Source organism: Hemitrygon akajei, chromosome 29 (genome assembly GCF_048418815.1).
Source record: "Hemitrygon akajei chromosome 29, sHemAka1.3, whole genome shotgun sequence".
Classification (NCBI taxonomy): domain Eukaryota; kingdom Metazoa; phylum Chordata; class Chondrichthyes; order Myliobatiformes; family Dasyatidae; genus Hemitrygon; species Hemitrygon akajei.
Genome location: NC_133152.1, coordinates 22,370,898 through 22,442,986, shown reverse-complemented (window position 1 = coordinate 22,442,986; position 72,089 = coordinate 22,370,898). Strand labels below are relative to the sequence as shown.

The 72,089-nt window shown below is 42.5% G+C and overlaps 1 protein-coding gene across 2 annotated transcripts; it reads left to right on the top strand.

Moving 5' to 3' along the window:
• The first annotated feature begins 17,888 nt into the window (after nucleotides 1-17,888).
• Nucleotides 17,889-71,193, top strand: plekhm2 (pleckstrin homology domain containing, family M (with RUN domain) member 2). 2 transcript variants are annotated; one of them, XM_073031835.1, is made up of 20 exons: nucleotides 17,889-18,058; nucleotides 26,097-26,203; nucleotides 28,368-28,477; nucleotides 28,774-28,873; nucleotides 32,089-32,176; nucleotides 33,358-33,544; nucleotides 38,766-38,825; nucleotides 43,615-43,858; nucleotides 45,268-46,110; nucleotides 48,079-48,148; nucleotides 49,210-49,300; nucleotides 50,480-50,544; nucleotides 51,177-51,265; nucleotides 54,676-54,808; nucleotides 56,648-56,838; nucleotides 58,913-58,978; nucleotides 60,555-60,714; nucleotides 61,535-61,714; nucleotides 62,912-63,022; nucleotides 64,932-71,193. In XM_073031835.1, the coding sequence occupies exons 1-20, from the start codon at nucleotides 17,999-18,001 to the stop codon at nucleotides 65,067-65,069; spliced, it is 3,093 nt and encodes a 1,030-aa protein (XP_072887936.1). In that variant the 5' UTR covers nucleotides 17,889-17,998; the 3' UTR covers nucleotides 65,070-71,193. The 2 variants fall into 2 exon arrangements, with proteins under 2 accessions (XP_072887936.1, XP_072887937.1); XM_073031836.1 differs by lacking the exon at nucleotides 38,766-38,825.
• Nucleotides 71,194-72,089: the final 896 nt, after the last annotated feature.

Here is a 72,089-nt window from a genome sequence, read left to right as displayed (position 1 = left end):
CCCTGCTGACTGCTCCTGTGGCTCCTCCCACAGACCCCTGCTGACTCCTCCTGTGGCTCCTCCCACAGACCCCTGCTGACTGCTCCTGTGGCTCCTCCCACAGACCCCTGCTGACTCCTCCTGTGGCTCCTCCCACAGACCCCTGCTGACTCCTCCCACTGACCCCTGCTGACTGCTCCTGTGGCTCCTCCCACTGACCCCTGCTGACTGCTCCTGTGGCTCCTCCCACTGACCCCTGCTGACTCCTCCTGTGGCTCCTCCCACTGACCCCTGCTGACTGCTCCTGTGGCTCCTCCCACTGACCCCTGCTGACTGCTCCTGTGGCTCCTCCCACAGACCCCCTGCTGACTGCTCCTGTGGCTCCTCCCACAGACCCCTGCTGACTGCTCCTGTGGCTCCTCCCACAGACCCCTGCTGACTGCTCCTGTGGCTCCTCCCACAGACCCCCTGCTGACTCCTCCCACAGACCCCCTGCTGACTGCTCCTGTGGCTCCTCCCACTGACCCCTGCTGACTGCTCCTGTGGCTCCTCCCACAGACCCCCTGCTGACTGCTCCTGTGGCTCCTCCCACAGACCCCCCGCTGACTGCTCCTGTGGCTCCTCCCACAGACCCCCTGCTGACTGCTCCTGTGGCTCCTCCCACAGACCCCTGCTGACTGCTCCTGTGGCTCCTCCCACAGACCCCCTGCTGACTGCTCCTGTGGCTCCTCCCACAGACCCCCTGCTGACTGCTCCTGTGGCTCCTCCCACAGACCCCCTGCTGACTCCTCCCACAGACCCCCTGCTGACTGCTCCTGTGGCTCCTCCCACAGACCCCCTGCTGACTGCTCCTGTGGCTCCTCCCACTGACCCCTGCTGACTGCTCCTGTGGCTCCTCCCACTGACCCCTGCTGACTGCTCCTGTGGCTCCTCCCACAGACCCCTGCTGACTGCTCCTGTGGCTCCTCCCACAGACCCCCTGCTGACTGCTCCTGTGGCTCCTCCCACAGACCCCTGCTGACTGCTCCTGTGGCTCCTCCCACAGACCCCCTGCTGACTGCTCCTGTGGCTCCTCCCACAGACCCCTGCTGACTGCTCCTGTGGCTCCTCCCACAGACCCCCTGCTGACTCCTCCCACAGACCCCCTGCTGACTGCTCCTGTGGCTCCTCCCACTGACCCCTGCTGACTGCTCCTGTGGCTCCTCCCACAGACCCCCTGCTGACTGCTCCTGTGGCTCCTCCCACAGACCCCCCGCTGACTGCTCCTGTGGCTCCTCCCACAGACCCCCTGCTGACTGCTCCTGTGGCTCCTCCCACAGACCCCTGCTGACTGCTCCTGTGGCTCCTCCCACAGACCCCCTGCTGACTGCTCCTGTGGCTCCTCCCACAGACCCCCTGCTGACTGCTCCTGTGGCTCCTCCCACAGACCCCCTGCTGACTCCTCCCACAGACCCCCTGCTGACTCCTCCCACAGACCCCCTGCTGACTGCTCCTGTGGCTCCTCCCACAGACCCCCTGCTGACTGCTCCTGTGGCTCCTCCCACTGACCCCTGCTGACTGCTCCTGTGGCTCCTCCCACTGACCCCTGCTGACTGCTCCTGTGGCTCCTCCCACAGACCCCTGCTGACTGCTCCTGTGGCTCCTCCCACAGACCCCCTGCTGACTGCTCCTGTGGCTCCTCCCACAGACCCCTGCTGACTGCTCCTGTGGCCCCTCCCACAGACCCCCTGCTGACTCCTCCCACAGACCCCCTGCTGACTGCTCCTGTGGCTCCTCCCACAGACCCCCTGCTGACTGCTCCTGTGGCTCCTCCCACTGACCCCTGCTGACTGCTCCTGTGGCTCCTCCCACAGACCCCTGCTGACTGCTCCTGTGGCTCCTCCCACTGACCCCCTGCTGACTGCTCCTGTGGCTCCTCCCACTGACCCCCGCTGACTGCTCCTGTGGCTCCTCCCACTGACCCCCTGCTGACTGCTCCCGTGGCTCCTCCCACAGACCCCTGCTGACTGCTCCTGTGGCTCCTCCCGCAGACCCCTGCTGACTGCTCCTGTGGCCCCTCCCACAGACCCCTGCTGACAGCTCCTGTGGCTCCTCCCACAGACCCCCTGCTGACAGCTCCTGTGGCTCCTCCCACAGACCCCCTGCTGACAGCTCCTGTGGCTCCTCCCACAGACCCCCTGCTGACTGCTCCTGTGGCTCCTCCCACTGACCCCTGCTGACTGCTCCTGTGGCTCCTCCCACTGACCCCCCGCTGACTGCTCCTGTGGCTCCTCCCACAGACCCCTGCTGACTGCTCCTGTGGCTCCTCCCACTGACCCCCTGCTGACTGCTCCTGTGGCTCCTCCCACTGACCCCCGCTGACTGCTCCTGTGGCTCCTCCCACTGACCCCTGCTGACTGCTCCCATGGCTCCTCCCACAGACCCCCTGCTGACTCCTCCTGTGGCTCCTCCCACAGACCCCTGCTGACTGCTCCTGTGGCTCCTCCCACAGACCCCCTGCTGACTGCTCCTGTGGCTCCTCCCACAGACCCCCCGCTGACTGCTCCTGTGGCTCCTCCCACAGACCCCCTGCTGACTCCTCCCACAGACCCCCTGCTGACTGCTCCTGTGGCTCCTCCCACAGACCCCCTGCTGACTGCTCCTGTGGCTCCTCCCACAGACCCCCTGCTGACTGCTCCCGTGGCTCCTCCCACAGACCCCCTGCTGACTGCTCCTGTGGCTCCTCCCACTGACCCCTGCTGACTGCTCCTGTGGCTCCTCCCACAGACCCCCTGCTGACTGCTCCTGTGGCTCCTCCCACAGACCCCTGCTGACTGCTCCTGTGGCTCCTCCCACAGACCCCCTGCTGACTGCTCCCGTGGCTCCTCCCACAGACCCCTGCTGACTGCTCCTGTGGCTCCTCCCACAGACCCCCTGCTGACTGCTCCTGTGGCTCCTCCCACAGACCCCCTGCTGACTGCTCCTGTGGCTCCTCCCACAGACCCCCTGCTGACTGCTCCCGTGGCTCCTCCCACAGACCCCTGCTGACTGCTCCTGTGGCTCCTCCCGCAGACCCCTGCTGACTGCTCCTGTGGCCCCTCCCACAGACCCCTGCTGACAGCTCCTGTGGCTCCTCCCACAGACCCCCTGCTGACAGCTCCTGTGGCTCCTCCCACAGACCCCCTGCTGACTGCTCCTGTGGCTCCTCCCACTGACCCCTGCTGACTGCTCCTGTGGCTCCTCCCACTGACCCCCCGCTGACTGCTCCTGTGGCTCCTCCCACAGACCCCTGCTGACTGCTCCTGTGGCTCCTCCCACAGACCCCCTGCTGACTGCTCCCGTGGCTCCTCCCACAGACCTCTGCTGACTGCTCCTGTGGCTCCTCCCACAGACCCCCTGCTGACTGCTCCTGTGGCTCCTCCCACAGACCCCCGCTGACTCCTCCCACAGACCCCTGCTGACTGCTCCCGTGGCTCCTCCCACTGACCCCCCGCTGACTGCTCCTGTGGCTCCTCCCACAGACCCCCTGCTGACTGCTCCTGTGGCTCCGCCCACAGACCCCTGCTGACTGCTCCTGTGGCTCCTCCCACAGACCCCCCGCTGACAGCTCCTGTGGCTCCTCCCACAGACCCCCTGCTGACTGCTCCTGTGGCTCCTCCCACAGACCCCTGCTGACTGTTCCTGTGGCTCCTCCCACAGACCCCTGCTGACTGCTCCTGTGGCTCCTCCCACAAACCCCTGCTGACTGCTCCTGTGGCTCCTCCCACAAACCCCTGCTGACTGTTCCTGTGGCTCCTCCCACAGACCCCTGCTGACTGCTCCTGTGGCTCCTCCCACAAACCCCTGCTGACTGTTCCTGTGGCTCCTCCCACAGACCCCTGCTGACTGCTCCTGTGGCTCCTCCCACAGACCCCCGCTGACTGCTCCTGTGACTCCTCCCACAGACCCCCGCTGACTGCTCCTGTGGCTCCTCCCACAGACCCCCGCTGACTGCTCCTGTGGCTCCTCCCACAGACCCCAGCTGACTCCTCCCACAGACCCCTGCTGACAGCTCCTGTGGCTCCTCCCACAGACCCCAGCTGACTCCTCCCACAGACCCCTGCTGACAGCTCCTGTGGCTCCTCCCACAGACCCCAGCTGACTCCTCCCACAGACCCCCGCTGACTGCTCCTGTGGCTCCTCCCACAGACCCCAGCTGACTCCTCCCACAAACCCCTGCTGACTGCTCCTGTGGCTCCTCCCTCTGACCCCCTGCTGACTGCTCCTGTGGCTCCTCCCACAGACCCCCGCTGACTCCTCCCACAGACCCCTGCTGACAGCTCCTGTGGCTCCTCCCTCTGACCCCCTGCTGACTGCTCCTGTGGCTCCTCCCACAGACCCCCTGCTGACTGTTCCTGTGGCTCCTCCCACAGACCCCTGCTGACTGCTCCTGTGGCTCCTCCCACAGACCCCCTGCTGACTGCTCCCGTGGCTCCTCCCACAGACCCCCTGCTGACTGCTCCTGTGGCTCCTCCCACAGACCCCTGCTGACTGCTCCTGTGGCTCCTCCCACAGACCCCCTGCTGACTGCTCCTGTGGCTCCTCCCACAGACCCTCTGCTGACTGTTCCTGTGGCTCCTCCCACAGACCCTCTGCTGACTGCTCCTGTGGCTCCTCCCACAGACCCCCGCTGACAGCTCCTGTGGCTCCTCCCACAGACCCACTGCTCCTGTGGCTCCTCCCACAGACCCTCTGCTGACTGCTCCTGTGGCTCCTCCCACAGACCCCCGCTGACAGCTCCTGTGGCTCCTCCCACAGACCCACTGCTCCTGTGGCTCCTCCCACAGACCCTCTGCTGACTGTTCCTGTGGCTCCTCCCACAGACCCTCTGCTGACTCCTCCCACAGACCCCTGCTGACAGCTCCTGTGGCTCCTCCCACAGACCCACTGCTCCTGTGGCTCCTCCCACAGACCCCCTGCTGACTGCTCCTGTGGCTCCTCCCACTGACCCCTGCTGACTGCTCCTGTGGCTCCTCCCACTGACCCCCTGCTGACTGCTCCTGTGGCCCCTCCCACAGACCCCTGCTGACTGCTCCTGTGGCTCCTCCCACAGACCCCCGCTGACTGCTCCTGTGGCTCCTCCCACAGACCCTCTGCTGACTGTTCCTGTGGCTCCTCCCACAGACCCTCTGCTGACTGTTCCTGTGGCTCCTCCCACAGACCCTCTACTGACTGTTCCTGTGGCTCCTCCCACAGACCCCTGCTGACTGCTCCTGTGGCTCCTCCCACAGACCCTCTGCTGACTGTTCCTGTGGCTCCTCCCACAGACCCTCTGCTGACTGTTCCTGTGGCTCCTCCCACAGACCCCCTGCTGACTGCTCCTGTGGCTCCTCCCGCAGACCCCTGCTGACTGCTCCTGTGGCCCCTCCCACAGACCCTCTGCTGACTGCTCCTGTGGCTCCTCCCACAGACCCTCTGCTGACTGCTCCTGTGGCTCCTCCCACAGACCCCCTGCTGACTGCTCCTGTGGCTCCTCCCGCAGACCCCTGCTGACTCCTCCTGTGGCTCCTCCCACAGACCCCTGCTGACAGCTCCTGTGGCTCCTCCCACAGACCCCCTGCTGACTGCTCCTGTGACTCCTCCCACAGACCCCCTGCTGACTGTTCCTGTGGCTCCTCCCACAGACCCCTGCTGACTGCTCCTGTGGCTCCTCCCACTGACCCCCTGCTGACAGCTCCTGTGGCTCCTCCCACAGACCCTCTGCTGACTGTTCCTGTGGCTCCTCCCACAGACCCCCTGCTGACTGCTCCTGTGGCTCCTCCCACAGACCCTCTGCTGACTGTTCCTGTGGCTCCTCCCACAGACCCTCTGCTGACTGTTCCTGTGGCTCCTCCCACAGACCCCCTGCTGACTGCTCCTGTGACTCCTCCCACAGACCCCCTGCTGACTGCTCCTGTGGCTCCTCCCACAGACCCCTGCTGACTGCTCCTGTGGCTCCTCCCACTGACCCCTGCTGACTGCTCCTGTGGCTCCTCCCACTGACCCCTGCTGACTGCTCCTGTGGCTCCTCCCACAGACCCCCTGCTGACTCCTCCCACTGACCCCTGCTGACTGCTCCTGTGGCTCCTCCCACTGACCCCCTGCTGACAGCTCCTGTGGCTCCTCCCACAGACCCCTGCTGACTGCTCCTGTGGCTCCTCCCACAGACCCCTGCTGACTGCTCCTGTGGCTCCTCCCACTGACCCCTGCTGACTGCTCCTGTGGCTCCTCCCACAGACCCCCTGCTGACTGCTCCTGTGGCTCCTCCCACTGACCCCTGCTGACTGCTCCTGTGGCTCCTCCCACTGACCCCCTGCTGACAGCTCCTGTGGCTCCTCCCACAGACCCCCTGCTGACTGCTCCTGTGGCTCCTCCCACTGACCCCTGCTGACTGCTCCTGTGGCTCCTCCCACTGACCCCTGCTGACTGCTCCTGTGACTCCTCCCACAGACCCCTGCTGACTGCTCCTGTGGCTCCTCCCACTGACCCCCTGCTGACAGCTCCTGTGGCTCCTCCCACTGACCCCTGCTGACTGCTCCTGTGGCTCCTCCCACAGACCCCCTGCTGACTGCTCCTGTGGCTCCTCCCACTGACCCCTGCTGACTGCTCCTGTGGCTCCTCCCACAGACCCCCTGCTGACTGCTCCTGTGGCTCCTCCCACTGACCCCTGCTGACTGCTCCTGTGGCTCCTCCCACTGACCCCTGTATAAAGGTGATGGAGGTCTGAGCCCGGCCTCTCAGTCTCCAGGATGTATTATGGTGGTCACTCACTGCTCGTTCCTTCTTCCAGTCAATAAAAGCCGATACCTCGCTTTTACGTCTCAGAGTGAGTTATTGATGGTGCATCAGGCCCTCACTACTATAGACTCTGTGTCCAGCTCCTGAGTAAATACAGATGCAAAAAAATCCATTTAAGACCCCTCCCACATTTTTTGGCTCCATGTATAGATGACCACTTTGATTTTCCAGAGAACCAGTTTTGTCCCTTGCTATCCTTTTGCTCTTAATATATAGAAACATAGAAAACCTACAGCACAATACAGGCCCTTCGGCCCACAATGCTGTGGCGAACATATCCTTACCTTAAAAATTACCTAGGGTTACCCATAGCCCTCTATCTGCAAAGTCCTTGGGATTCTCCTTCACCTTGTCTCCTAGAGCAACCTCATGCCTTCTTTTAGCCCTTCTGATTTCTTATATGTTCTCTTGCATTTCTTATACTCCTCAAGTACCTCACTTGTTCCTACCTGCCTATACCTGTTATGCACCTCTTTTTCTTAACCAGGACATCAATATCTCTCAAAAACCAAGGCTCCCTAAACCTGTTAGCCTTGCCTTTTATTCTGATTGGAACATACGAAAACTCTGCACTGTACTCTCAAAATTCCACTTCTGAGGCCTCCCACTTACCAAGCCACCTTTGGCAAAAAAACAACCTGACCCAATTCCACACTTGCCACATCCTTTCTCATCCTTTCTCCAATTTAGAATCGCAACCCCAGTGCCAAACCTATCCTTTTCCATAATTACATTGAAACTAATGGTACAGTATTTTGATCACTGGATTTAAAGTGTTCCCCTACACAAACTTCTGTCACCTGTTCTGTCTTATTCCCTAATAAGAAATCTAGTATTGCACTCTCTCTAGTTGGGACCTCTATGTACTGATTAAGGAAACTTTCCTAAATACATTTGACAAACTCTATCCCATCCAGCCCTTTTACAGTATGGGAGTCCCAGTCACTATGTGCAAAGTTAAAATCATCTACTATCACAACCTTATGTTTTTTTCAATAGTCTGTGATCTCTCTACAAATTTATTCCTCTAAATCCCACTGACTGTTGGGAGGTTTATCATATTAATATGGTCATCCCTTACTTTTTCCTCAGTTCCACCCATATAGGCTCAGTGGACGAGCTCTCCAATTTGATATATAAAAATTGCTCTTTGCGAAAGGGATCAATAGGGAGGATATGGGAAAAATCATTGTTGCAGTAAACCCAGCTTTAACTGGAAGCAAATATTTTTAAAAAGCTAGTCATGGAAGATTTCTCAAAAAGAATGAAGAATAGAAAAAGAAGTGTAAAATTAAGTCAAGAGGTGAAAGAAATACCAGAGGTATGTAAGGTCAGAATGCAAGTTCCTCTGTAAATATTCAACTATATTCAGTTTCAACAGTATGACATTGACAAAACATGATGACAGTGTTGGCAGCAGTACTTTTTTTCCTGTGCAGTATCAACTAGCTGACGACTCTCGTTACTTTCATAAACAGCACTTGTTTCGGAATTGGAGGTCGGGGGTGGGGTGATTCAATGCAGTGGGGCAGTGCATGACACAGCTGTGTCACTTCCAAACAACATTCAACACACTTTTTGAGGTCAGTCTGAAATTCTGAGCTGGTTAAGGAGGATGATGTGCCAGCTGCCTATTTAAGAACAGCATTGAGTCTCTAAACCCGTAGCAATGTAAAATCGTATCAGCGATGATTCTCTGCTAATATTTTGACTCCACGTAGAAATACTATGGCTACTTCACTTGACTCCTTGAGAAACGTAAGCCAGGCATGCTATCAAATAAAGCTCAGAGGTGTTTAATATTAAATTTGCAAATGTACACAAGCAGTTGTGCAGCATAGGGAGATAGATCTGTGGAAATAATGAAATCCAAATAGTTTACTCAAATAATTTATCAACCCAGTCTGGCTGGTGCCCCTATCTGCTGTCTGACACCATGTTAAATTCCATCCTCCTTGTGTGTCCAGCACTTTGCCTTTGTCAGTGTGAAGAGCTATTTTCAGATCTTGACTCACTTATTCCTGGCGTTATTTTAACTTTATCAGCTGTGTTCCCAGCATCTAGTGAAGAGACAGGGGCACCACAGAGGGGCTGGTCTTTGTCTCAGGAGACACAATCAAACAAAGGAGGGGAGAAAGGGAGAGTGAGGGTCAAGCAGAGAATGGTGGGCCCCAGTAATGAAGGCCTCAAAAGTAGCACCCACTGAGGGCAGGAGAAGGTCGAGGTGGGGTATTAATGATTTTATAATGGGAAATCTCTCCTTAAACCTCATCAAATACATAATTACTACTAATTTCATGGCATAGGGCTTATGGCATGCTATTATTTTGCTCCAAGAAAGAAGAACTCTCTTCATATATTTAGCTCTGGGTCCACATGGGTTCCTACAGCCTACTGAGGCTCCAGGAAGGTGATATCTTTTGCAGAAAGACAAATCCTCTTCAAGGAAAACTTCTGGTTCTTCACTCCTGATGAAGTGACTGCTCTCTTACTCCTTTCCAATGCCCTGATCTTTCAATCTCTCCCCGGTCTCAACTGCCGATGGTCTGACCAGGCTCCGTCTCCTAGCAACCAGCTGGTTTGCAAATGTGGACAGCCACTGAACCAAACGCATTGCATAAACATTACCCTGAAGGTCAGCTATTACTGTAAATATGATAGCCTTTAATTTCCCAGCCTTACCATCTTGTACAGGGCTCAGCAACAGAGAACAGGGATCTGGAACAGGAGCAAGAACAGTGTTCAGGAACAGAGGATAGGCACTGTGATCAGGAACAGGGGAAATGAGATCAGGAAAGTGTATTGGAACAAGTACATACCAGGAATGGGACCAACTACTAGAGACAAGGAAACAGAGATAGGAACAGTGATCAGCAGCAGGTCCAGGACAAGGATTGGGAACAAACTTCATGAATGAGAGAAGGAAAACGTTCAGGAATGGGCATCAAACGTTGAGAATAGGGGATCAGGGTCAGGAGCAAGTCCAACAGGGGGACAGAGATCAGGAACGGTGATCAGAAACAGATTCAGGAACACAATCAGAAACAAAGATTGGGAACACGGATTGGAAATGGGATCGGGAACAGGGATCAAGAACACAGGATAGGGGAGAGGGATCAAGAACAGGTTCAGAACCAGGTTCTGGACAGGGATCAAGAACAGGTTCAGAGCCAGGTTCTGGACAGGGATCAAGAACAGGGATCAGGAACTGGGCACAAAAGGGAAATTATTAAAATCACAATACCCATTTTTAACAGCCTTTGGCTAGTTAGCTCTGTTGGCAATGAACAGTTAAAAGCAGCCCATGGTTTTTATAAAGTATATGGACTGTTTCCATGTTAGACGGATGATGGAAAAATACTGAATGCGAATAAGTTTGGAGGAAGTGGAGCATGATGCAGCATTAGCAATTTTGTGCCAGTACATGTCATGTGATATACCATTGACAGGAAAGGCTTGCCAAAGGAAAGCAGTTGACGCTAGTGTTACATAATATCCCATGATCAAAGTAGGTGGCCCAGAACTGTTATGATGTGGGGCATCTGTCTGAGAGCCACTCTACAGAACTTTATCAAGCAGCTGCCACACAGTTTCTTGGCTCTTGCAATGCAGCAGCATTCAATGGCCAGGTGGATGCCACCCGTGCCAAGTTCGTTGGTACATGCGAAGCCCACGAGTGACTCACCTGATAGTCCATCTTCACAATGCATATGTGCCCTGTTTAACTGAACAGAACTGACTCCAGCCAGGTCCCAGGCTGCAAAGTCAGCCGTGGAACTTCCTATCACAGGCCCAAAAGGACAAGCTAGCCCCCGCTCCAATTCCAACCCTCGATCCTCCGAGCCCCTGGCTGACCACAATCCCAACACCATCCCTGAAGCGACCAATCCGTCCCAACCTTCTCTGCAGCCCAAACCCAGCCCTCAGGCTCACTCCTCTTCCCAGTTCCCCTCCCTGCATCACTCCATCGCGGTCCCCCTCCAACTCATGACCAGTTAACCGACACGTACCTGAATCCCCCGCTTGCTCTGCAATAGCAAAGGAAAGAGAACGGTGCATGTGAAGTTGTGTGTAGCCCGAATGCATACCCCTGGCATAATACTCAACAGTGGCAGGGCAGTAATCGGGGTTCGATTGCCACCACCGTCGAAGGGGTCTGCATGTTCCCCCCGTGATCACGTAGATTTCCTCCGGGTGTTCCACTTTCCTCCTATATTCTGCAGACATACGGACTAGGAAGGTTTAGTAAGTTTTGCTCATGCTGTGTTTGTACTGGAAACATGGCAACAGCAGACGGCCGTCCCGAGCACGATATTTGGACTGTGTTGGTCATTGACGCAAAACAACGCATTTCACTGCTTGTCTCAATGTACGAGTGACAAATAAAACTAATCTAGTCTACCACCCTGCCCTCATAGTCCTTCTTGGTTACTTTTCCAAAAAAACTCAAGCTCACGAGGCACGATTTCTCACATACAAAGCCAAGTTGAATATCCCTAATCGACCCGTCCTTTTTTGTGCATCTTATCCCTCAGAGTCCCCTCTGGCAGCTTACCTGCCACGGATGTGAAGCTCTCTAGTCTATAGTTCCCAGGGTTTTCTTTGCAGCTCTTCTTAAATAAAGGCACAACCTTAGCCACCCTCAGTTTTACCACTTGGCAATTACTTCTCTCTTACTTTTTAAAAATACTATTTAAATATTACTTCCTCAACTTGATTTCCCCATCTACAGGAAGCTTGTTGAACACTCTTGACATTAGAATGGTAATAGACTGGTTTTAGAATTCCTCTATTCCTTATTCTGACCTTTTACTTCTCCTCACCTGCCTATCACCTTCCCCTGGGTCCCCTCCTCCTTCCCTTTCTCATACGGTCCACGGTCCTCTCCTATCAGAATCTTCTCCAGCCCTTGACCTTTCCCGCCCACCTGGCTTCACCTTTCACCTTCCAGCTTGCCTCCTTCCCCTCCCCCCCACCCTTTTATCCTGGCATCTTCCCCCTTCCTTCTCGGTGATGAAGAAGGATCTCCGCCCAAAACGGCGACTGCTTATTAATTTCCCTAGATGCTGCTGAGTTCCTCCAGCATTGTGTGTGTGTGTGTGTTGCTTTGGATTTCCAGCATCTTGTGTTTATAATATTAGAAAGGAATGTTTGAAGGCGGGTTCATTTGAAACATCTGGGAAGGGGCGTATTTTACTAACATAGATAGATAGATACTTTATTCATCCCCATGGGGAAATTCAACATTTTTTCCAATGTCCCATACACTTGTTGTAGCAAAACTAATTACATACAATACTTAACTCAGTAAAAATATGATATGCATCTAAATCACTCTCTCAAAAAGCATTAATAATAGCTTTTAAAAAGTTCTTAAGTAGTTTACTTAAATACATTAAATACAATCAACCCCGGCACTTTAACATATCTTACTCCTGGCGGTTGAATTGTAAAGCCTAATGGCATTGGGGAGTATTGATCTCTTCATCCTGTCTGAGGAGCATTGCATCGATAGCAACCTGTCACTGAAACTGCTTCTCTGTCTCTGGATGGTGTTATGTAGAGGATGTTCAGGGTTTTCCATAATTGACCGTAGCCTACTCAGCGCCCTTCGCTCAGCTACCGATGTTAAACTCTCCAGTACTTTGCCCACGACAGAGCCCGCCTTCCTTACCAGCTTATTAAGACGTGAGGCGTCCCTCTTCTTAATGCTGCCTCCCCAACACGCCACCACAAAGAAGAGGGCGCTCTCCACAACTGACCTATAGAACATCTTCAGCATCTCACTACAGACATTGAATGACGCCAACCTTCTAAGGAAGTACAGTCGACTCTGTGCCTTCCTGCACAAGGCATCTGTGTTGGCAGTCCAGTCTAGCTTCTCGTCTAACTGTACTCCCAGATACTTGTAGGTCTTAACCTGCTCCACACATTCTCCATTAATGATCACATATACCTATTTCTTAATTACAAACTCCTTGCAACAAGGACTAACATGCTATTTTCCTTCTACATGGATGGTTCTTTCCCACTCCTGATCCTTTACAGTCAGGATGAACGGCTGGCCTGTGCTCTTCCGCAGAAAGCAGTTACAACGCACCTATCTCTGCCCACAAGGTGCTGACTGTTTTTACGTTACTCTTAACCGCCACCTCTACTTCAACAGCATGGCTTAAATAGTCATATTCCTTCACTGTTACTGAGTGTTACGCAAACGAATCGGCTGAGCACTTGCCTCTAAATTGGAGGATTAAAGTCAGCTTTGTTTATTGCACGTACATCGAAGCTTCAAAACAGAGAAACGCGTCATTTTGCGTCATGACCCACACGCTCTGAGGATTAAGCCGGGGGGGGGCAGCCACGCTCCCCGTAGCAATGCAGTGTGCCAGCAACTTGCCGGCCCTAACCGTACATCTTCGGAACATGGGTGCAAACTGGAGCCTGTCTTCGGAATTTCAGAACAAACCGGAGCACGACGTAGGAAAAAACCCACGTAGACATGTGGAGAACATACAAAACTGCTAACAGGCTAACTTCACTCTTAGGGGCTGAGCCTAGGATCCCTAAATGACAAGCTTATATATCCTGTACTCCATACGTTGGCTATCAAGCACTTGAGAACGTCCTGAGAAAGGGAGAGACATTCTATAAATGCAAAGTCTTTCTTCTTCCTCCCTTACCTTTCAGATTGGAACACGTCACTGCAGAGTCTTCCCACCTAATGGTGATGATAATTGATGCACAAACATTTGCTCCCTATTAATTGAGTTGTAGAGTAATAGAGTTGTACAGCATGGGCCAGGCCATTCGGCCCATCTTACCCATGCTGACTGTGTTGCTCAGTGAGTTAGTCCTATCTGCCCATGTTTTGGCCCACAGTCCTCTAAACTTCTTCTATCTACATACTTACCCAGAGGGCTTTTAAATGTTGCTAATGGGTCTGCCTCAACCATTATTTCTGGCAGCTCATATGCATGAAGAAGCTGCCCCTGAAGTCCCTTTTAACCCTGATCTTAAACATTACTTGTCTTCAGCAATGCCTCCCTGGGAAACCAAGTATGTGCTTTCACTCTCTCGCTATGCCTCTGCTGATCTTATACACTACCTCTGTCTCAACCCCTACGTTCTCGGGAATGAGTTCCTGGCCTCATCTATTCCTTGCAACTCAGGCCCTCAAGACCAGGCAACATCCCGCTAAAGCTTTCCTGCCCTCTTTCGAGTTTAATCTTTCCTATAACAAACCTGTACACAGCACTCCAAGTGCAGCCTCACCCGCATCATTTCCCAATGGTAGCGTAGTGGTTAGCACAAACCCAGGTTCAATTCCCGCCACTGCCTGTAGGGAGTTTGTACGTTCTCCCCGTGACATGTGGGTTGCCTCTGGGTGCTGTGGTTTCCTCCCACAGTCCAAAGACCTACCGGTGGTAGGTTAGTTGGTCGTGGTACATTGTCCCATGCTAAGGCTGGGGTTAAATTGGTGTTTTGCTGGGCGGTGTGGCTGGTATAACCGAAAAGGTTTATTCCGTGCCGTATCTCAGTAACTGAATGAAATTCATCATTGGTGCCCTGACTGTGTGTCAAGCACCTTCTTCGCCGTCCTAGGGCCCACATTGTTTCCTGTGTATACACACAATTAAACGTGCATTACTATCGAGTCATTGAACATCCTGGAAATTAACCCCCATTCCCACTCTCTTACATAAGCTGAGGAGGGAAATGAACAGTCGATATTTCGGCAGAGCCCCTTCATCTGGACTGAAAGATAGAGGGGAGAGAGCCAGTAGAGACCTCTAAAGTGGGGTGCACATATGAACGATGGGGTATATGGAGTGGGTGGAGGGGGGAAGGAGAGGCAAAGGGACAAGGTAATGGGGGAGTGGGGTGAAACTTGAACTCTACGGTTTTGGTCTGCTTTCCTAAAGAAGGGCTTATTTGGTACTGAGCAACTGAAATTAACATTTACAAGACTGGCTTCCGGTTGTAATGTCCGTCATATGAGGAGAGCCTGTCTCCTCCGGACTTCAATAGGTAATGCTGATGAAATGTGTAAAATTCCTAGTGGGCTTGACAGATTGATGTGGAGCAAATGTTTCACTTGGGCTGAAGAGGCTAAAACTAGGCCCATGATAATTAAACACTGTGGGGTGTCACGGTAGCGTAGTGGTTAGCACAACGCTTTACAGTACCAGCGACCCAGGTTCAGTTCCCACCACTGCCTGTCGGGAGTTCTCTCCGTGACCACATGGGTTTCCTCTGGGTGCTCTGGTTTCCTCACACAGTCCAAAGATGTACTGGTTGATAAGTTAATTGGTCATTGGAACTTGTCCCATGATTAAATTGGGGAACTGCTGGACAGTGTGCCTCAAAGGGCCTATTCTGCGCTGTATCTCAAAAATAGATAAAAATAAACACTGTAGTGTTCTTGCACAGGTGTAAGAGAACTCTGAACTAAACACCAAGTATAAACCAGTCAATGAGGCGGTCCCAGTAAGATTAACCGTTTACTGTTCACTCTTCCACATTAACGTATGGTGAAAACTGTTGATAAAACAATACAAAATATACACAGTATTTGTTTCCTTCTTGACATCACATTTACATCATAAATACTTGCAAAAGTAAAACTACAACAACGATATTACATTAAAGTGCAACATTCAGTCAGAATCTACCTACGCCATCTACTGGCTTTAAATACATCAACACAAACTATCCGCAACTCTTTAAATAACAAAAAACATAAACTTATCAACCATCATTACTTTTAACAGAATCAGCATTAACATTTTTAATTCAACATATCGATTATTTTATCAACTTACGGTGTTGCTTCTCTGATGTTTCTAGTGCGTAGAAAGAAAACTTTTCTCGCGCTGATCCTGCACACACATAAGCCCCCTCCTTCCTGTTTCTCCAAACCGGTATTTTCCCACAAGACGCGGAGAAACCGGGTGTGACATCATCGCATGCCGCGATATATCACAGACAACGAATTTACTTTAAACAACCTTAACTTTAACTAGAAAACGATTACAAATGAATTACTAAAGCGAAAATATAATAAACTAAACAAATGCCTTAAAGGCAACACAAACACAATTCTTCTGGTATGTTCTCACCAGGTCCTATTTAATAAACCAACTTCAAAACCTTGTAATCAAAATGACCTTATTGGTAAGGAACACTCTGAGCATGATTGAGCTATATGAGACTTAGCGCTATAGCCAGTTAGAGCAAATGCTAGAGGATATGCGGTAGCTTTAAGGTGAGAGAGGGAAATTTAAAAAAAAGATATGTGAGGCTTGTAGTTTACCTTAGGCTTCCAGGTGAAGTAGTGTAGGTGAATACGATAGTAACATCTGTGAGGTATTTAGACAGGAATGGGAACATGCAGGAACAGACAGATGAGATCAGTTGAATTTGACATCTGGGCGAGCACACACTCAGATGGGCCGAGTGGCTTGTTCTGTGCTGTACCATTTTATGTTCAAGCATCACAGTCTCATAATCAGGGCCGAGAGGATAATTTTTTCTTCACGCAGAGGATTGCATTCAAAACAGAGAACTGGGGACATGGGGATTGTACAGGAAGATGTGATTGAAGGGAAAAGATCACCTGTGCAATAGAATAGGTCCAGAGGCCAAATAGTCTGCTTTGCTGACTTACACTCTTCCATTCTTCCTCTTTTAAGAATTTGTTATGGGTCACTTGCCCTTTGGTGGAGGCAAGAACCTATGGTGAGGCTGATGAATTAATTAACGTTTTGATAATCTCCCAGTAGATCTATGTAGCTGCTCAAGAACTTTGTCGGTTATCCGCCATGTTGTATGATGTGGGCACTCAAGGTCTTTCCATGATTGTGATTATTCTTGGCAAATTTTTCTACAGAAGTGGTTTTGCCATTGCCTTCTCCTGGTCAGTGTCTTTACAAGATGGGTGACCCCAGCCATTATCAATATTCTTCAGAGATTGTCTGCTTGACATCAGTGGTCACATAACAAGGACTTGTGATTTGTACCGGCTGCTCTAACGACCATCCACCGTCTGCCGCCATGGCTTCAGGAGACCCTGGTCGAGGCTGGGGGGTGCTAAGCAGGTGCTACACCTTGCCCAAGGGTGACCTGCAGCTAGCAGAGGGAAGGAGCTTTTACACCTCCTTTGGTAGTCTTGTATAGCTCCACCCCACCACCCAGTAAGTAGCTGACCTATTCAATCCAAGCACATGTATGATCCTTGGTTTGCATTGGCAATTTTTTTAAAAACCTGCAGATGCCGAAAATCTAAAATAAAAGCAAAATGCTCAACGGGTCAGTGTTTCACGTTGAAACCCCTTCAGTGGTTTTTCAGAAAAGCAACTTAAAACAAACTTCTCTCTTTTCCAGTTCTGACAAATGGTCTTCTTCCTAAAATGTTAACTCAGTTTCTCGTCCCAAGCATACTGTCCGACTTGGCATTGTATGTGTATTTCTATAATTTTGTGTTCTCATTGCGTTAATATTTGAGGGTCCGTTTTGCTACCTGATACATTTGGCCGCAGGGTTAAGTATGGGAGCTCACCATTAACACAGCTCTCCGCTACTAAGCTGAATTACTCGAAATCTGCAGGAATCCTGTTTGATTGGCATTTAAAATTGATCTTGGCTGGAGTATTTGTCATGGGTCAATCAATATTCTATTGACATTTGCAAATGCACCGAGGAGCCACAGACCTAGTAACCAGGAGCATCACGTAGTGCAAATGCTATTCGGCCCATTCGTAAGGGTGTGAATGCTTTTCTCTAGCCTGTTCTATCTCCGTAAACCCAGGAATCGTTGATTCGGTGAATTACTTCTTATTAATACTCGTTAATATGAATTTTTGGACAGCTCAATTGCACCATCTGGTGTCGGTAAAACTGAACGCGGCGCTCATCAATGGGTTAATTTCACCCACTGGTTTGAATGCAAATTCCCGCAAATGCAGAACGGGGGAATGAATGGCGGGGTTCGCCCCGCCCGGTGAGGTCGTTGTCAGTCGCGCGGAGATGACGAAACAAATATTCCCCGCCCCTGCGATCCTTGTCCGTGTTTTCGGTCGGTCCAAAGGGGCGTCACTTCCTGTAGGTGGGCGGTGTTGTCCTGCGGGAGAGCGTGAGGCGCCGGTGATAGCGAAGGTGGGAGACGGCGGGGCGACGGGAGCGCTTGCACCTCGTCAGCGACGGCGAGGATGCGTCGGCCTCGAGGATGGAGACCCTGAAAGTGAAGGACCGGATCCTGGAGAACATTTCGCTGTCGGTGAAGCAGGTGAGGGGCCAGGGCGGAATCCTTGACAGTCTAGCCGGGTGAGTTAGCCCGGATAGAGTGCGGCGGTGCCCAGTCCGTTAGCAAGGCCGAGTTACCACTGCGTGGCAGGGAGTTGTGCGAAGTTCAGGGCCCGGTAGGAGTCGACATTAATCTTCACTAGGGAGGGTTCCTTTGTTTTTCCATCTGATTCCAATGTCTTAGTCATTTCCCCATAGAATAACAACTGGGGGGAAAAATCTGTTATTGGCGGTGATGGACTGAATGATCTTCCTTTGTTTTTAAATAATTGAATTACACCTGCTTTTCTGACTGGGAAATGTTCAGCAATTGTTAAAATGTTCTCCCTTAAACGCTGGAAAGATTTTAAAGTAAATAGTCCCTCTAAATTAGACAAAAAGTTAGATAGCTCCAAAATTTAAAAAAAGACATACTGGAAATATTCAGCAAGATAGTCAGCATCTGAGGAGAGAGAAACAGTTCTCATTTTCAGTAAGTGACATGGGTGTGGAGAGGATAGTTCCCCTAATCTAGGGCCCATAGTTTCACAAAAATAGGCAACTAATTTCATTTGGAGGAATTCCTTCTCTCAGAGCCCTGTGAACTTTGCCATTCTCTGTCCCAGAGATATTGAAAGCAGAAATCGATCAACTGTTAGAGAGTCGAGGGGAATGGGATGAAAGTGGGAAAGGGCAGCAAGACCAAGATTAGGACAGCCCAATGTTAACTGGTGAGCAAGATTTTTGAGGCTTACTCGCATTGCAAATTAAACAACTTAAAGAGAAAAGTCAGGGATGAAAGAATGCTGGATTGAGTCTCTTAAATGTAGAGATTAGGAAGAATTGAATGAAAGTTCAAAGTAAATCAGACTAAATGTATGTCACTATCTACAACCCTGAGATTTGTTTTCTTGTGGGCATATTTAACAAATCTGTGGAATAATAACTATAACAGAATCAGTGAAAGACTGCCCTACTAGGGTGTTCAACCAGAGGGCAGAGTGCAAATACAAAAAGAAATAGTAATATTGAGATCAGGAGATGAAGAATCCTTGAAAGTGACTCCATTGGGTGTGGGAGCATTTCAAAGATGGGGTAAGTGAAATTATTCCCCCCATCTCGTTCAAGAGCCTGATGGTTGAGGGGTAACAACTGTACCTGAACTTGGTGGTGCACCTTCTACCTGACGGCAGCAGCGAGAAGAGAGCACGTCCTGGGTGGTGGGGTGGGGGGGGGGGGGGGTCCCTAATGGTGGATGCTCCTTTCCTATGACAGCTTTTTATGTAGATGCGGTCAATGGTTGCTCAATTTTTGTAGGATTTTCTGTTTGAGGACTTCAATGTTTCCATACCAGGCTGTGATGCAGCCAGCCAATATGCTTTCGATTGCACATCTATAGAAGTTTGTCAAAGTTTTAGATGTCATGCCGAATCTCCGCAAACTCCTAAGGAAGGAGAGGCGTGATCGGAGAACATGAGTGATTGTGGGTCTGGCCAAAAGAGGCTGATGAATGTTGGAGAAGATGCAGAAAGAGGATATAAATTCATCTGGAAACGAGAGCAGAGGAAAATTGGTGGAAATGTGATCGCAAGACTCAAACAGCTGATACTTAGGGCTGAGTTTTGGAAGATTCCTCAAGCTGTCAGATCAACGTAGTAAATCAAAGGCAAGTTGGAGTAAGATAGAATACAGAGTTACGCTTGCAAAATGAACGGAGATGACATGAAAATGTTCATCTGTTCTACACTGGATTTCCCAGTGTAGATAGAGCAGACCACATCATAAATCAGATGCTGAAAGAGGTACAAATAGATTGCAGTTCTGCTTGAAAGGCGTGCTTGGATTATTGGTGGGGTATGGAGGGAAATGGTCCAGATGCAGGTCAATGGGACTAGGCAGAAAAATGGTTTGGCACAGCCAAGAAGGGCCAAAAGGCCTGTTTCTGTACTGTCATGTTTTATGGTTCTATCACTTTCTCCTTGAGAGCAAGAATAGCTTCTGTTTCAATGTTGTAGGAAATCAAACTTTCATTTCCTACAACATTGAAACAGAAGCTATTCTTGCTCTCCATACCCCTCTCATCCATTGTACCTGTCCAAGTTTCTCTTAAGTGTTAAAAGTGAGCCCGCATTTACCACGTCATCTGGCAGCTCATTCCACACTCCCACCATTCTGTGTGAAGAAGCCTCCCCTAATCTTCCCTTTAAATTTCCCCCCTTCACCCTTAACCCATGTCCTCTGGTTTTTTTTCTCCCCTAGCCTCATTCGAAAAAGCCTGCTTGCATTCACTCTATCCATACCCATCATAATTTTATATACCTTTATCAAATCTCCCTTCATTCTTCTACACTCCAGGGAATAAAGTCCTAACCTATTCAACCTTTCTCTGTAACTCAGTTTCTCAAGTCCAGGCAACATCCTTGTAAACCTTCTGTGCACTCTTTCAACCTTATTAATATGCTTCCTGAAATTTGGTGACCAAAACTGCACACAACACTTTGAGGGAGAAATGTTTCTGAGCACTTAATAGTTTGAATTGAGTGAATGGTGAATGATCTCCGATTTCCACTGCTGACTGTAAGGAGTTTGCATGTTCTCCCTGTGACCATGTGGGTTTCCACTGGGTGTTCTGGTTTCCTCTCGCAGTGCAAAGACACACCGGTTAGTAGACTAATAGGTCACTGTAAATTGTCCTGTGATTAGGCTCGAAATAAATCAGGATTGCTGGGTAGCTGAACTTGAAGGGCCTATTCCTCCACACTGTATCTTGATAGATAATGCAGTAATTTTTTCTTAACCTCAATTTAACAAATGGTATCTTTTCTGTATGGAGGAATGCCGTTCTTGGTAATGTGGAGTCCTTAATTATGTATGTTTTTATGTACTTCTCCAGCCCTTTACCTTTCCCACATTACATCTAACATCGAGCTATTCCTTCTTCCCCTCCCCCACCTTTTTTATTCTGGCATCTTCCCCTTTCTTCTCAGTCCTGAGGAAGTGTCTCGACCCAAAGCGTCAACTGTTTATTCATTTCCATAGATGCTGCCTGACCTTATGAGTTCCTCCAGCACATTGTGTGTTGCTATGGATTTCCAGCATCTTCAGAATCTCTTATTTCACGCAAGAAGTTGTGTTTTTATAACTAGTTGTTCTAACTCTACATTCTCATCTGCTTTGTCTAAGATAAGGAAGATGTCAGGCATGCAAAACATTGGGATTTTTTTTGATTAAGGTTGTGGTTTTGCTTTCAATTCAACTTGCGTATTGCTAGCATGCCATTTTAATGCATTCGGGCATCGTGGTAAATTAGTGCATGTTTAAATTATGCAGTGTAGACAGTTGATCACATAGAATTTCACATGGTGCTAATTTGACTGGCAGTTTAAAATAAATTTATTATCAAAGTATATACTTGCTGCCATGTATATATCTTGACGCCCTGACGCGCCTTTCTTCCTACCCCTCCTTACCTGAGCATTTTCTTCTGCTACCACAGACATGCACTATGGTCGTAATATATTCCATCTGTAAAGTACATGCCAAAGCACCTGCAGCACCTGAAAGAGTCATTTTCTTGTGAGCATACTCAGTAAATCCACAATAGAATAATAACCATAATAGAATCAATGAAAGACTGCACCAACTTGGCCATTCAACCAGAGTGCAAAAGACAACAAACTGTGCAAATACACAAAGAAAGAAATAATAATAGCAATAAATAAGCAATAAGTATCGAGAACGTGAAATGAAGAGTTCTTGAAAGTGAGTCCATAGATGGTGGGAACATTTCAATGATGGGGCGAGTGAAGTTAGCCCCTTTAGTTCAAGAGCCTGATGGTTGAGAGGTGGTTACTGTTCCTGAACCTGGTAGTGCAAGTCATGAGGCTCATGTGCCTTCTTCCCAATGGCAGCAGAGAGAAGAGAGCATGACCTGGGTGGTTTGGGTCCCTTATGATGGATGCTGCTTTCCTGCAACAATTCTTCATGTAGAATGAATCACTGAAAATTTGACAATTAGCAGCAGAAAGTACTCTCACACCACCTGTGTTATTTAAAGCTTCAATTACTTGCAAATTTAGTGACTTTGAGTTGGAGATATGTTTTATTAATATAGTTACGACTGCTGAACTGCTTTGGAACTGCACTCCAGGAATTAACCCCTAATTCTTGGTGGTTTGCTTTACCCTGTGCAACCTGTAAATGACAGATATTTCTGGCCTTGGAATTCATGAGAGACCTGTTGTTTGGTGCTGCCAGTGAATGAGAAGACTGTGTTAATTGTTTACGAAATACCAGAATCTGATAAACATTTAGACATGGGTAACGTTTGTTCTGCATGAATACCTTGCAGTAGCACCCTTTTGGCGATGCCATTGTTGAATTCCCCCATGATTAGCACCTCAGGAATTACTGTTGGCCAGAAATTGCATGATTATGAAATCTAATTGCTTTGTCTATGTGAACATGTTAGAGACTGGATATTTTATCACAAGTAATTCACCCACGTGATTTCAACAAAGCACAGGTCAGGACTGTGTTTGAATGTTGACCATTTGTTCTTCTAAAATAGCATTCTAGAAGCTTGACATGACCCAGGACAAAATGGCTCCCATGATTGGTGCACTGAACACCCTGACACGCCTTTCTTCCCTACCCTTCCTTACCTGAGCATTTCCTTCCTTCTACCACAGACGTGTACTATGGTTGTAATACATTCCATCTATAAAGTACGTACCAAAGCTCCTGCAGCACCTGAAAGAGTCAATCCCTCTGCTCCCTAGAAGGACCTGGACAACAAATGCATGCAGAAAACCACTGTCTCCAATGGCGCACACAGTCTTGACTTGGATTCTTCTACTTCAGGAAGGGGAAGTAGGGAGAACACACAGGAGGGGTCAGCAGAGGAAAAAGAGCAGTTTTAAATTCCTGGGTATCAACATCTTAGAGGCTCTATTCTAGCCCAACACATTGATGTATTCATGAAGAAGGCACGACAGTAGCTGTACTTCATTTGGAGTTTGAGGAGGTTTTGCTTGTCACCACACTAGCAAATTTCCAGGAACATAGAATAGTACAGCACAGTACAGGCCCTTCGGCCCACAATGTTGTGCCAACCCTTAAACCCTGCCTCCACAACCTATGTCCTCTTGTATTGAGCAGTGGTGCCCTGGGGAAGAGGTGCTGGCTGTCCACTCTATCTATTCCTCTTAATAACTTGTATACAATGGAAAGCATTCGTGACTAGTCCCATCGGCTCCTGGTATGAGAGGCTCCAGTGCACAAGATTAAAAGAGTCTGCAGAGATTGTAGATGTGACCAGCTCCATTATGGTCAAAAATCCTCCCCACCATCAAGAACAGCTTCAAAAGGCATTGCCTCAAAAGCAACATCCTTCATTAAGGATCCTCACCACCTAGGACATACCCTCTGCTCATTACTACCATCAGAGAGGGGGCACAGAAGTCCCACACACAACATTTTAGGGACATCTTCCCCTTTGCCATCAAATTTGCGAACAGTCCACGAGCACTGTCGTGCTCTTTCTCTGTTGCATTATTATTTATTTTTATTGTGACTTGAAGTTGTTTTTGTCTTGTATTGCTTCTACAAAACAGCAAATTTCATTACCTACAGTAGTGATGAAAAACCTGATTTTGATTCTGTTACTGGATCAAAACCCTGGAACTTCTTACCTGACCAGAGAGTGAGAGTAACTTCTGAATGTACTCTACATTGCAATTATTAAAGAAGTGCCCCTTCCCAAGCCCTTTGGGCAGATATGCATGATCATTGATGTCCCAGAGCTCCCATTCTGTTATCACTTTGTCGTTGATCTTTGCAGCGTGCGTGTTACTGTAATTGCTGATCGTTCTTGATATTGTAACATGCTGTATTTCAATAGAGCTGATTTATATCTAAGAGCAGTGTTGCATGGCCTCTGTTCATGCAGTCATTACACCCTAAACCATGAAGCATTGTAAAAGTCTTTTGAATGATTCTTATTCATTTAAGACTTCAACAACCAGACAAATTGGTTTGTTGGATGTAAGGTTAAAACTTTTAACTGTTGCTGTACCAAAAGCATCAGGCTCAGAGTTGAAGTATAAGCTGTGTCTAGAGTTGGCAGCCAAGACCCGATTCCACCCCTCATTGAAACTGCACTTTCACCATTGGGGGTTCTTGGGCAAGTTTCAACTGTCTGAACATGACATGTCATGTCTATTTACTGCATTGCTTTGCTCCTTGAAAACATGGGGGATCCTCGCGGTATTGTGCTGAGAGCGTGAAATCGTCCTGACTGGTTAGTAATTATCTTCACTCTGATGTAACCTCTACAGGCTTGAACCATCCAATAATATTTAAACCTTAGTAACTACCCAAAGGGTAAAACTGCCCCTTCAAACAATTGCTCTAATAAATTAAACTCAATTTTGCAATTAAATATGTGGTAAGTTAAGCTTGTCACTGCATGATGTTTAGTCAGCGAAACAGTGCACATGACATTCAGTCATCGTCTGGAATTCTCTGGAAGAGATACCTGCAATTCCTTGGCTGAGTCATGCATTCTGATCGTCACTGTTCCAGCCTTTGATACTTTATAATTCATTGCAGATTTAAATGGGGATTTGTAGAAAAGTGAACCATGCAAAGTTCTACTTTATCGATTTTTGATTTACCTGTGTTATAAGATTGATGGAAAGACCTGTGTATTGATCAGGAGGGATGCCACTGAATTATTGATTGGAGATTTCTCATTATTGTAAATATCACATGATTGTCATCATTTTGGACGAGGCAGTGAGTCACTACTAGTTGTCTAAATTTTTGTAGAATATTAGGCTAATTCACGAAAATGTAGGTTCCTGGCAGAATTTTGCACTATTCACCATTGCAGCATGGGAATATAGCATTATATATGCTTGACTAGAAACGGTAGTTTACTTGGTAATAAATCTGAAACTAAAGGTGTTCTTCTGAGTTCGACAGAAGCTACTAGATTAAAGAAACCGATGTATATCTGATTTGTAGATAAATGAAAACAGACTTGTGAAGTACTCATTGCCTTTAATTTATATTTATCTACCGCAGAATGAGACATGAAAGAAAACTTGGTGGTCACACTTCTCCCTCCAAGAATGGCATTCTTATCCACATTTACCACATGTCCTATTCAAATTATTTATGTATAACCTATTTTAAAATGTTTTCTAAATTGAATCATTGGCATGCTTTATAATCTGCTTCCATCATCAGTATAAAGCTGCAATATCATCTGGTACGGGAATTGCAAGGCATCTGACAGCAAGATCCTACAAAGAACTGTGAGGACTTCTGAGAATCATGGGAGTCTCTCTTCCACTCATCTGAGATACTTATCAGGAGTGCTGCGTACGCAGGGTCATTAACGTTGTTATTGACACTTCCCATCCATCCAACAGTCTTTTTGATTTCCACCCCCCCCCCCCCCCCCACCACCATCAGGCAGGGGGTAATGTAGCATTAGGACAAGGACTGTCAGGATGGGAAACAACTTCTTACCCCAGGCTGTAAGACTACAGAACTCCCTGCTGCAACCCACATCTCACCATGGAGGAAACACCGGTAGTGTTGTGCTGTTACTTTTTTTAAACTTGTGATGTAAATTCACAATATTTGTTAATTTATCTGTGGGTTACACAAACTGTGTTGTGCGCCTTGGGCCAGAGGAATGTTGTTTCATTTGGCAGTAAACGTATATACATTTGAAATGACAATAAACTTGGACTTGCATCTCCACACCACTCACTCCCTGTAATATAAAGATTAGTCTGTATTTTCAGAGGTTGTATTCTCGTTGTTCTGGTGCTGTGAATGAAATGAAATTGTTGCCTGTTGTACATTTATTGAGTCCTTTTGGAATAAAAATAATTAAAGTAAACTAACTTACCGAGGCTTCAAATTTAACGCTTTTTCCAAATGTTCCCATTATCAGTCAGTTTAAAGTTATAGAAGTTGTCAGTGGAATAATTTTGTTTCCTCGTTGTTCTGAACTCCAATTCCAGCTTCAGGGTTACTTTGCTGCCTGTGAAGATGAAACTCCAGCAATTCGGAACCATGACAAGGTTCTACAAAGGTTGTGTGAACACCTGGACCATGCCCTACTCTACGGGTAAGGGAGAACTTAATAGGGCTGAGCAGGATTTTAATATGGTGCTTAGTAGATACCAAAGTAGTTGATCATTTTTTAACGTGTAATCATTGGGAAAGGTTACATTTGAATTTAGCTTTATTCTGATAATTCTTCTGCACTATCTAAGACCATTCATATATGAGCAGGTTCCTGCTTTCCAGAAACTGGAATATGCCTTCATATGTGTGATAACTGCTGTCAAGCTAACATATTTAGTAACATAACACTTTTTTAAAGTCTGGAGCCAGTATTCATAACTATAATATAAAATGTGTGAAGTTTTGAATGAAGTTTCAATATTACTTTTATATAAGCTTCAAAATAATGTCACTAAAAGAATTGAACTACAGTAAGATTTAGTTCCTTTTCCATTTGAAATTCAGTCAGGAATTGATCATTTAAGCAGATTAGATTTTTGCCTATAAATAGCTTTACAGAGTAAATAACGAAGTAAATATAATTGAAATCATTGGCTTACTCGTATTTCCCTTGCACCTTAGCTGCAGCTGTGCATTATCTTTAAAGAAAAAATCCTGCCCATAAATGTTGCAAAATATGAGAAGTATTTAAAAACATTTGTGGTGGTCTAACCACCTAATTTGCTGCGTGTTAATATCATTTAAATATCTACCAAATCTGTGCCTTTGTTATTTCTGCCACCGGGTTTTGGCTCTCCCTCTCCTCATTCTTCATTTGAAATATTTCAGTGGAAGTTGCAACCTTCAACTTTTGTTTCTCATTGGGCCAAAGAAAGTTTAACATTGATATGCAGACTTCCCCTGTCCCAGACATATTGAACCCCTGAACGAATCACATTATTTCCTCCTAATAGGACAAATTTTCATCTAATTTTCCAGTGGATATTTGCTAAAGTGAAGCTTGCCCTAAAAAAAACTAGTGGATATCCTATAAAAGTCTAACCCCAGTTGACCTTTCATTATTATTTAGTGGACATCAAAATGGAATGACTTGTAATCGTCAGGAAAACTTTGCACAAAGTAACACAATTTTGCAGGAATGCATAATTCTGCACTGCCATAACTGCAAATTAAATTTTCACTAGCAGCATACCTGATTAAAGCATACTGGCAGTGAATATTCTTATAGGTTAGTGTTCCTGATTTATTATATGACTATATGGAAAATAATTGCCACGTATATATAAACACACTGTTGTGTGGACAAAGTCACCAGAGAGACGCTGTGGGGAGATATGACATACTTCTTTATATTCGACAAAAAGAGACACTGCAGGCATTGTATTGAGACTGTTTCAGTGGAAGGGGCCTGTTCGACCCAATATTACATGACATTTTATATGCTAAAGATCAAAGGACAATTCCATATTTACAATATATCTACAGTGCTTCCTTTGAATTACATATAACTTTCACTCCACCTCCTTCGCACCTGCACTCCAGACACCCAAAATAAGTGGTAACATTATCTGGTTTTTTGATTAACTGTATTTCACAACTCAGCTCCAGGAATCTAATCTAGAGTCCATGTTCAGATCAGTTAATATTTTACTATATATTAGAAAATAGAGGGCTATGGGTAATCTTAGGTAATTTCTAAAATAACTACATGTTTGGCACAGCATTGTGGGCTGAAGGGCCTGTATCGTGCTGTAGGTTTTCTATGTCTATGTTTTCTATAACCGAACTCCAGAACACTTGTAACACACACAATGAGAGAAAACGAGACCTGCATATCTAGTGCACTTTTCAATTGAGTTCATTGTTTCCCCAATGACAATTCCTGCTTTCAGCTAAATTTCCTTCAAGGTTTGTAATGTTATTGTTGATGCATTAATTCACTGATCAATAATGAAAGATCAATTATTTCCAACCTGTACTGCCTATTGCTTGCACTTGGGGCTGAGCTCTAACAATTGAATATTCTAGCTGATAACCTGTACAATTTGAACAATGCCTAAGTATGCAAGCCCAGTCTGCTCCCATTGTACATTTTATATAAACCTTTACGATTTGAACAATGTACAATTTATTCAGCAGCAGTCTACTTTCATTCCATGTGGTAATGTAGTTATTCAGGCATTCCAAATAGATGAAAACTTTTTAGGATGTTGTGGGATGATACAGGTAAAATAAGGATGATACCTTATTTTATCCCCATTCAGTTTGCAGGATATTTCGTCTGGATATTGGGTTTTGGTTGTGCACTTTACACGCAGCGAAGCAGTGAAGCAGATTGAGGTGTTGCAGCATGTTGCCACAAATCTTGGTCGTAGTGAGTATTACGCTGTAACTGTAGATCTAATATACATAATAAATTTGAGTTAATAGCATTAATTTAAAAATTAAACATTTGTTTCTTTGATTATAGTTTTTCAAGTCATTTTTCATCCTCTCTGTCTCGTCTGTGACTACTTCATCATGGAGCTATCACAGTCAAGTGTGGTGCTGTTGTTAAAAGATATTGTGTTTAAAGATATGCATCTTTATAGCAGATTAGAAAGTGGAGTAATCCTATGCAGACCCAACTAATCCATTTTTGTATTTTTTCTCATCTTTTTTCCCTCTCAGGTCGAGCCTGGCTGTATCTCGCACTAAATGAGAATTCATTAGAGAGCTACTTAAGGTTATTCTGGGAAAATCAGACCCTGCTTCATAAGTATTACTTCAAGTAAGTCCATCTCAGTATGAACAATTGTAATTTTCAAAACCTGTAACGAGTGACTCTGGAATGGATTATTATCGGTCCATCAGATTATAAATGTACAGATCTAAAAGCTCAGTAGAGAATGCAAGATAACAATTCAGAGGAAGAGTAGACTTGCTGTGAAAAGTAATGAAAATCTTTCCTCATTGAGGAGAGTCTAGAATTACAGGGACATGGGGCTTTGGGAAAGAAGGACAGCATCACTGCAAGAGGGGAAAGTCAAATTATTGTTACTTGTCTGAAATTTATACATTATTGGGTCTCATCAAATTATGCCACAAGGTTGGAGATACGTCTATGAAGATGTACTCATCGGTGTTGTCTCTTATGCCCTAGTCAGTGTTTGTAAGATTTGGTTAGATAAAACTTTTAAGTACCGTAGATTCCAGATTTTAAGCCGCTACTTTTTTCCCACATTTTGAACTGCTTTGAACTTTGCGGTCTTTAATACGGAGCGGCTAATGCATTATTTTTTTTCATGCCGCCTCGTAAACATTTTGCCTCGTAACAGTAGACCAATAAAATTGATGAGTAGTTCACAGAGGTCCAATGAAATTGTACGATAAATCAAGCGCACTTTCACAATTAAATTATTGTAAATCAGTCATTTGTACTCACCCTCATCAACATGGAAAACACTCGAAGAAAAGCATTGTGCTGCCTTTATGGCAGTTATTTAGTTTATAATATTTTCGCTTAGTAATTCATTTTCTAGTTAAAGTTAGAAGAGTTTTAACTATATTTGTTTTCTGTACTACATCGCGGGATGCTATGATGTCACACCTGGTTTCGCCGCGTCTTGTGGGATACCAGTTTGCGATAAACGGAAAGGAGGGGGGGAGCGGCGGAGCCAAAACGCTGCTTTTAAGTTAAAGGCGATCAATAACTTTTCCTGGTAGGCTGCAGTATATATATTTTTTACCAGTCGTTAGGAGATATTGGAATGTTGTTCAGTAAAGAAGTATACGCAACGTATATTTAAAAGTAGCCGCGTTACGGGCACGGTTCGAAAAAAAGCATTTGCAATATGTATTTGTTTTTGTTACCATATGGATTTAATTAAAAGTTAAAAAATCCTCACGTGTAATATCTTTCTGTGTAAATATCTCATATTATAACGTGGGACACCTGCGGCCGAAAATCCGGTGCGGCCTTTACAAGTAAAAAATTGATTTTATTTCTAAAATTAGAGCCAGCGGCTTTTAATCAGGTGCGCTCTGTAGTCCGGAATCTACGGTACATACAGTTTGACAGCTTTCGTAGAGTGATACCAGAACTATTCTGAAGAGAGTGTGTGATAGTGCACATTGTTCCACTATGGGTTAGTTGCCTGAACAGTGATATCAAAGGATTGAAATTAGATTTGCCCTGTTAACTGCATATATTTTGTTCCTGTGATTTTTATCTTGTAGAGTATTAAGGTCAAAAACTTGCAGAAAACTTGTGCTCAGAGCTGTAATCAGCACTTACCATATTTTCAAACTTAAGACTAAATCTGCTAGATAAAAGCTTCCAAGGCATGTTTGGCAAGGGCGTCAGTGGTGGCAAGATTTGCATATCACTATCCTGTCACCTCAGCAAAACAGAATATGTTGCACTCCAGAAGTGTAAGAAAAGCTTCAAAAGCTTCAAAGCTATAGACCTAACTTTACCAGTTGTAACAACAGTCAAGTTTTATTGAAGGTTCTGAATTACCCAGGTGTTCAGAGGAATCTTTAAAATATTAAACGTTAAACCATGACATTAATTACTGAAAATAAATCAGTTGAATTTTAATTATAAACATGAAAAAAACGCATCGGATTTAAAACATAATGCAGTGGTTAATTGGGACACATTGGGACCAGTATCTTTTGGCCCAATTAAGCAAATGACACAATTGGCTGAAGTTTTGTGGAGATAGTTAAAATGGTATAAAAATACAACATCATTTAACTGGGAGCAAATTATATATTTAACTTAAATACAGAACAAATTAGAACACTACTAAAACTACTACAGTACTATAAAACTATCCGTTCCTTGTTATTGGAGGAATTAATCTAGTGTACATTGCTGTGTTCTTTTGACTGTAAATGAACAAAATCAGTGCAGACACCTAGTCAGATAATGGACTCCCTTCAAAGAATGGTTTTGACAATTCCATTCACCAAATTTTCATTTTCATTGTAACATTCAAGATGATTGTCGATATCTTCAAATTCTTTGTAGTTTCTAACTTGTAAAATTAGCAAAATCAGATATTAATGGCTTCTCTAAGCCTGAATGCTTGAAACCATAGTGAGCAAATCAGTTCTGAATTGTCTGACTGCTTATTTCTCACCAACTATCAGTGACAAAAATTATTCACTGCTTTTTGAGCACAAGCACATGTATATGACACTATTTAAATACTGTTCAATCTAAGCTCATTGTATTGTCTAATGGCCACACGATGTGCATGTGGCTGACACTAGTTAGAAACCGTTCAACAGCGATCTCCTGTCTCAGTTAAGCGGCGTAGTGTCCCAAATGGGCAAAGGGAGTCCCAGTTATTTTCTCATTTGGTTTTTGTTTTTCAACAAATCTTCCTAATATGAAGATTTTTGCAAGCATGTTCCCCAGTGCAGAGTCTCAAGCAATTGGTAGGCACCCTGTTTCAATTGTTAGGTCCTGTGAAGGCTACAAAGTCAGGCAGACTTTTGAAGATCAAGTTAAAAGGCTCTTTTATTCAGATTATAAAGTTAACAAATAGCAGGATTGTTATAACAAATAGCAGGAAGAAATAATCTTAAAATTACAAAGATTCCATTGACGTAAGATTTGTAGCATTTTAATTTGAATAGTAATACAAAATTATACTGAGTGAGTGATCCTAGTTACGATCTTTGCTCTGTAGTTAACTTGATGTAAAATAAAGCATCCTGGCAATTCCTCACTTTACCAAACACTTGGTCCATAATTAAAAAGTAAAAAGTTTGAAGTATGTCTGTAAATATCCAATGCCAATCATAAAACTATGTCATTACTACATGCCTCCCCAACTATATTTTTGCAAATCAAGCTTTTTGGGTACTGACCAAAATGTAACTTTTTCAGTCTGCTTATAAACTCCACTCTACTTGAAAGGATATGTAAATAATCTTAATGCATCAAGGTGTTGATCTGTTATCTTTGTTTTATTCCTTACAAATCCTAAGGAATGCCCTGGTCTGTAGTCATGATCACCTGACCCTCTTCCTCACACTTGTTTCTGGTCTGGAATTCATCCGATTTGAGTTGGAGTTGGTAAGAAAAATGTTTTTAAAGCACGGAAAAAATGATATAAATCATTAACTTGGACGTTTATGCTGAGAACAAGTAAATTAAATCATGATTCTTAAGAATATGCTTTTGTTGGTGTAATTTTTCTAGGCTCTGAGGAAGCAGCAGAAGAGTTGGGGGTAATTGTAAGAAGCCAACACATTGGGCTGAATCGCCTCCGATGTCATGACTGGAAATATATGATAGATCCATTCACTTGTAAAAGATCTGCTAGTTATTGGTTACACTAAAACCATTTTTGCTCCAGGTGGCTCCTGAGGTAGATTTTTAGAGCTGTTTTCAACCTAGAGGCTAAATATGGCTCTAGCTTCACTTTTTACATTTAGTTATTTATTACAAGTGTCACTTTACTTTAGCTGCCTAGGAAGCAGGAATTCATAACCAGCAGAAATTATGACATTTGTTCAGAGTAATAAAAAAATTGGGTTCATTGTTTCACGTGATGTCAGTGATTATGTGCAGAATGTGGAAGCTTACTGCCCATTACTCCACTGGCATTCAGGGCAGCAGTGAAAGTCCTCCATTTCTGGAAACGTTCAGAGCTTCCTTCGTCATGTCAGTAACTTTCACTATGGTCAGTCATGCAAGTCCCAGGTGGAGACTCAGGAATACTGTTGCACTCAGATGTAGAAGAACTCTTCATTACGGTTTTTGTAACAACTTTTTGACCATTTAAGATTGCTAGCCCCTGAACCTGGAGGACCAGTGGACCACTCTTGGTGTGGTCTCTACTCTTTGACCTGTTTGGCATGGGTGGCCCTACCTAGAGCCAAAGGATAAAGCCCAGACTCCGACTATCATAGATCTCCAGATCATTGAGGCACACAAGCCTCCAAACCATGACATGGTTGTGGTCCTCTTAGAAGAGTATGTGGAAAGCTCAGATATAATGAACTGAAATGCCTTCCATTTCATGTCATTATATTCTGAATGTCTATATTGCTGCTCATTTTTAAATGTGAAGCATTAGCAAATATAGTTAAGTACCTTGTGTTGTTTATTCTGGAGAAACAATGGATTGAAAAGCAGGTTTTGTTAAAAAGAAAGTTGTGTTTCTATAGGAGTTTGATCTTTACAAAAAGTTTTTCTTTTAGCCTACTGCCAATGTCCGCACATCATGCAATTTCCTTTTGTTCTGCTTCTAGGATGTTCCCTACCTTGACTTGGCACCATATATGCCGGAGTATTACAAGCCACATCACTTGCTAGACTTTGAGGAGCGTTTGCCCAATTCTGTGCATGGTTCTGACAGCCTCTCACTCAATTCATACAACTCTGTCACCTCAACTAATCTAGAATGGGATGATAGCGCCATTGCACCTTCCAGTGAGGGTAAGTATTGGGGTTTTGCTATAATCAAATAGAGGTTTAAATCTAATTTCAGAAACCTTGTCCTTGTATGCAATTAGATGCTTGAGCATCGCGATAATCTTGATGCGGGTTTAAATTGAACAGATGGTACAATGTAAATTTCTACTAAGTTCCAGCCTTTCTTCTGGGGAAGTGAATGGGAGTACTGGACCAGTACTTCAAAATTAATGTTATGCATGATGAGAATAGTCATGCCTTTTGTGACAGAGTAAGTCAATTGATTCTTTCAGTCTAGGCATCTGAATGGAACAAACTGGCAAGTACGTTGACAGTAACTTCAGAAGTGAAGATAAATGAAAGGTTATTGATTCTAATCCTTTTCCACATGAGCATTTCCATAAAAGAAATGAAGTATTTTTTCCACCTGTTACTTAGTAAAACCTTCAAAAAAACTGTCATCGCTGGAGATCATAGGTTTAATTTACAACTTGATGAGCAAGGAGAAACACATGTACAACAAAAATAACTGAACAAGTAGCTAAACTAATTACTGAGTTATTCAAAATGTATATATACAATACTTTAATCAAAGCTTTCAACTGTCTTGATCAGCACTCTTCGTATATTGTGAGTACAGTAATGTGAGTCTCTCAAATATATGGCATTTTATAAATTCAAAGAAAAGCACATACCAACTTGTGCATTTCCTGTGGGACCTGTGTGGTTACGCATATGCTGTTTTCATAAAAGTTGTGGTTTTTCAATTGAAATATTTTATATTAATCCTCCCCAAGGTACAAACACCAACTTGTGTGCATATGAGTGTTTGGGAGATTTGTGGGCTAGATATGCTAGCTGTGTGACTGCTGGAACTTCTTAAATGCAGGAACTCAGTCTGCAGCAATATCACATTGGTTGAGTTTAAAAGCCCTAGTTTAACTATACCTTGCCCTTGGTTGGCCTATGTTTTTACTTAAGTCTTCCCAGGTTGCTGCATTTTTTGGATTGCTAACCTTTAGGGTTACAAACAATCCCCAGAACCAGAACCAGGGAGGTCCTATAGGCAAATGAAAGGAATTCACCACAGGCAGCGGTTATTATGTTATAGTTGCTTACAATGTTAATTTAGCTCCATGGTCTGATAACATTCACGAGTTTTTCATGGTGTATTCAAAACACTTGGAAAACATGGGTAGAATTATGGTTTGTTTGCTTGAAATAAAAATGATTTTGTTTTAGGTATGAGTTCATGGTAAATGGAGATTTAGTGACTGAATTTTGCAAGTGCATCTTAGGAATTGTTTAATGTGATTGCTATGCGCTCTGCAGAATAGTTAACGTGAGCACTGGATGTGCATAATAACCAGGCATACCATACAGGTATTGTCTGCACAGTTAACTGCTGTCCAAGTCGATAGTGTAACAGGTTGAGTGTCAGATTGCCCATTTGCCGTTATTTGTTATTGGCACCCCTGCCAGTGCAGTGATTGAATATAACTATCTGGTAAGCTGCGGCAAAAATTTTTTTCTTTTGTGGATTCTGTACAGTCCAAGCCTTGAAAATCACTGGAACTAGATTCACATTGTGTCAAGAAGTTTTCCTCTTTATAAAGTAAGTGCAGCACTGCCATCACTTCAATCAGGTAGCTACCTCAACTCACAATATACATATGTGGCATACTTTGGCACATAACTGCAACCTATAGAAATTTCATTGCATAGAGCGTTAACGGGCAACGTAGAATTATAAAACCCTACCATTATTTGAGGAAGGCCAAGTGTTCGGATAGTTAAAAGTATTTTAATAGCAGGCCATTTCCTTGATGTTTCTGATGCTTTCAGCAGTTAACCGTGTATGCCTCATCTTTTGATTTGTCCTGTAATTCCAGCTGAAACAAAAAAAGTTTTCAGTGAGGAATAAGTCATCATCTTGGCTTGGGGATTTACTGTTGCTGGTTTAAAAAATTAGTAATCACTGCAGGTGTACCTTCATAAGCATTGGTACAATTAACCATCATCTTGTCGGTAGCATCAGAGAAAGGAATTAAATGCTGGCCTTATCTATATGTCCATTCTACGTGTGAATATTAAGAAAGCTGTGATTGTAGTCAATTTGCAATGAGAATAATTGTCAATCTAAAGGAAGGTTAACATTAGGCACTACACACCAACAAAAATGTGGTGCTGGGCAATCTTTTGTCTGCCTCCCTGTAACTGTTGTAACAACCTACACAGTCCTCTGGCAGCAACAACAACTGAAGCACTTCTGCAAAAGTGTAAAGGGAACATCAAAACCAATACTGAGTTCCTAGTAGTCACTATCTCACTTGTCAGGTGTTGCAGCTGATTTCACTGCTCTCAATAGCGCCATGTTATTAATGTTGCATTAGTTGGAAGGTGGTTTTTTGTGTTGTATTTGATCCCTGTTGTTTCCTATCTGGTTAAAGGAATGTGAGAGGAATGACTGTTCATAATCAATAACAGAACAGTCAATATACCAAATCAATCAGTTGATAACAAATACCAGATAACTTTTTTTTGTTCTTTCAACAATTAAACATTCTTTAATTTGCAAATTGTCAACCCTACAAGGAAATGAGGAAGGTGAAAGACTGGTACAAAAGATTTGAGATGTCAGTCTGTGGCTGCGTATGGTGTGTTTAAACATTGCTGTAATCCGGTTTATCATTGTTGGTACTGATGGACTGGAAAATAGTTTGCTGGCAGTAGACATGTGATATCAGAATCAGGTTTATTATCACCGGCATGTGTCGTGAAATTTGGTAACTTAGGAGCAGTACAATGCAATACGCAATAATAGAGAAAGAAAGAAATTACAGTAATTACATATATGTATTTTGAATAGATTTTAGAAGTGCAAAAAACAAATAATGTATTTTTTTTATAAAGTGAGGTAGTGTTCATGGGTTTAATGTCCATTTAGGAATCGTATGACAGTGAAAAGATGCAGTTCCTGAATCACTGAGTGTGTGCCTTCAGGCTTCTGTACCTCCTTCCTGACAGTTATAATGAGAAGGGGGCATTCCCTGGGAGATGGGGTCCTTAGAAAGGCGATGTCCATTATTGAGTTATGGCTCTTTGAAGATGTCTTGGATACTACGGATGCTAGTACCCAAGATGGAGCTGACTAATTTTACAACTTTCTGTAGCTTCTTTTGGTCCTGTGCAGTAGCCCCCTCCTGCATGCCAGATAGTGATGCAGCCTATCAGAATGCTCTCCACGGTACATCTATAGACGTTTGAGTCTTTAAGTTGATAAACCAAATCTCTTCAAACTCTAATGAAATATAGCTGCTATCTTCCCTTCTTTATAGCTGCATCGATTTGTTGGGACCAGGTTAGATCCTTAGAGATTTTGGCATGCAGGAAGAACTTGAAGTTGCTTGTTCTCTCCACTACTAATCCTTCTGAGGATTGGTTCATGTTCCCTCATCTTTCTGACGTCCACAATCAGCTCTTTAGTCTTACTGACATTGAGTGCAAGGTTGTTGCTGCGACATCACCCAACTAGCTGTTATATCTCACTCCTGTGCACCTTCTTGTCTCTATCTGAGATTCTACCAATGATGATACAACCATTAAATTTATAGGTGGCATTTGAGCTATACCTAGTCACACAGTCATGGGTATAAAGGGAGTAGAGCAGTGGGCTAAGTACAAACCTCTGAGGCGTGCCAGTGTTGATTGTCAGTGAGGAGGAGATATTATCACCAATTTGCACAGATAGTGGTCTTCCAGTTCGGAAGTCGAGGATCCAATTGCAAAGAGAGATACAGAGGCCCATGTTCTATAGCTTATCGATCAGGACTGTGGGAATGATGGTATTAAGCATCCTGATGTTGGTGCTTGTATTATCCAGGTGACCTAAGGCTTTGTGAAGAACCATTGAGATTGTGTCTGTCATGGACCTACTGTGGCGATAGGCAAATTGCAGTGGGTCCAGGTCCTTGCTGAGGCAGGAGTTGATTCTGGCCATGACCAACCTCTCAAAGCATTTCATCATCGAGTGAGTGCAACTGGACGATAGTCATTAGGGCAGCTCGTATTACTCTTCTTGGGCACTGGTATAATTGTTGCCTTTTTGAAATGAGTGGGAACTTCCAACTGTAGCAGTGAGAGGTTGAAGTTGTCCTTGAATACTCCTGCCAGCTGGTTGGCACAAGTTTTCAGAGCCTTACCAGGTACTCTAATGGGGCCTGCCGCCTTGCGAGGGCTCACCCTTCTTAGAAGCAGCCTAACATTGGCCTCCGAGACAGAGGTCACAGGGTCACCTGGTGTAGTTATATTCTCCCTTTCAAAGTGGGCATGGAAAGTGTTGAGCTCATCTGGTCGTGAAGCATCGCTGCCATTTATGCTGTCGGGTTTTGCTTTGTATGAAGTAATGTCTCACTAACTCTACCAGAGTTGACGTGCACCTGATGTCTTCTCCAATCTCGCTTGAAAGAGATTCTCCTTGCTCTGGAAATAGATTTTTAACAGGGTAACAATCTACATTGTTATGCTGAATGGCATTTCAGCAGACTTGTCCACACCAGTATATATACAAGTGCTGGTATTTAGCAGCATATTTTTAGACATTTAGACCATCAAGTAAACAGCAGCATTTTACTTGTTTGCTTGTTTGTTTTCTTCCAAGTAACTCTGTTCTAATCAAGATAAGATAGTGATCGAAGTTAACTCACACGAAATGTTGGAGACTCTCAGCAGGTCTCTTCATTGACTCTTCATTTCCCTCCATGAGTGCTGCTTAGCTTGCTGAGTTCTTCCAGTATTTTGTGTGTGTTGATCAAGGGTTTAAGTATCTTCTGACTCTAGTGCTCCACACTGACTGAAATTGTGCTTTTACTAATTTCATTTCTCGATCATCAGGTTAGACACAGTGTAAAATCCTGCCATCCAAAACAAAATAGCTTTTTTATTTTCAATTTCTGTTCTAAGTGTCATTGCCAGTTAAGAATGGCTTTATATAAGGATTGAGTTGGGATCAGCTAAGAGAATGTTCAACCCAACTGGTCTGGTTTCAAACACAAAGTTCTTGGAAGCAAAAGAAACATCATTCCAGGAAGGATGTTAAGGAATGCTCTAGCACTTTATAGGTATTGTGAAATTGCCATGAATGCTTTCACTACCTATATAAACTGGGTATTTTGTGTACTATTTGACACTGGTTTATACCATTACCAATTTTTGTTTTGTTTTCTTTCTCTTCCTACAACTATAGATTATGATTTTGGAGATGTATTTTCTGCAGCACAGTCCATACCCAGCACTGACTGGGAAGGTGGGACTTTATCAGATTTGTGTTCACATTCTGCTGGCTGCTGCATGCTCTGTCCCTAACCCTGTCTGTCTGACTCGCTGCATGCCTGCCAGGGCTGCTTCCAGTGATTGTGTATGTTTGCAATTGGGAGTGTCAGACAGAGAAAATCAGATTGTATTTGAATATCGTGAACTGAAAGCCATAATGTAAATGCAGCATAATATGGTGGTGGGTTTCATACAATAATCAAACTTGCTATAATTTGGTTGGCTTGCAGAAATCTTCTTGCAGTTTCTTTTTTGAGGAGGCAATTAATGTGATACTCCTCACATTTTAAAATGTTTTTCTTTTAACTTTAAATTCCATGTCATAGCATAAGAGAACTGTCCGGAGTGACCAGAATCTGATTCTCATTGGGAAAAGTTCACTTAAATAGTTCCATCACGTGCATTGGCGTGGGCTTGCTTATGGAAGTGTATCACTCCTATCTGTCTCATTTGTAAATCAATGATACCCAATAAATAATATTTGCATATTGAACAGTGTGATTTGGTTACCACTGATGATGACTTAGCCTTTGAATAGCTTAGGACAATGTTTAGGGATATTATTTTTAATTTGGATTGACCCAGGACTTGGTTTTGTACCTGCTATAGATCTAAAACTTTAGAAATCCAACCATGCATTAGATGAACAGCAACTATAGCGAGTAGTTCATGATGACTCAAAGCCATCTACAAGTCAAGGTCAAGAGAATGATGGAATGCTGTCTGTTACGTTTAGTTCTTTTGAACTTATCAAAACCACTCCTCTGAGAGGGTTGGTTAGTCTAGAGTCATTTGATCCTACAGCACAATACAGGCCCTTTGGTCCACAAAGCTGTGCCAAACATGTCCCTACCTCAGAAATTACAAGGCTTACCTATAGCCGTCTATTTTACTAAGCTCCATATGCCTATCTAAAATCTTCTTAAAAGACCCTATCGTATCCACCTCCACCACCATTGCCGGCAGCCATTCCACACACTCACCACTCTCTGCGTAATAAAAAAAAAACTTAACCCTGACATCTCCTCTGTACCTTCTCCCCAGCACCTTAAACCTGTGTCCTCTTGTGGCAACCATTTCAGCCCTGGGAAAAAGCCTCTGACTATCCACACGATCAATGCCTCTCATCATCTTATACACCTCTATCCGGTCACCTCTCATCCTCCTTCGCTCCAAGGAGAAAAGACGAGTTCACTCAACCTGTTTTCATAAGGCATGCTCCTCATTCCAGGCAACATCCTTGTAAATCTCCTCTGCACCCTTTCTATGGCTTCCACATCCTTCCAGTAGTGAGGCGACCGGAACTGAGCACAGTACTCCAAGTGGGGTCTGACTGGGGTCCTATATAGCTGCAACATTACCTCTCAGCTTCTAAATTCAATTTCACGATTGTTGAAGGCCAATGCACCATACACCTTCTTAGCCACAGAGTCAACTGCGCAGCTGCTTTGAGCATCCTATGGACTCAGACCCCAAGATCCCTCTGATCCTCCACACTGCCAAGAGTCTTACCATTAATACTATATTCTGCCATCATATTTGACCTACCAAAATGAACCACTTCACATTTATCTGGGTTGAACTCCATCTGCCACTTCTCAGACCAGTTTTGCATCCTATCAATGTCCCGCTGTAACCTCTGACAGCCCTCCACACTATCCACAACACCTCCAACCTTTGTGTCATCAGCAAACTTACTAACCCATCCCTCCACTTCCTCATCCAGGTCATTTATAAAAATCAATAAGAGTAAGGGTCCCAGAAGAGATCCCTGAGGCACACCACTGGTGACCGACCTCCATGCAGAATATAACCCGTCGAACCCTTCAGATAAAAATTGTCATAAATGGGATGAGGTTTCCCTCAAGTGCAATTCCAGTGACATGAGGAGCTGGGCATCATCCAGAACAAAGTAGTCGGCTTGATTCACATCCCATCCATCACTCTAAAAGTTTACTTCCCTCTGCAATGTCCCTGAGTTCATCATTACACCAGTAATAGAAACATAGAAAACCTACAGCACAATACAGGCCTTCAGCCCACAATGCTGTGCTGAACATGTAGTTACTTTAGAAATTATCTAGGGTCACCCCTAGCCCTCTATTTTTCTAAGCTCAATGTACTTATCCAGGAGTCTCTTAAAAGACCCTGTCGTATCCACCTCCACCACCATCACTGGTAGCCTATTCCACGCACTCACCAGTCTGCGTTTTTTAAAAAAAAAACTTACCCCCGACATTTCTTCTGTACCTACTTCCAAGCACCTTAAAACTGTACCCTCTCGTGTTAGCCATTTCAGCCCTGGGAAAAGGCCTCTGACTATCTACACAATCAATGCCTCTCATCATCTTACATACCTCTATCAGGTCACCCCTCATCCTCTGCCGCTCCAAGAAGAAAAGGCTGAGCTCACTTAACCTGTTCTCATAAGGCATGCTCCCCAATCCAGGTAACATCCTTGTAAATCTGAGCCTGGGTGAATTCTTTACAGTTACTCATTTTAGACTATATAAACAGCACTTCTTAAACCATCAGGATGAACAAGGGCAGCAAACACGTGGGGATAACTTTTTAACCGTCTGTAGAGCCTTGTATCTTCTCCCATCACCTGTGAGAGTAAGAGGATTGAAGTAGTTCTAGAAGGAAACTTGCCACCACCTCCTCTAGTTTTTAGGAATAGGCAATTAAAGGTGTCCTTGTTGAATGTCCCTATCCCATAACTGAATTTTAAAACCTAGAATGCCTTTATAGCAATCTGCTTTAGTATTTTTATAGATTATTTTGCATTAGATTGAAAGAGCAAACAATTTTGTCCAGGCCAAACATTTCCCTTCCAAATATTGGCATTGCACTTACAATCATTCAATGTTTATTTTTGCTAGGGTTGGGTTAGGTGATTGAAAGTTCACCAGTTTATCTCACATGCTATGATGTTCAAAAGCTTTAAGGTTTTCCTGCATCTTCTCAATATCCTTGGTGACCACTGTCAACCCATGATTTATTGCAATACATTGGTTGATGACTCCTGCTCAGAATGAGCTACCTGGAAAAGGTGTATATAGCTATCTGCATAAACTGGGTTTCTGTCACCCCAAGCATTACTGTCCTATTGTACCATTTCTAACTGCTAAATTGCCATCATTATTCCTTGTTCTACTTCATTCATAGGACATGCGTGACCAGTTCCAGATGTGGAAAATAAATAGTTTATCTTGGCATCAAGAAAGGGATGTTCCAATAAAACCTCAAAGATATTATTTGGAAGCTCACACTGAGGTTATTAGAATATATTTTAGTGACCTTGTGCTTCCACCACCTGGAAGCAATAAATTTACTGAGTGGAGCTCCCAACTTGCGACAATAGGTTCAAAGATTGCATCAGATTTAATTTTTAATGAGTTAATTTCCTCAAGTAATGCATGTTTCTGTGCTCTCTCTGACCTGTGGGTTTTGTTAGTTTTTCTTAGTATCTTTATAGCTCAAGAAGGTTCAGTAGTCATGAACTTGTTGATTCTCCATAATTTCAGATCATGCAGTCATAAATGGCGTGGGACTTTTTTTGAGTAGTTTATTACAGCAGTGGAAATATATGGTTCTGTTTCTACTGCTGCAACAAGCTTAAAAAAATCCTTTACCATTTGGTAACCACAAAGCACCATTCCCCTTTGTTTCCCCCACCCCTTGACAAAACTAGGATTAAATTTATTAAATACCAGGGGTAATTTACAGTGGTCAGTTAGCCTTCCAGCATACAGATCTTTGAGATGTGGGAGGAAACTGGAACACCCAGAAGAAATATGAAATTTCAAGGACCATGTGAGTATTTCACTCTCTACCTAGACAGTGCTGGTCACAGGGTCTGTGAGGCAACAGCTGTACCAACTGAATCACTAAACCACAAGAGCTTTGGGTGTAAAACTGAAAGTACTTGAAGTAAGCTTTTACTTGAAGTAAATGAATTTAAATGTTTCTCAAACCAGACTAGTTAAGAAAAGCTCGTTTAGAGCAGAGTTGAGGAGGATTTTTTTTTTAACCAGGCGACAGAGAATCGGAGGAATTAATTGACACAGATGGTTGTGAAACCCAAGTCATTGGGTATATTTAAAGTGAAGGTCGATTGGTTCTTGGATAGTAAGAGCATCAAGGGTTACAGGGAGAAGCAGAAGATTGGGGTTGAGAGGGAAAATAAATCGGCCACAGTAGTATGGTGGAGCCGAATGGCTTCTGCTCCTTTGTCTTACAGTCTGACTAGGTAGAGGCTCCTGAGCTTTAAATGGTTACGCCTTTGGTTTTTCATCCTTACCCAACTGCAAAACATTTTAATTGAGATCAAAGATAGATAATGACATTAGATACTGTTCCCCATCTGCAGTGCAACTAAGCTGTCAACAAAGTATCACGTTTAAATAGGGATGTTCTGTCTTGGAGCAAAGTCAGCAAAATAGAATAGTTATTATGAATTTTCTACAAATGCGAGTAGCTATTGTAATCACATGCAATAAATGCTGCGGCTAAATAAGTGTTCTGGTGATTGTTAAGTGTAGGATTATGGGTACAATTCTAAACTGCTAGGAGGTTCCTTATTTTGAGCTTTTGATTCTGTATGCTAATTTGTCAATTTATTTTTAATCCTGCTTCAAATAACCAATTTTTATTGCTACTCTGGCATTTTGTTGATTAAAGAAAAAATATTTTTGTCAAGTAGAAATCATCTGAGAAACAAACGCTGACCTCTGTATTTTCATTTTTATTTTTCTCTGTAGAGGGTGAATTGACAGACACAGTCAGCAGCTGCCCTCGATCTGGAACCTCAGAGAGTTTGCCATTGAACAACAAACCAAACACAAAGAGCCCAACCCTCCGCTACAACCCTTTTAATGGAGAGAAAACAGAGTCTCCACATGCACCAGAAGGCAATGTGGTGCGAAACACTGAATCCAAGGGAGAAGAGAACACATCAGATATACAGGATGTCACCAAGAATACCACAGAGCTTGAAGTAATCAGGTCAGCCATTAGTGTTCAGGACCTTAAAAGAAGGTTACAGAGGATGGATATTTCACAAAATACTAACTTTCAGTTTGATTCAAATTCCTAATAAAGATGGCAACTTACTTTCCCTCCCTTTGTCTAGTTTGCCTCTTTGTTATTAGTTCTTCCTCGTTTGAGTGAAAAGCTTCTGGATTTGTTTCTTGAGTTTTTAATCTATGTAGACATTCTAATTCCAGGAATGTGTTCTGATGTCCACCACATTTTCTTTCAGGTGAGACATTGGGATAGCATGGTAGTGTAGTGGTTAGCACAACACTTCCCACTGCTGCCTGTATGGAGTTTGTACGTGCTCCAGTTTCCTCCCACAGTCCAAAGACGTACCAGATGGTAGGTTAATTGGTCATTGTAAATTGTCCTGTGATTAGGGTAGTATTAAAACAAAATTGGGGGATTGCTGGGCGGCGTGGCTCAGAAGGGCACAAAGGGCCTACTCCATGCTGTACCTCAATAAATAAAATAAATTTTAAAATAAGCTCAGCCCTTCTCCAGTGGATGTTGTGTTCTGGGGAGTCATTTCAAAATAACTAAAACTGCTTTATTAATCAGTGTTGCGGTTTATTTGAAAATAAACATCCAGAGAATCTCATTGCTATTTGTGTACAACTGGGTGGCACTCTTCTCATATAACATCTGATCAAACTCCAGACACATTATTTTGTTGACTGTGCAACAGCCTTGATGCTGTACAACTAAGAATTTATTTCTGATCCCTACACTACATCTGGAAGTGGTCACCTTATGAGTTTCTGTAGACTGTTTGGACCAGTTTGTATGGAACTGTTACAAAGTCACACAGTATAGAACTCAGAATTCAGGACGTGCTAACAATCTTGATTGGGCAGTACCTTTTGTCTTATTGTTTCTGGGGTTCCTGTAACAGTGTATCTTCAGAACAAGATTAAATTTGGTCTTTAAGGTCTTTAGTTTCAAATTTATACTCTCATCCCCTTAAGTTATGAGACCATGCTTTGTAGATAGAATTCCAAATTGAGCTGTGGGAGTACGTACTGTATTACCATTACAACTGTCTCCCCGTGGATATTCATCCTATGTGGCCCTTTTTGTTCCGATTTGTGCACATAAATGGAAAGTTTTGCCAAAACATTTAACTGCAGGATATCACAATTCAGTGTGATCGTCGTATCTAAACACATATTTTCCTCTTGTTAGGAATACAAAAGATAATGCTGATTGCTTTTTGTTCTTCCTTCGGGGCCAAAGCATTAACTAGTGTCGCAGTTGGTTGCTGCCAGTCTGAACTGACTAAAGGTGCAATTGGAAAGTTTCCCACGTGGGTTAGTGATTAGCACCTGCCCAAATGAGTGAGAAACTGATATTAATTGTTTGTAGCTTCAATTCCACAGATTGGCAAAGAAGAAGAGAACACTGAAAAAGAAGAGAGGGAAATCTGAGGAGCAAATACAGGAAGAAATACAGCAGTCAAAGGAAGAAGATGCCAAGACTGAGGAAGACTGTGATCTGGAAGCACAAGATGAACAAAGCACAAAATTGGATTTGCAGAAATCAACTGCAATTCCTGGAACTGAGGACACTAACACTGAGGATATGGTGCTCTGCGTGACTCGACGAGAGTCTGATGCCGATGCTACCCAGCCAGGTTTACAGATACCGCAGATGAAGGACACATCCATGAGCAGCGTCGGGCATTCTCTGAGCAAAGTGATGGAGCAGCTTAATGAAACAACTGACACCAATGCTTGGATGCCAGACGACGGTCACCCCGAGCAGCCCTTTCGGACTCGTGTCCCGGGGAACACCCCGGGTGAGTCTCCACATAGCGAGTATAGTGAGCGGATGCCACCTGCCATGGAGTTCTACAGGTTTACCCTCGAGAGTCCAGGCGCTAGTGCAACAGGTAGCTGCAACGATGACCTTGCAGGGGATGGCCAACAAGAGAATGTTTTTGGTAGCCATGAAGCTGCTAGCACAGAAACGTGCAAAGAAGACATCCCTGGCACTGTAGCGACACAAGGGATCACAGAGGAAGCTGATCCCCCAGTGAGTCAAGAGGCAGAAAATACAGAGGCTGTTTCGGTACCCAGTAACCAGTCTGATAACATAAATGCCAAGCTGGGTGAGACTGATCTAGAACAGTTGGAAATTCAGACCTTGGCTTCTGAAGATGAAGCAGAGAATGAGGCAGCTCAAAATAGTCCTTCAGAACTAACCCATCCAGCTGACTTCAGGTAAAGTGCAGTGGAGTATTTAAATTCTTCTGTGGTTAATTGCAAATGCAACAGCTTCATGAAAGAGTGAAAAAATATTAAATGTAATAATGGAATCAGACAGTATTAATTAACTTCTATAACTCTAGAATAGTTGCACATTCCCTGAATTTGTGCTTCAAAATTCACACATGGAGGTTATGAGAAACTGTTGCCCTTGATTTTGATCTTCATAATGATCATGGTTTAGATTGCAAATACTAAAATAGTGAACACATTTAAAAGTCAGTGTACTGAGTGTTCAGAATGTAGTCCTCCTGATCTGCCACAAAATGTCGAAGTCCTGACATCCATCAATGGTTAGTTATTGTCACCTCATGAATTGATTCCTGCCAGTCTGTCCCTTGTATTAATCAGGTGTGTATATTATTTGTACTACATGTGCTGTTTGCATGTATAGAGTAAGCTTTAGTTCCTCTCTGGTTGAGGGAGTGAATCAAATTATCATAGAGTTGAGATGTTTAGGTAATGTGCTGTCCGAGTACTCAAACATGTTCCAATGGGTGAATCTTCTATCTTTTCCTATGACTGGATTCCAGTCGGTTAGAATTTCTTAACACAACTTCAATAATAAATAAGCAAGTTTTTTTCCTTTCCAATTGCCTTCCCATCTCACCTGAAAGCACAAGCTTCTCTTCCTCAATGGATTGCAACCATTCTCAACAGTATTTTTGCCCATTTGCTTTTTCTTCCTCTCCTAACCCTTTAAATTTAAAGATTTCTAAAAATATTCTAGCTTTCTCTAACACAGATATCACTGTTTGGTCCACTCATAGCTACATCATGCCCTTTCTTACCAGGCAACAAATGTCATCAGCCCACGAAGACATCACTTTTTTTCCCCCATTAAGATCAGCATATTAATTTCTACAGATGGACAGCATTCTAACTGACTATATCTCCGTCTGGTATGGGAGGTGGGTGGGGGACCACTGCACAGGATCGAAATAAGCTGCAGAGAGTTGTAAACGCTCTTCAAGGAGCAATGCCTCAAAAAGGCAGCATCCATCATTAAGAACCCCCAGGACATGCTCTGTTCCCATTGTTACCATCAGGAAAGAGGTACAGGAGCCTGAAGGCACACACTCAGTGGTTCAGGAACAGCTGCTTCCCCTCTGCCGTCGATTCCTAAATGGACATTGAACCCATGAACACTACCTCAAACTTTTTTTACTTTGCCCTACTTATTCAATAGTGTAATTTGTTTTTTTCTCTATTATTAGTGTTGCATTGTACTGCTGTTGCAAAGGCAACAAATTTCACAACATATGCCCCTGATATTAAACCTAATTCTGATGTATAGATTTGCAGTGGACCAGGACGAACATTCAAGCTTGCGTTTGTTTGATTTTTTTCTAAACAAATGCATATCATATACCTCAAACAGGAGCTTCACAAGACTAATTCCTGATAATTCAGTGTTTGCCATTAGGATTGCATTTATATTTGAATTTTTATTCAAGCCTTATTATCGACTCAGTATATGTGCCTTTCTTGCTCGTTTCCAGACTAGCTTGACATTAAGTTTTCCCTGAAATTCTGCAACATTCATTGACTTAGAAGGATTTTGTCTCCCAGTTTTTATCACTCTGTAAATGGATCTGAGTATTTTTCACTTCAGTAAGTGTGAAACTACCTGCAAAATAGCAATCAATCCTCAAATATGCTCCACAGTTTTGTTTTAACTTTTCTATCTTGTACAGTTTGTTAATTCAACTTCTTCTGCTGTTTAATTATATTCATGAATACTCCAAATAATTTGATTCTATATCTGTATTCCTCGTAACTCTCTTCAGTGAAATTTTCCTGAATGTTCTTAATCAATTTGATTTGACTTAAAACTTATATTGAGATTTTGTCAGAATTGGTGGCAGCAGTCAGATGTTTTTCCCATTTTCCAAAAACCATGTTTTTCCCATTTTTCTTCAGGGTAGACAATAATCTGCTGCTTCTGCTGATGATTCATGTTTTCAGGGAGAATGAAGAGCAGCTCTATAAGGTAATGGGGTTGTGACTGGTCTATAAAATATATGCTTCAAGTATTTCAAAAGGAGCACATTGCTGTGGTAAAATTTTCTGCAATAAAGATGTGGGAAGTACATTGTTCAGTACAGTTTGTGCTGCAATAACTAGAATAATTTCAATGATCTCTGCACATATGCTGAGTTAGAAGGGTTACAATACCTGATAGCTTTGTTACCTCCTACTAGAAACTGGGTCTATGGCAAATGAGTGTGGATGTAGGCTCATGCTCTGTTTTGTGGGTCCTTGCCATCCACTCTTATATTAAATAGTTTCTTACGGCAAATATAAAAGGGAAACTGATTCATCTGGTTAGCATGTAAAAAGGCTATGCATCCCCTTTTAGCATTCTTAGATAAGCCTTTCACAATGTGGAAATGATTAGTCACTGGGTCATGTGTGGAGAAAGCTGGGCATAATAATGTGAACAACTAATAAAATTGAACCAAGAAATTGGCACCAACAAAACTTGAGAATGGAGAAAAGTGAAATAGGAAAGCAAATCTAAATAGTTGGAACATAACCAATTGTTAATTTCTCCAAACTAAAGAGGGAGGTAGAAGGAAGTTTTATTCAAGACCTCATCATTGGCATAATGAGACAAGTAAATGGTCTTCTATGAGCAGAGTTCTGCAGTTTTGGAACTCCACCGATTCAGAGCTAAGGATGCAGGCAGTTAATTAAAATGTTGCTTTTATAGTACTGTTTTTTTTTTGGATGTACTATGCAGTGCTACTCCATTGCAGGAGCTCCCGGTTACAAATGACCTGACAATCTGTCTATACAAATTCTCCCATTCATTTTTAAAGTATCTTTCGCTAGTAATAATAAAAAATGCTTCAAATCATTAATGAGTGGATGGATTCATTTTCCATCAGTTTAATTATGGGTAATGTTAAGGTGCTTATTCAATTAAATTGACTGAATTATAGCAAGTGTACGTTGGGTGATGATATAGCTTACAATAGAAAACAGATGCATTTATTAGGAACTCTTACATTCCCCTCTGTTCTTGTCTTTACCAATTTCTCCTCTTAGATGATGCAGATGTGGACAGGTCATATGGAGGGGAACCTACAGTTGCTGTATGTTCTGCTGACAGATTGTTATATCTACCTGTTGAGAAAAGGTAAATATCTGTTTTGGACTGGTGCATTGAGTGAATTAGTATTCTTAAAGGCCACATCACACATTCAAATTGTTGCAGTGACCAGGTTGCATAGCTTGAGGAGATTTGATATGTCACCAAATCTCTAGCAAATTTATATTGATGTACAGTGGAGTGCATTTTGACTGGTTGCATCACTGCTCTGATGCAGTGGATGCTCTGATGTGCAGGATTGAAAGAGGCTGCAGAGGGTTGTTGTCACGGGTACAATCCTGCCCACCATTGAGAACATCTTGAAAAGGTGGTATCTCCAGTAGGTGGCATCCATCATTAAGAACCCCCACCACAGAGGACATACCCTTTTCTTATTGCCACCACTGGGTAGAAGTTAAGGGAACTTGAAAATCCACACTTAACATTTTAGAAGTTTCTTCCCCTCTGCCATCAGATTCCTGAACGGTCCATGAACACTACCACGCTATTCCTCTTGCACTATTTGTTCATTTTTACTGTAATTTATAGTCATTTTTGTCTTTTGCTGTACTGCTCACAACACACAGTCTGTCAGTGGTAATAATTCTGATTCTGGGCTTCTGGTTTATAGTTGATTCGTAACCAGCATTTTCCAGAGTGCATTGTGCACCTGTTCCATTACTTTTCCATCTTAAAACCAAATGTCAGGGGGTATTGGTCATAATCATGTTATCTTAATTATTCAGCTGATACATTTGATCACAGTTCCACTTTTCAGTATTTTTCACAATTGCACAACTGGAGTATACAGTCGGTTTCATTTTCTGCATAAATTGTAACTATTTTCTCAGTCCGGAATTTTAATAAGACCAAAAGGAGAAAAAAATATTAACTGACATAAAGTTGAAAAAATGCAGATCTGAGTACTCTACAAACCAAGGCTGAAGGTTCTGATGGAAGACCACTGACTAAGCAGTATGTTGATAGAAACTGATGTAAAATTCACAGCTTTCAGTTCAGGAAAGGAGAGTGGAACAGATAAAATGAGTGTTTTCCTCAATGTCATGGAAATGGGAGCTGAATGTTCCACTCTATTCAGATTCTCATTCAGATGACGTTTAATACTATACATACAGTAGATGTGTAATAAAGTTGTTTTACAATGCAAGCCAAGGCATAGGTTGAATTGTAGTGCTTATGTCTGACTCAGTCTTGTGCTTTGTGTAGGAGCTGCAGACAAGCCCTATGCAGTGGAGGAAGCAGTATCCTACAATGAACTTGACTATATTTCTGTGAGTTGTGATCTTTCAAATGGTGCACTTCATCGGGAACCGATAAATCTGGTTAGGCTAGCTTTTTGCCAGGATGTTGTACCATCTCTTATTAGCTCTCTTTCTGTAAAATAGGATAACAAGTATTTTCAGTGCCTCTCCCTTTGCAAAATAAGTAAGAATATTGGTAATAACATTGCCAGTAATAGGTAATTTTAAAATGACATTGTTAGTTTTGTAACATTAGGTCTCATTAGCTCTTAGGAAACGAGAGAACAGCTTTAAGCGTGATGTTTATTTAATGTCTGATAACCAAAAGTAAACTGAACCGATGTCATCCCATGATTGTATACCATCTCCCTCAATCTAATTCACCCCTGTTGCCTGAGTACGGTAATGTACGGTATATAGTACTAGATGGCTACTGCCACCTGTGGAATTAAACTGAGCAGACTTGAGTGAAATGGACAAACTAAGAAGTGGAGACATCATAAAATTTTAAAACCAAAATGCTGCTTGTGGGGTATTATTGTGTAACATATCATCATCTTATTTGCAGTATAAAATTCTCTCACTTGGTAGGATAATTTACAATATTTGCTCTGACCGTGGTCATAATTTGCAGTCTTTCACTCATATGTTCTTTGTCAAAGGTGGGACTTGGTCAACAGACTATTCAGCTTGTTTGCACTAATCGACGGAGGCAGTTCCTTCTAGACACAGCCGATGAATCTCTGACTGAGTAAGTTCAGATTGTGCCGATATTGGACGAGTAGTCAGTCATTGCCTGAATGTTCCTCCTTTAACCCAGACTCATCGTGAAGACCTTTTAACAGTTGTCCATATTTGTGTGGAAACAGTTACTCCAGATGTTGAACTTTTTGATTCCTGCACTAGCTCGTATCTTTTTTGAGTTTTAATGAAATTTTGAAGGTGCAGCTGTATTCAGTCATGTTCATTGGCTTTAAGTACATTGCCCCTAGGGTCTCATTCAGATCTCAGTTCAAAGTAAAATTCATTATCAGACTAATACAGGTCACCACATACATCCAGAGCTGCTTTTTCTGCGGGCATACTAAGCAAATCTATAGAACAGTAACTATAAACAGGATCAATGGACAACAAACTGTGCAAAGGCAAGTATAAAAAATAGCAATAAATTATGAGCATGAAATAACAAGAGTCCTTAAAGTGAGACCATCGGTTGTGGGAACACCAGATGTGGAGTGAGTAGTTATTTCCTTTTGTTCAAGAGCCTGATGGTTGAGGAGTAGTGACTGTTCTTGAACCTGGTGGTGCGAGTCCTGAGGCACCTGTACCTTCTACCTGATGGCAGCAGCAAGAAAGGAGTAACAGTTAATTTCACAAGTACTCATTCTTTTTACGTTGTATCTTTCTCTCCTCTGCAGAGCCTGTTAATCATAGGTTCAAACAAAATACTTATTGTATCTGGGTAAGGTGGTCATATAGCCAGATTTTTAAATAATACTTAAGTTGAAATTGTGTTTGTAACAAAGTAAATACTGTCTAACTATTCATTATTCTCCACTGCAGTGTTAATTTCTAATGTTAGCTGATCTTATCCAGAACCACAATAGGTGCGTTTCTGCCTCTTGAACCAGTTCTAACACCTTACACAATCTACTGAAATCAATGCTGAACTTTTGTCTGTGTGGGTGTGGAGGGAGAAAAGGTTGGGAATCAGACTCGATTGTGTTGTTCATAACCATAAATAATCCATCTACTCAAGTGTAGGCTTGTACAGTCCACTTGATGGGTATCAGAAGGTAGCTGTTCTAGTAATTAGTACAGCTGCAGTAATACTTTACATTAGTGGTTGCCAACCAGGGTTGATCTTTGAGACTTTCCAGTAGATCCAGAAAAAAATAAATACATAAATACTGTTGTAAGGTGAGTATTATAAAAATAAGTAATACTAATTAGGATAATGGTAATATAGCAATACTCCCGCTACAGAAAGCTGTTTGTAAAAAGAGGTTGTTTCCGAAGTTGCGGGGTTTTACTTCTGTTCGGGGTTGAAGGCCCAGCAATCGTTTTTCACAAAACGTGCTGCTCAAAATAAGGCTGCTGTTGAAGCATCATTTCGTGTTGGTCACCTTTTGGCTAAACACAAGAAGCCTTTTACAGATGGCGATTTATTCAAGGAAGCAATGGCCATTACCGCAGAGACTGTTTTTAATGACTTTAAAAACAAAAACAACATCAAAACCGCAATACATAATATACCGCTTGGCCCTGCAACAATGACAAGGAGGGTAGAGTCACTGTCAGAGGACGCGGATCGACAAGTGTTAAAGGACTTATCACTGTGAATATTTTTCACGACAGTTCGATGAATCCCTGGATGTAATGCAAACAGCTCAGCTTGTATTTGTCAGAATAGCTTTCCAGGATTTTACAACAAAGGAGGACTTCCTCGCTCTTTTGCAATTAAAGGAGAGAACGAGAGGTGAGGATATTTACAATGAGTTTTAAAAATATATCTGTGAACATGACATCCCCATTCATAAACTGGTGGCAATTACTACTGATGGGGCCCCAGCAATGCGCAGTGTGCACGTTGGATTTATAGCACTGTACCGTAATTACCCTGATTTTCCCGACTTCCTGGATTATCACTGTGTGATTCATCAGCAGGCCTTGGCTGGGAAGGTCATGGACTTATCTTATGTAATGACACTGGTGGTCAAACTAATAACCTGATTTGAGCAAAGACGCTTCAGCACCGCTTATTCAAGGTGTTATTGGATGAGCTCGATGCTGCTTACAGAGATATAATTCTTCATGCTGATGTTCGGTGGTTGAGTCGCGGCAAAGTGCTGCCACAATTTGTTAACTTGCTACCTGAGATAAAAGACTTTTCTGTCGACAAGAAACAAGGAGCACGAGGAACTGTCAGATGATGCGTGGCTACTGGATTTAGGGTTTCTGACAGACCTACTGGCTGAATTAAACGCACTTAACAGCGAACTCATGGGAAAAGACCGACACCTGCCCCACATGATAAGCACAGTTTAAGGCCAAGTACGGTGTTTGGATTTCAAATTTAAAGAACAGGAGGCTGACACACTTTCACAACTTGGAGAAAATGTTACAGGCCATCAAGGAAAAAAATGCTTTTCACCCTGAGCAGTACTGTGCTTACCTAGACAAACTGGCAATAGAGTTCAGTTGACGTTTTGGGGAGTTAAACGTCATGAAAGATATTGCTGCATTTATTTCAAACCCATTTCTGCCGATCAATATAGAACAGATAGCAGCCAAATTCCAGCAAGTATTTGGTGTGCCAAGTGATACGGAAATGGAAATAATTGATTTGCAAAATGACACCGAGCTTAAAGCAAGATCAAGGGACGGTGACTTTAGGGGGCTCGTCAGCAGGGAGAAGTTTCCTCATCTCACCACATGTGCACTAAAAGTCAGTGCCTACTCCGGGTCAACTTATCTGTGTGAAATAGCATTTTCACAGATGAAAATTATTAAATCTAAGTACAGGAGCTGTCTTATTGACAGCCACCTCACAGACTCTCTCAGACTGGCTGTCTGTAGTTATGAGCCAAATTTCAGGGAACTAGCAGAAAGTATTCAGCCCCAGTCGTCACACTGACTGCAACAGTCAATTTTTATTCATTTATTTTTCGTGTTGAAATAAAATTAAATAATGAAACTTAGAGTTAAAGGTATGAAGTATTGTAATATTCTTAAAGAAAGACAGCTATGGCCTGTTTGATATGCTAGTTACAGTGTTTTCTTGGTTGACTTAATTTGAAAGTTTGACAAAAGCATTTTATGTAATTCAAATACAATTAGCTCAAATAAAAGGCCTCAAGTTGGAAGTACGATCTGAGCTGTTATTTCTCTAAATAATTTAGTAGATAGATCTTGCCTTTTACTAAGGCCGAGCGAGGTAGGAGATCTTGGGCTTAAAAAGGTTGGTGACCACTACATTAATAGGCCAAATCTTCAAGATGGGAGAAGGAATCTGAGTATAAAAGAATTAAAGAAACATATCTGTGGAGTGATTAAAATGTACTTGTCGTATTATAGGTACAGTACGTTCCTAGAACTTGGACTTTTCAAGTCAAGTTTATTTTGTCACTAGTTATCCAGTAATTTGTTTCTTATCTATAGGTTTTTCCTCACTGCTTTGCGATCTGCTATGATTAAAGGCTGCAGGGAGCCTCCATATCCCAGTATCCTTATGGATGCCACCATGCAGAAACTTGCTCTGACCAAATTTGTGGCCCAAGAATCAAGATGTGAGGTAATAGGTTTTTCTGTGTGGTTGTTAAGCTGGAAATACATGTTCTCTGTTAAACCATCTGGTACATTGGTGAGCATGTCTGGGCACATGAGGTGAGGATGGAGCAATCCACAGGCGTAGTTCCATTTAGTCAAGGATGAAACACTAATCGCTTGACCAACTTAAGCAACACGAGAGGAGGCGAGGTAAGAGAAATGAGGGACACCATTGAGGAAATGAGATAGGCAAGAAGGATGTGATGTGTCAGTAAAGTATTCATGTGGTATTAAAACATAATATTTAATGTCCTGCCCTTTTTTTAGAGGAAATGACAGCAAGTATGTATAGAATGTTTTAATGAGGAAAATTTTTAAATACTGAAAGTCTGAAATAAAACCAGAAAATACTGGTTATCTGTCATCTATGGAAAGAGATACAGAGCTAATGTTTCTGTTCAAAGACGCTTCAAAAGAGGGTAAGAGTAAAACAGATTAGTTTTAAGTTGTTCATGGAGTGAGGACAATATTAACAAGGTTAATATCGCAGGGCGAAGTCGGGTTTCTGAGGGGTATTGACGGAATAACGTGGTTGAATGTGTTAATAAGGATAGTTTCGGAGAAGTATAAACAAATGTTGTGAAATGTTAAGGGAAAATACAAAACAACATAAATTCTGCAAAATGTAACTGTAGATACTGCCTAAGCAGGTCAGGTTTTGCTCATGGTTTAAGAAGAATTGAGCAATTCTACCATCTTTGTCAGGATTCCATCACACACTTCTTTCTCTCCACATTCCAAAAGGACATTACGACTCCCAGTTTGGTCTTCCGTTTCCACCAAACACTTATCGTCATATTTTCATATACAACCTCAGGCAATTCAACGCCTGCCCAGTACCTCTTCCTAGCATCTGTGGACTCGAACAATTCTTTCAGGGGAAGCAATGGTTCAATTGCACTTCCAATCTAATGTGCTGTGTTTGGCGCTCAAAATATCTCTTCTGTGTTGGGGAAATCAAATGCAGATTAGTCATGCAATTTGTGGAACACCTGCATTTATTCTGCAGGGACAGTCCTGATATCCCTAGCACCTTCCATTTTAATTATCCTTTCCACTCCCACCTCTGAGAAGTCTGTTATTAGCTTTCTGCACTATTGTAACAAGGTCCAATAGAAGCTTAATGAATAACACTTACATCTGGGTGCTGTGCAGTCTTCTGGATTCAACATTAAATTCAACTGCTGTTCAACCAATTCTGTTACCAAGAAAGAAAATAAGTTCTGCTCAGTAATCCCTACAGTTCTGCATTTCCCATCCATTACATTTATTTAGCTGCCTTCATCTCTCTGCTTTTGTTCATGATATTTCTCTGTAGCTTTCCTTATTAACCCATTAAGCAGATTTCTTCATCAAATCTTATCCCTATGCAACCCTGACCTCGCCCTATTAGTGGTATTCTCTTCATCCTATCCATCTCTCTCTATCCTCTTAGCAAGTTATAAACTTATTTTCTCTCTTTCCCAGTTCTGACGTAGGCTCTTTAACCCAAAATGTTTGCTTCTTTTTCCACAGATGCTGCCTGATCTGCAGCATGACTTTTCTGTACTTGATCTTGATTTTGACAAGTCCATTGGGGGGGGGGGGGGGGGGAGGAAAGAGGACAGAGTATAGTGTGTATTTACAAGTGAGAGGGGAACAGAAGTTGATGATAAATGAAGTGGGGAAACTGGAGTTGAGGAAAAGGATTATTCAGCAGTATCATTTTCAAAAAGTTAAATGAAAATTATATTCATCATCTTAACCTGTTTTCCAACAATGTTTCAGCTGCTGCTATACCTAATTCTGGTTGATGTGTTTGCAGGTATCTGACGTCACCATCCACCTCTACAGTTTGATTCACTGGGAGGATCCCATGGATGTAACAGCAGGGCCTCAGAAGAACCTCTACATGACTGTTGCAAATGCAGTTACAAAAGAAGGAATTCTACATTACAAGGCTGGTACCAGCTACCTGGGCTCCCCTATCTGGAAGCCCTCTTATGTAGTACTCAGGTGTGGCATTGTCAATTTTTCTTATAGCTGGGGGGGGGGGGGGTCTGTACACTTACATATGAAACAAGGTTTTTCTAAAATTTTTTCAGTGATAGATATTTACACTCAGTACATGCTGTATAAAACTCAACCATTGAATTTGAATGATTCTCACTGAAACTGGTTCTCAAGGAAACATGCAAAATACTGACAGTAGGCTTAGGCTAGCTGTAGCAAGGATGTTTCCCCCGATTGGGGGTGGTTCTAGAACAGGGGTCACAGGCTCTGGATAGATGGTGGGGCAAAGAAAATAAATTTTCTGAGTCAGAATGGTGAACAGAAGTGGAGGGGACCAGGCTAGATGAATATATTTAAGGAGGAGATTGATTTCTAGACACAAAGCATCAACTCATGGGGGAGTCAGTAGGAATATAGTACTAAGAATGAGGATCTGTATGATCATTCAGAAGAATGGAACAGATTTAAACTGAACTCCCTGTTCCTGCTCCTATTGTCGAGTTTCTATCTAAAATATGCCCAAATTAAGGGTCTCGGACCAAAACATCGACTGTACTCTTTTCCAGAGATGCTGCCTGGACTGCTGAGATCCTCCAGTGTTTTTGTGTTTTGCTATTTTTTTCTGTCCTCTGTTTCTGAAAGCAGTGTTGCTGGGTGTGAATATTTGACTGATTGTCGTCATCATTATGTGCCATGACGTGGGTGATCGTGGTCTTGACCACGATTGTTCTTGGCAAATTTTTCTATGGAAGTGGTTTGTCATTGCCACCTTCTGGGCAGTGCCTTGACAAGACGGCTGGCCCCAGCCATTATCAATACTCTCCAAAGACGGTCTGCCTGGCGTCAGTGGTCGCATCACCAAGACTAATGATATGCACCAGCTGCTCATACGGCTATCCACCACCTGCTCCCATGGCTTCACATGATCGGGGGGCTAAGCAGGTGCTACATCTTGCCCAAGGGTGACCTGCAGGCTAGCAGAGGGAAGGAGCGCCCTATACCTCCTTTGGTAGAGACCCTGCCACCCAATTTGACCAGTACCCTTCCAAATAACTGTACTTAATGCAAAAGCCAAGGCAGACTGTGCAAATATTTAAGTGTATATTTACCATTAGCTGTGAGTACTCTAAGGTAATCTAGTATAAATCAGAATTAACTTTTATAATTTGTTATTGTGGCTATGGGTGATATTGGCAAGGCATCTGAAATAAAAATTGTTGTAGACTTTGAATTCAAGGGGACATAATTTTAAGGTGATTGGAGAAAAATATGGGGTGGGGGTTGGCAGAGGTAATTTCTTCACACACTGTGGTGGGTGCATGTAAAACTGCCAGGGGCAGTGGCAGAGGTCAACGTGTACATTAGGGACATTTAAGGAACTCTTAAGAAAGGCACATGGATGATAGAAAAATGGACGGCTATGTTAGAGGGAAGGGCTAGGTTGATCTTGGAGTGGGCTATGTCAGCACGACAGTGTAGGGCCTGTAATGTTATTATGTTCTTAATTCCTGCAGTCCTTGTAATGCTCCCACAATAGGGTCAAGTAGAGAATTCCAAATTTTTGACCAAATGTCTGATTTTTTTTCTTGTGTCCCATATGGTGTGTGAGTTGCTAGTCGATGGCATTCCAACAGCATTGTTGTTCTTATCAGTATTTTCCTCAAATGAGCCACTGAAGGTAGAGACCATTTTAAATCAATAGCAATTGTTATTCTTGGGTCAGCCAATGTGCTGTACATTGTTTTTCCATCCTGCTGTGGCTCTTTACCAAAGCTGCACCTCGGCTGATTTCATCCTCATTTCATATCATGTTGGCAGTGTTCAGCTGAGGTAAGCTGTTCCACAACTCCACCTAAACCATTGCTTTATGATTTCACTAACTTAAGGGGAAATTATAGATGCTGTGACACAAAATGGTGTTGATACTAATTCAGATTCTTACCATGGGAGTAAATATTAGTCTGAAGAGATTGGCTTGGGAGAGATGTTATAAGTGGCCCATCCCCAGCCAGTATTTGAATGAAGTAGTTTGCAGTCTGTGCTGTTACATTTATTAAGGCTTTCTTTTTATCTGCAGCAATGGCATCCTCTATCAGTATCCAGACAAGATAGATGTAATGCCACTCTTGTCAGTAAACTTGGCGTAAGTACATGTGTGGAAAGATAGTTGTTTCCATTTGCCTGCTCTTTCCTTTCTCCCTCCCTTAACTTGTCTATTAATGCATCTGAGAGACCAGTACTGCAGGCTGCCTTTGCCCACATTTCTAATCAACACAAATGAACCGAGTCTGACTGTTAACGTGTTAATTAATTATGTTAAAAATCAGACTAAGCCTGTCCTTGCTATCCTGCATTTGTGTACTTTAGCAACAACTGATTTCTCAGCTTCATATCACCAATATTAACATTTTGTGTATCATATTTCAAGCCTAGATTTGCAGAGTTCCACTGGGACAGTGTATTTGATGTCTGGGTTACTGGAATATTGTGTTTTTGTATATTATTGCAATTTCGCTCTCAGTTGTGCTCAGCCGTTTTCACTGGGATGGAACCCATTGGCTTCAGGTTAGAAGTTAAAGGATGAACAAGAATTTAAAACCCCAGAATTTATAAAATCCTCTCAAGAGCATCTTTCAGCCCAGGAACTTTCTGTTTTGTCAACAAGCCTAGTTGAAGAAAAGTTAACATTTGGATTTGAATGCTTGATAGATGTAATTTATACAGACTTGCAGAAGCTATTGTCAAGATTCCCACTTGGTTGCTAACAAAGAAAAGCATAAAATCAGTGAAATGAGTATGAGGTAGGCGGTAGAGTAGGAATGTAAATTCCTTCACCGGTTGACTGCCCTAGTGGTGATCCTTATGGTATCCATATTGTGGTTACAATATTTTTACTATCTTTGTCACTTGATTGAAAGCATATATCCAAGTTTGTTAATAACACTGAGTATGTACCGCAAGTGATGTAGTTGGGAGCAAAAAGTTACATGTTACGTATCAGATGAAGAACTAACTGATGGACTGCAGTGTAGAAAGATAGAAAGTCACCAATTTAGAGGCTGAAAATAGAATAATATTTTCTGGTAAGTAGTAAATTAGATCTTATGGCAGGAGATGATGAAATAGAAAAAGACAACTAAGTAAAAGTAGCAAAGTGCACTTAACAAGTACAAAAATATGAAGAAGACTTTTATTTTGAAATGGGATCAAAGAAACAATGGGGCAGTATCAACCAGCTGGAGCGCTGTGTTCATTTTGAGTAATTCATTTCAAATAGATGCACACTTGGCAATGTAGTCCAAATTCCCTGAACTTAAAGCAATTTCTTGTGAGAACTAAACTTGCTTACCTTTGAATACAGAAGAGTTAATTAATGTGTTTAAAATCATGATAGAGTAGATAGGGAGAAATTATCACCTCCAGTTAGAATCCAGAACAAGATTGTATAATTTGTAATTAAAGCTGAGCTAATTTGAGATTCAGAAAGCACTTCATCACCCAAAGGACAGTGGAAGATTCTAAACCTCCCCTTGTCTACGCACAAACAAAAACGTAAAAAGCTGAGGCTTGGTCAATTTAAATACTTCAGTACTGAAATTGCTGGTTTTTATTGAGGTTGTGGAGCCAAGGTGCACACGAGCACAGCCAAGTGGAATGCTGAAGCTAATTGTACAACGTCAAAAGGCTTATGTGTGCCTGTTTCATTGTTTATGCTGTAGCGGAGAGCAGTGCGGAGGGTGCCGAAGGTCGAGCACTACAGAGCGCCCCCACACATTCCAAGTGATTCTGACAGAACGGCTTGCTTTGGAACTCAGTGCTGAGAATGAGGAAGAGATGGCCGACTGGATGCAGCACCTTTGCCAGGCGGTGTCCAAAGGGGTATGTGAACATGGAGCTGCAGTGCAACTACAGCTACAAGATACATGGTGCTTACAATTGAGTTGATTAAGAAGTTCCATTCTTCACTTTTTGTATTGCTTAGCTTAATCTTGTAGCAGTTTGATGCCTTTCTAAGTGGTAGGGTTACATATTTTACCTGCAAATGGCCAGCCCCCTACTAATTAGATTCACAGAATGGCTTGTTGCTCTAGGCCACTCATCTTAGCCAACATTTCTTGGAGCACTCTTTAAATTCTGTCCATCTTCAAAAAGCATCTTCAGCTGTATTTATTTTGTTTTTTCCATTGTAAAGGTGGTGAGGAATAGGCTTTAAAGCCTGTTTATGGTCAACCATAGTCATATGGAATAACTTTTAAAATAATCACTTGCACCCTATTGATATTGAGTTCTTAAAGCATTCACCATCTGTGGAATTGTAGACATAATCTTGACTCTTAATTTGAGATTGTCTTATATGCACAGCAGAATTAATTAGCCTTTTACTGTTTTAAATATTTACAAATCCACCAGTGTATAGGAAGCTGACTGCACATGCTGTAGTGAGAATGGGTCAGTGGGTCCAACAAGCAATTATGATATTGCCAACACCATTAATATGTTGGTGTACAGAATTCATGACAAATTTCATCCTCGTGTAGCAGAGAGGACTGAATAATCAATCCTATCTGCCATACAAGGATTAACCATTGTATCCTACACTGATGATTGTTTGCTGTTGGCTAAAAATAGAAACATAAGTCTTTAGAATTTTCCTGCTGGTATTCTGTCTGTTCTAATGCTTTAATTGTTTTGTTGTCAGATTGTACCCCAGGGTCTTGTACCCTCTCCATGCATCCCATGCTGCCTTGTTGTGACAGATAGAATGGTCCTTACATGTCATGAAGATGCTCAGACCAACTTCTTCAGATTATTAGGCAGCACTGAGCTAATGAATATCAGTAGTGTGTCCATTGCCCCCAGCAGGGAGTACTGTCTGATGGTAAGTAAGACTCTACTGCTGTTTGGCTAATCTTTTTTGAACATTTCCCTTGGCAGATTTTTTTTTAAGCGTTGCTGAAATTGGTAAATTTTTTGGCACGTGTGTCCTTGATCCACCATGTGAGTACTCCAGTGAACGACTACAAAATTGAATTGACTTTATTACTTGCATCCTTCACATACATGAGGAGTAAAGATCTTTACGTCTCCATCTAAAAATGCAACATGCAATTTATAGTAATTTATAATAAATAGTATGTACAACAGTCAATATAACATAGAAATAAATTTGTATCAGCATGAATTAATCAGTCTGATGGCCTGGTTGAAGAAGCTGTCCCGGAGCCTGTTAGTCCTGGATTTTATGCTGCGGTACTGTTTACTTAGGTCTCCAATGATCCTTGGGGCCCTTTTTACACCTGTTTTTTTTTAAAAATGGACAATGTTGTATCAAAATTCCAGAGGTTTTGAGGTTGTCACCCTCTCTGATTTCAGCCTTTTTTATGGTCTGCATCAGCTATGGAGACTAACATGAATTTGTTCTGTGAACTGTGTTTGTCTCTTGGTGGCAGCTGGAGGGCAGTTCAGGATTCCGGGCCCATTCTCAAATATCAATCTTCTGTTTCAAATCAGTTTTTATCACAACTTGCCGTAAAAGAAATTGTAGGCAGCCTTGTATTGAGGCTTAAAGACATTATGTCACTATGGTATCAGTATTTATTAACATGTAGTAACTCCTTGATTTGACTAATGCCAGCTATTGTAATTCAGTCAGTTAAGAGACTCAGATCTGAATATGCTGACTTACTAGTAATGACGTTAAAGAAAATAACAGCCAGGAATATTTTAGTCCTTTGCCTGTAGAAGTGAGAAATGGGCTAATTGCTAATATAGATGTGATGAAGCAGACTAGACGGGCAATCGCACCAACAAAAATAGTACTACTTTGTTCTGGAATATCAGGAATGGTGTAGAGCAATCAGCTGCTTGATACAGCCCTTCCAGATCTGTATTCTAACTTCCATTAACTGCTTAATAGGAATGTATGTCAAAAGGTTTAAAATATATGAAAAATTTTGTTTCCTACATTTGTTCTGTTATCAGTCCGAATTCGCTTGCATTTGAAAAGGTAATTTGATTGTTGTTTTTGCACAGCATCTTCTGATATTTAAATCCCATTTATTGCATTGTGTTGTAGGAGCTAGCTGAAGGTCAGAAAACTCTTCCTTGGTTCCTGTACTTTAGTTGTACTGAGGAGCTGCAGCGTTTTCTAGCTGCATTGAAGGGTGCTTGGAGGAAGATCTTCAAGGTGAGCTAGAACTATGCGTGATACCTTATGTCAGTATAAATGCCAACACCCTTTCTCACAAAGACTTGGTTCTGTTTTTGTGCTATGAACTTGAAAGTTTTCTGCCTGGGTTGACATGGATGAATTGGCCCAAAGGGCCTGTTTCTGTGCTGCTTAACAATCTGCCTCAATGTCAGCAGATGAATGCGTCATGTGGGGTGGTGCTGAGCTATTAATATCAATTCAGTTTTGTTGTAATAAATTATCAGCTGATCTCTGCTAAGATAACTGGGGCTTCAATTAGCTAACTTTTTGCATAATAGTGATATAGACAGCCAAGATTCTTATAGTGATTGCTTTTCAGTAAATGTAGAATGTACCTATATGAGGATAGGAGGGGACAATATGCTGCCCTCTCTGAATATCCTGTCGCACCCACTGTCATTACTGTAGCTTATTGGTGAAACCAATATACATTGACATAGTGGAAAACCTTCCTATTGCAAGTCATTCATGGAGATCATTTTAAAATGTTGGAGGTAGTAGAAAAGGAAAACAATAAAAGAATGTAGTATTAACAGGGAAGTGCAGTGCCAGTGGACAATAAGATGCAAATACCCTGATGAGGTAGATTGAGAGGTCAAGAGTTCATCTTTATCATACAAGAAGCCTCTAGTCAAGTCAAGTCACTTTTATTGTCATTTCGACCATAACTGCTGGTACAGTACATAGTAAAAATGAGACATTTTTCAGGACCATGGTGTTACATAACAGTACAAAAACTAGACTGAACTACGTAAAAAAACGAGGAAAAAAACCGCACAATAACTACACTAGACTACAGACCTACCCAGGACTGCATAAAGTGCACAAAACAGTGCAGGCATTACAATAAATAATAAACAGGACAATAGGGCAGTAAGGTGTCAGTCCAGGCTCTGGGTATTGAGGAGTCTGAGAGCTTGGGGGAAGAAACTGTTACATAGTCTGGTCGTGAGAGCCCAAATGCTTCGGTGCCTTTTCCCAGACGGCAGGAGGGAGAAGAGTTTGTATGAGGGGTGCGTGGGGTCCTTCATAATGCTGTTTGCTTTGCGGATGCAGCATGTAGTGTAGATGTCCATGATGGCGGGAAGAGAGACCCAGATGATCTTCTCAGCTGACCCCATTATCCACTGCAGGGTCTTGCAATTTGAGATGGTGCAATTTCCGAACCAGGCAGTAATGCAGCTGCTCAGGATGCTCTTGATACAACCCCTGTAGAATGTGATGTGGATGGGGGGTGGGAGATGGACTTTCCTCAGCCTTGAGAGTCTTGTAATAGTGGGATAGAAGCTGACCTTGATTCTGGTGGTGTGTGTTTTCAAACTTTTGTATTTTCTCCCAAAAGGGGAGAAAGGAGAATGTTTGGGGTGGGAGGGGTCTTTGTCTACACTTCCTGCTGCCTATGAAAGAAGCCAATGTAATCAGTCCATGGAAGGGAGGCCAGTTTTCGTGATGCACTGAGCTGTATCTACAATTCTCTGAAATACTTGTGTTCTTGGGAAGAGAAATTGCCGTGCCAAGCTGTGATGCTTCTGGATAAAACTTAAGGGTTAACAGGGACATGTTGAATTTCCTTAGCCTTCTGAGGAAATAAGGGGCTGGAGTGTACAGTGTTGGATCAGAACATCCTATCAATATTTACACCCAGGAACTAACTTGAACTAAAGTATTAAGGCTCATGCCTGAATAACGAATACTTGGCTGGGGCACTGTAGGAAAGCCCACAACTATGATGTGTTATTGTAGTACAAGGCACTACTTTCAAGTGAGAATAAAGTCTGAAACTCTGTTGAGACTCATTCCTAAAGCCCAAGTAAATCTGGAAAATGAGCACTTAATATTTGTTGATAGTTCCTCTGTGTTTCACGCAAACTTTTTTAAAATTTAGGTTGATCTGCCTCAAAAGTCACTTCAGGACCCTTCCATTCGTAACAAATGCGATGATGCTGTTACACTTATTCGTACTACCTGGCAGCGAAGCGACAGTTTATCTAGAGGGCGCAGTGAGCGCGATCCATGGTGTTGAAAACACTCACGCCTGAAGCACGGTATGAGAATGCTTGCTGCCCCTCTGGATGTTGCATGCAGCATTTTGCACAATGTAAAGGAAATAATACAAATATACAAGGAAAAGTTCTCTGAAGAAAACCCACCCATGAATTTTTCAGAATGCCTCAACGTTATAAATAATTGGAAGCGGTTAAGGGAATGGAAACCTGCCCACTGAGGTGGGTAACAGATGTGACACTCAGTCCAGATTTGGAAATGTACATATTGATCATTTTTGCTCTTCCACTTAATAAATATCCTATCTCTTAGAAGTTGTATTCTTGCAGCATGAGTGTCTGCTTTTGAAAGAATTTTTTTGGAGAGACATTGGAACAAAACAGATATTTCTTCACAACAAGGCAGATCTTTCCTGCTGGGGGGAAAATGAATGGGCCAAGATTGAGGGAGCACAGGAAAAAAATATGCTGCTGCTTTGAAGGAGACATCTGTTTTTCTAAAATGGTGCAATGTGACTTGGTCAATATCCTTGTGTGTCAGGCTCTCTGCACCAGCTTTGACCTGTAGTTGTGAAAAGTCTTGTCTGCAGGTTTTAGTTTCTTCAGAAGCAATTGTGATCCTGAAGAACTGACCAAAAAATTTGGGTATCATCTGATGCATGCATAATTGAATGGAGGACTTTCAAAAAATTTTATAGAAAGACTTATTCATTTTGGTATATTATTTAGATTGACTGCGCATCAACCACTTTTCTGTGGCTAAATAATTTTGGGTTGTGCAAAGCCCTGAAGTCAGTGTCTATAGTGGCTCCTTTGTGACTTCCTTCCTACTAAGCTGGAGAATCTTGCACAAGAGATTTTATGATTAACAGGAATCCTGTGGACTATAACTCATGTCTTCATACCTGATCATGTAACTATAGTGCACCCTTCAAACTGCAGGGTATTATATCGAGTAATGCTGTTTGAATGCAAATCTTCGATGAGATGTTGGGTAGACATGAACAGATTTGTTACTGGGTAACATCAGCCTTAGACTGAAAGCCCTTTTACTGCTCAGTCATTTGAAAAGAGCTGTGTGTAAGAAATTGTAAGCAGGCTAAGGTTGAATGAAAACACAAATGCCAATAGATGCTGGAAATCTGAAATAATAAAAACAAAATGCAGGGAATACTCAGCAGGTAAATCAACATCTGTGGAGAGAGAAGCAATGTTAATGTTTTGATCGTGACCATTCATCAAAATGAAATGTTAATGCTGTTTCTCTATCTACGTGCTGCATGACTTACTGAGTATTTCCAGTCTTTCCTATTTATTAACTGTTGGTAATCTGTATCTTGAGGTAGATGGTGTAATTTATCACCTACATATGAATCCAGAGTTTCCTCCAGTTTTTCCAAAATGGTTTAGTCAACTAAAGTTGCATTGCAAGTCTGGAAGTGGCTATGCTGTTGGTAGTGTAATAATGTTCAACTCCATTTAAGAACCACTCTTCTGGATGAGTAATGTTTGGAGCAGCATGTCTGAAAGGCAGATCAATGGTTTCTTGGATGGAGGTGACAAGTGGGGCCGCATTAAGCTATACAAATCACAGGACCCATATTCACCCTTAAAACTAACTCTGCCGGTAATTACCTGTGTAATATAACCATACAGAATTCTCATTTTATAAATGCATTATATATTGCATGTCCCCACTTCATGGCAATGGGTCAATATTGCATTAACTTTTTGTAGGTCAGCTGCCTCTTCATGTGATCTGAAGTTACAGCCTCTAAATCTTTGTTTTTTTTTTCAATTTCTGTTATTCTAGAGAGATAATTTTCAGTCTATAAAGTCAGGTGGTTGCAAATGAGAATTTTTTTGCAGTGTAGTGAGTGTTTGTCTCTATGTACGAGTATATTGTGCAGCCTGACAGAGGTGTACACCTGCTCGGTAGTTCAAGACTGCATTCCACTTCCCTTATGAATACAGTGTGAGGTTGACCAGTTGGAGAGCTGCTGATTCTAAACAGAATCCACCCTGAGTTAGGCTTTCAGTAAATCAGTATCCCAGCAAGACCTAATGCCTATGAAACCCACTCCTTGTCAGGAATCAGAATTTCTTGAAATGTCGCTTTATTAAAAGCCTGTGCCAATGGAATCTGGACCCAGAGTTAGTGTCTAAGGGGAAGCTGTATTCTAGTACAACTCTTGCACCTTTGACCCAAAAATCTATGTAAAAAGTTTGATTTGTGTCTTAATTTTGCTAATCTCTGGTGTCTCTTTTCCCACTACCCCCTTCCAAATATGTAAATAGGATTAGTGACATCTGGCAATATTTGAGAGAAATCTTAACTCAATGCTTGTAACCAAACCACTGAAACCTGACAATGAAAAGGTCATCTGATCAGCCAACGTCAAAAGCAAAGGCTGACCCACATGTAAAAGTGCAAATTTGTGGTGAGGCAGGAACAGTGGGATGGGTTTACATATGAAATAGGCCGTTACAATAACAAATCCTAATGATTGCAAACACTTTAAAATAAAAATGAGTATTTCAGTCTTTGTATACGAACATGTGGAATGATTGTCAAAGTAGAATAATAGAGGAAATATTGTGTAGTTGAGAAATCAGGTTTCTTCGACTAGGTCTATAGAATGGATGTTTTTTTATATCTGTACTCGCATATCGACCTAAATTCAAAGTACAAGTTATTTCCACTAACAGCCATCAATACTTCACCCTGTGTTATACAGATCAAGGTGTTTGCATTTGGTTCTTTGGTTTGGGCAGAATATAGAAGTGTGTTGTTGGTTGATGTTTACTAATCATAGTGCAAAAATATACATCTTCCTCATTGCTAAACTGGATCAAATTACGTACATTCAACAACCTTCAGACATGATGAGCAAAACCCTGTCCTATCAGAGCAGGTTTTTTTGAACTTGCCTTTGCTTATGTAGATAGTTTTTACTTGTATGCCAAGTTTAAAAGGTAAAGTAGCAACGAAGTACATGCCAGCTAATTACTAAATGTAACAGAGATCTACAAAATATGTATCAAATAAAACAAAACCACTAAAAACAAAGGCAAGAAAAATAAGTTGATAAATTCCTCAGAAATCAGGTAGTTAATATCTTTTTGAATGCACCAACATTGGAAGTATGGAAGGACTCCAGACTCTTGAGCTGTATATTAACACTGCAAGTCTCAATGGTTGTAAGAACAGAAATATTCTGGTACATTTCTGCATTTTTAATCTAAGTACGTGAGGTATATATGAAAAAAATATACAACTTAAACCCTGCTCGGTGGATTGCAGCATCTCCCTATAACCCTGGTGTTGCATTGCAGAAACTGAAATGATGGGTTCAGACTAGAACTGTGACCCACGCCAGTAAATGATGTCTTCCACAAGTATTTTCTGTCAGCAGAATAGTTAAATGCTGATTCTACAAAATTCTTGTTATTAATGCTTTTTTACAAACAATGAGAGCTTGAGTAGACTGCCAGAGCTTACTTTCATCTGTTCATCTTTAACGCTTCATTTTGTACTTGTTAAAGCAAGGAAAGTTAGTTATCTGAAATGGAATGCTGTATCAAAGCAGGATATAAGCTTTTGTTGCATGTTCCTGAAGTAATTTGGATGATTTTTCAGATACATGGTTTACTAAAATTTTGGTAAAACCCAGAATCTCTCAGGAATTTTATTGACCGTAAGTCACATTGTTCACTTGGATGTAAATTGGCAGACGTGTAAATTTTACTTTTGGCTTTACTCAGCTGTAAGATGTTTTGTCTGAGAGCCAAATGTCAGCACAGTGATTAAGTATTATATTGCCTTTTGATTGAGATATGGAACCCTGACCCCTCACATCTTCTCAGGTGCATGACATTTTTCAAAGGGAAGGGAGTTTGTGAACTAAACAGTTACTCTTAATCAACACCAGCAAAAGAAAGCTTTACTGGTCATTAATCTCATTGCATTGTGTGATACTTCAGTGTCTAAAAATGTGTTCCTCTATTTGGCTACCCTTCCAAGGTCCTGAATTTTCCAGGACTTTTTTTTGGGACATCCTGAGGCTATGGGGGATAAATGCAATTTATTTCTGCATTCTTTGAGGAGAAGGGAAAGTTTGCTGGACAAAAATGGATAACGTGGTTAAAGTGCAATTACAATCTAAAAAATTACTTGTGTAATAGGGCAGGAAAGTAGTATTTCACTGCACAAATTAACTTGGTCTACAGTTATATAAGATTAAAAGATAATTGAAAAAGACTGCAGAAGTAATTTAGGTCCAGTACATGTTAAGCTCACCCAGTTAGACTGGTTGTTCGTCTGCAGTTAGTTGTGTTCCCATGGTGGTAAAGTTGATGCAATGAACAAAGCTGAGTTCATAAAGTAGATCACGTGGTCACGAAGAGAGCAGTTTTCTACTCATACTATCGCGTGTTCAATATGATATTTCAGAATTTGCCCAGTCCTTTACTGTTCATGTAAGAATTTGTAACATTAGCTGAGGTTTATACCGTGAAGTCTCTCACTGCAGCGTTGGGATATCCTCGTACAGCCTCTTAATCATTTTGGTTTGAGCTTAGCCTGTTCTCTGTACTGTTCATCTTCCTTTGGGTAAAATGTGTAATCCAGTTATCTCAATGGCATTTTACATACATTTTTAGATATTCGTGACTTGGATATAAAAGATTTCAAAAATACTAATAACAGCATGATTTATGGTCCATTCCGGACTAATAAATCTGTTAAATAAATTTCATTATCGGTGCATTAGACCATGGGAACAACAACGGTAATTCTGAAATACTTACAAGTGCTTTTAAAAAAGGGAGTTGTTAATTTCTTGTACAAAGTGACAGCGTTGCCACGTTTCTATGTGGTTCTGTTTTCTGGTGCCACTGGGTTGCAAATTTGGCAGTCCAATGGTAGGATATTTACTAATATTCTTGGTGGCCCTCACTCTTAACTGAGGTGCTCAGCTAAGTAGTTGGTAGTGGATAATTTAATGCTAAAGTTAGGGTAAGGAGCTGTTCAGAATCTGAGTTGATCTCAGCCTGGTTTCTTATTGCTGCATAGCTAACAAATTGTCCTGCTGTGAGACGCGAGGTGAAGTGACGTTAAAATCTTCACATCACCTGTATGATAGGTTCTTCACTGCATTCTGTACAAGTGAAATGCCTTCTACTGAGTGCAGTACAGTCTGTTTACAGCAAAATAAAGCACTTGTTACTTTATAGAATAGTTACTTCGTATTTAATCAGACAAGCTATATAACTTGGGTATAGTCCATTATTTACATTTTACAGACTCCTTTAAGACAAGAGGACAGAGGAGTATGCATTTGCTGTAACTTTCAATATTGAGAGATTTTTCTTTTCTGATTTAACTATAGGGTGTGAAAATCTGTAGCTATTGCTTCCTCAGGTTCCGTACCCTCAGTCTCACTATAGTTACGGTGAAATGTTAAACATTTACATTACGGAAACTGATGGTCTGAGAAAAGTCAAGAAAAGTTAGTTAAAATCACAATCAAGACTGTTTATTTGCCTTTGTATAGAAAATTATGTAAGTTTTGTAAAGTATGTTTTGCTATTTAATACATAAAACACATAATGGATCTAAATCTCAAAGTTGAAAGCAATAATCATGAAGTCATCCTATTAATGATGAATTTGGTAATTTCTCATTTAAATTTTTGAAACTATTTCTGCTCATCTATAGGACAACTGAAAATGGTTATCAAAATTACACAAATTATGTAAGCAATATAAATATCTGTTGTCGAGGAGGCCCAGCCAGTTTCCAGTATTAGGCAAATTAAGCTGGCTTGATTCAGTATTCCTGCCTTTGCAATTATTTTAATATTGATGCATAATAACATTAAAAAGATACTCTAATTTTGAATGTTACAGCTCTTGCTGCTTAATTAAAACATTAAGTAAACTACAGGTTTTTAAGGAGAAATCACTACTTGCACAATGTCCTCTAACCTAGGTGTAAATTTAATTCTGTGGCAGCCTTTGTAAACCCCAATAATTATGTTTAATGATGCATGTTTGGTGTTTGAACCATGTAAATCCAGTGTTTATTGTATATAATAACTTGATGTAAATAGAATGGAATTAATAAAATGGTGTTTGTCTCAATTTTTCCTGGGTTTTTTTTGCTATTTCTGCTTTTTGAGAGTTCTTACTATATCAGTGCATTTGACTTTTCCCTCTGATAATTTAATTATCTTGGGATAGCTGGGGCTTTATCGAGGGCTTTTGGTAACTATGGCGCAGGCACTGAACTTGGTAAAAGGACTTGCGTTTTATATTCATATGGGGTACCAATCTTTTCTGGTCATAAGAATCTCTTGAATTTGAGGAAAAACGCAAAGTTTCTGCCAAATCTGAGATAAAAATCTGAACCGATCTACGCCATCTGACTGTCCCTGAAAGCCCAAAGGCTGTCTGGTGTGGGAAGTGGGAAAGAAAATGGGTTGCGTTCAGGGCCTTTCTTCTCCAGGCAGAAATGCTGATGCTTGGCACCTTGGTCTGTGTCTATTCGGACAGCAGCTGGTATTGACAGGGAACATCAACATTCAGAACTAATCCTTAACAGGTGTTTATAAAAGATTGTGGAGGGATTTGAATGGATTGGGAAAATATTAATTTATTCAGTACACAGAAAAAGGGGATGACTGAAAATTCAGTAGGTTGCATCCAGTTTTAAATTTTGAAGACTAGATCAATGTAAAGCTGGATTGCACTAGAATAATAGCAAACAAGGTATTAATGATGAGTTATTAGAAGAGCTATAAAGAGTGTGTGTTCAGGACATCAAACGAAAGCCACTAAAAATTCTGGTGTGCTGGCGACAAATGGTGTAATTGTTTCTAGTTCTGATTTCAGAGTTGGCTTGGTCAAAAATGGGTTGTTAGAAGAAATGTTTTCGCACAGTTGGTAGAATAGCAAAAGTGAATTTGAGATTTCAGGCTAAGAAGTGGAGGAAGAGGAACAGTTGGATCAGCAGTGGAACAGGGTTAATTTAATTAAAT

Excerpts from the sequence above, each read along its gene's own strand:
- plekhm2 (XM_073031835.1), top strand. The coding sequence starts at position 17,999 with ATGGAGACCCTGAAAGTGAAGGACCGGATCCTGGAGAACATTTCGCTG. Across the intron at positions 28,478-28,773 it reads TGCCACAAATCTTGGTCGTA|GTCGAGCCTGGCTGTATCTC; the intron begins GTGAGTATTACG and ends TTTCCCTCTCAG. Across the intron at positions 54,809-56,647 it reads CCCAAGAATCAAGATGTGAG|GTATCTGACGTCACCATCCA; the intron begins GTAATAGGTTTT and ends ATGTGTTTGCAG.